Source organism: Melanaphis sacchari, unplaced genomic scaffold, assembly GCF_002803265.2.
Source record: "Melanaphis sacchari strain LSU unplaced genomic scaffold, SCAv2.0 Contig2_pilon_pilon, whole genome shotgun sequence".
Classification (NCBI taxonomy): Eukaryota; Metazoa; Arthropoda; class Insecta; order Hemiptera; family Aphididae; genus Melanaphis; species Melanaphis sacchari.
Genome location: NW_020271173.1, coordinates 1,848,839 through 1,910,794, shown reverse-complemented (window position 1 = coordinate 1,910,794; position 61,956 = coordinate 1,848,839). Strand labels below are relative to the sequence as shown.

The following is a 61,956-nucleotide window of genomic DNA, read 5'->3' as shown; positions in this document are numbered from 1 at the left end:
AATATATTGGAAAATTTAATAGATTTATTTGTAATAATTTAAAAAGTATTGACAGTATAGGTTTTTATTGATTTAAAATAAGCTTAATAAGATAAAACTGAACATTTTTAAAACAAATAATTGTTTTGTCGTCTCTTTTAAAAATGTAAGTACAGTAATAATTAATAAGTCTTGTAAGAGTTGAAGAGTCAACTTAAGAAATTAAAAACCCCAAATAAATAACACAATATTTTAAATTAGTAAAATACAAATCATACATTTTTTAAAAAATGATTTAGATATAAAAGTTTATAACAAATTGAATAGCAATATTATGAAATAATATAGATAATTTACATATATACGTTAATTTTTATTATGAAAAAATGAAAATGATATTATTTACATTCACATAATGTATATATTATTATCCTTATCCCAATAATGAATATATCTATAGTTTAATAATAATCAATGCGTCTTGATAAAATACGTATATAATGATTTATTTTTGTACACAATTAATTTTCATACCTATTATCAATGAAAAAAAAATGCTGGTGTTATTCAAAATCAAGGAATTCACATCTAACCTGTTTTACAGGTTTGATTATATGCCTGACGAACTCGTCATAAATGGCAAAAAAATTGAATGATCATACAATCAATTTACTTCTCGTTCCATTTTTAAATTTTAAATAAAATAATCTGTTAATTTGCCTCACTCAAAAATGTTTAAAAAAAAAAAAAAACAAATAAAATGTAAAAAATGTTTGTAAAAATACATATTTTTTTTTTCTTTAAAATAGGTTCAATGTTTTTTAATAACTTCAAATTATGTAAAAATAAAATTGTTCAAAAACATTAATACCTTTTGATTCAATAAAATTAATTAATAAAAGAATCACCCTATAAATAAAGTAGGTTTTTTTTAAATTTAAATATGATTTACCGCAGGTTAATAACAGTAGGAAAAGCACTTATTATCGTGCAATATTTATACGTTAGATAGATGTACCAGTAACCAGCTCTATAGCTATTATTAAGTGGTTATAGACAAAAATATTACATAATGATAGATAAACAAAATATCACACAAAGATATATATATCGTTATTAATTTTGTAGTGATATTGGTTGTTTAGTTGTACTGCAATAAAATTAATTAATGATCAATATTATCATTTAACATGCTATCTATATTTATTTGCCTTTTTAAATTGGCCTTGCCCTTATGCAGTGTCATGTATTTTGAAGACGTATATCAACTCGTTTTACTATTATTATTTTTATTAATACACACACAGCGCATTGATTTTGTATTGCGTCAAACTATTCGTTCTAATATTGCATAATGATGTATTTATTATTGTTTATACATAAAACTGCTTTATGACTAAGTCTCTCATTAATTTTTTCATGTAGAAAACTATTATTATTTATTTATTTTCGTTGTAGATTACCAGCCATGATTTTACTATAGTTTACTTTTACTTACGGAGTTCTAGCACGACATAAATATAATAATAATAATAATACGTATTGTAGAATTATTAATAGAATGATTTAAAAATGGCTAATGTGAAAATTCAAAATATTAGTAACAGCTTATTATTAGTAAATGTGTCTCATGATAACATAACCTCAACTAACCTAACTTAACCTTTAGAAGTTAAAATTTCTTCAGTTGACCAGTTTAATCACGATTTTCTCTTCGCAAAATCATAATAGTAACATACATTTATTATTATCGTATACCTACATTAATGAGGCTAATCTAAAAAAAAAAAATGTTTCCATAGTTAATAGTCAGATTAACAGTCATTGTTTAAGATCGTTAAATAAATAAATTTTTAAGAAATCGTTTACACATTATTTAAAAAGTATTTATTAATACTTTTTTTTAAGTATCTGTGTTTGTACTTGAATACTTTTTTTCTAAATATTCGTTGTTCAAGTATTTATTTTAAGTACTTTATGAATGATCGTAGTACAATTTACTATATAAATTCATATAACAATTTATAATTGATTTAAATGTTAATAAAAACTATATAAATTAAGCTTTTGAACTAGTCAATAGATAAATAACTTCATTAAAAATTCTAGTACTAGTTATTGGTTTGCAAAGCTCACTGTACAATAACTATGAAAAAATTGTAAAAATAACGTTTTTAAATTATTAATATTATAATTTATAAGGTATTACAGAAAAATTATAGTAGACATTTAAATATTTTACAATACGTTTTATATACGGAGTGATTTACAAAAACCGTACGCTTATCATCTCATTTATTTTCAATTTAAAGTTCTTTAAAATCTGATTTTTAGAATTATCAAGTGTTTTTAAAGATCATATTTTCAAATTCTTGAAATTGTTTGTATTACTTAATTAGTATCATGTAGACGTTGAATTCTATTTTTCAAGTGAAAGTCTTCCTTTTCTATAGTGAATTATTTAATTGATAATTATTCTCAAAGTTTAGACACATGAAACTCAAAATTCAAAGTAGTTGTTTCTAAGTTGTTTAACTTCGTATGCTATAAGATTTATATGAATGAAAATTTTAATAATTAAAACATTAATAATTTTTAAAAATTCAGTTTATTAAATACTAGATCTGATCTGATATTATACCTGATGTATTTGCTGAATCACTCTGTATATTATATTATGTACACTTACTATACATAGTTGTTTAAAACCGATGACGAAATGTTTCCGTAATGTAAGTATATATTTACCAGCCTCATTTTGAGCTATCCAGATTCGAATGTTTGCATGGTCGTTATCGATGACGACTGTTTTAAGTAGGTAGATTCAATTAGGAACATTAATATGCCATGAGTGTACAATATTATGTCTATGTAGTATGCATAAGTATTTGAAATGTTCGTTTCTTAGAATCTGTTATTTTATATTGTAAATAACTTTAAGGTTTTATTAAAATAACAAGATAAGTTGGTAATAGAAAACTATGTTTGAATTTAATTATGGTAGTACGGTACAACTGAAGAAATAAAGTAACAACGTATATAAAATATATACCATGTATAATGTATAAACGTATATCAATTATCAATAATATATCCCATTATCATGTTGAAGTCAATTTACTTTAAAAATATAGACTAAATTTAAACATATTTTATTTTAGTGTTTAATATTTGTGCATTTTTATCAGACCTTTTCACGTTTATATTTAAAATATTTTTTAATTAAATATTCAATAAATTCTATCCTAAACGTTTTGGTTTGGGTTATTATTTTACAGTGTTTTACTCAAATGAGTCAAATGCTGTTACTAATAAGTACCTAATAACTATATAACAAATAAAACTCATAACTCATAAGTGATATTTTTTGTGAATTTGACGTCTTTTAAACATACATTTGTCCTTCAAAATATTATAATTGATATCTTATGAGTATTTTACTTGTTTCAGGAAAAACAATAAATAATAACTAATCAGTGATCATGTATTATATTTTCATTGCTATGCATTGATAGAATATTCATAGAAAAATATAGTTGTGTAATATGTATAGTGAATTGTAACCTGCAATGAAATTATGTAAGCCTTAATAAACAGTACTTTATAGTAAAAATGTTTATTTAGAAGCATAAACGAGTTATTTTTGCTTTGGATAGTTCATAAAGGAATGTATAAATGTTTTAAACAGGCTGTGAGTCTGAGAAACAAGTAATAATTCAATGAAATATTAACTAGTATTGTGGACGTGTATTTTATTTAAATACAATATATACGCATTTCACGAAAATAATAAATTAATTTAACAAATAAAAACATTTTATTACAGATGTGAAAAATCCTGCAGTAACAATAATATAATGTATTATATATATATGATAAAATACGATAATTATATTATAATAATCGGTATATAATTTTACATTTTGAAATAACGCTCGTCACAAATATGATTTAAGTTTTCATTTACGTACTATGTTTTACATACTACAATAACATTATTATAGATTCGTATAAATTACAGTACACAAAAATTTTATTAATAAAACAATATTTTTACATTATAATATATACACAACGTTTACTTGTAGACATAAATCTATGGACATAAAACAAAAAAAAAAAAACAAAACAATGCGGAAACCGGGAAAGAAAATATGTGGAAGCATCAGAAGGGTCGTTGACATTTGATACATTATGGTAGTGGTCCGTAGGTGGTCAGCGTGAAAAAAGTTTACATGATGTTTACGTATATGTTTGAGTAGTATAGTTGTTCATGGTTAATTATATGAATCCATTACATGTATTTAAGTCCAATGGCATTATGTATGGCAAAGACGCCAATTCCGTAGATGACGTGTGTAGACGGGTATCTGAAACGTATATTTAACAGTAGTACAAAAAATATATAATATAAATATCGCAGCAAATAAAATATAAATTATCGTATACACGATAAACAGAACATAATATTATATTGTTATACAATTGCAGGGCATCTGGTTTATATTTTCTAAGGGACTGTGTATACAGTAATGGAACCGATAATTTTATAGACGAGTTGGTCGACACGCGCATATTAATAGCGTGTCATATTGTGGTATTATTCAGTATTTACTGCGTATGTTTAGGGTACTGGCTGGCAGCTCTTGTTTAAAAAAAAAAAAATGATGAAGACTGCACACGTTTTATTTATATTTAATATTAATTATATTCAGTCCAACTCATAGAGGCAAAGTTATATAAACACTTTTTGGGAAATTTCAATTTACATACGAGTACATTAGCTACACACATTTACATTTTCGTAATGTACCTACTACAGCAGCTCGACGTGACGTACTATATGGAGAATATTAAAAAAAAGGTCTGGTAATGTTAAATTTACGACAGCGGACGACGAAACATAATAATATTTACATCATCACTATGCGGTGTGATGGGGAGAGGACGTAATAATAAATAGTAATACAAAAACAAACACGGCGTTTATGATTGATCCACCACTATATAATAATAAATACGTACAGGATTATATTAATCAGGACTCGAACACACCAATGTGTCTGGAATAATATTATATCGGAATTCGCGACGGAAATATCGTTAGACTTGTCGTAGATTCAAATTACACTGGCGAAATTTTTTCGATTGTTTTTATATCACAAATTCGTGTGTACCTTTAACGGGGTGATACATTTGACGTAAGACAATCATTAGTTTAGAAGATACTAAGGATTTTGTAAATATTTTTTTACGTAGTTTTAAGTCGTTACAACAGAAAAGTTTCAGGAAAAATTAAATTTTTTACTATTTTTAAAAGCCATATAAAATATAATTTAATAATTTACAAAATATTCTGCTTTGAGATAAATCAAAAATGTACATCATCATTAATTAAAAAAAATAAGAATAATAAAATAATTATAAATAATTATAAATAAATATATTTGTTTAGAAAAATGTTTTTTTAACGTTTTAAAAATCGCGCAAGAAAAATAATAGTTTCAAAAAAGTTAATACTCATATAGCTCTTAATAATAATGAGTGTATCGCTGTACATAGATCATCTAGTTTATGGGTACAAAAATATGTCGGTTTGTGTAGCATGCAAATCGGCAGAGTCGTAATATCATAATATTATTGTAGTTAAAATTACTCAGCACGTAAATTAACTTGCACGAAACCATAATAATATAAACGTGCCGTTTTTTCCCGAAATACATAAAACCAAGTCCATTTTTTACGTATATTATTATTATCATCGTTGCACTTTATTATCTGCAGGGCATTAGCAGTGTACACGGCTTAAAAATAAAACACATAAAACGTAGATCCTGTGTAATAGTACTTGGTGCAAAGTCGTGGCTCGTTCGCTTGCCCGTAACGTATAGGTTATAACGCATAACAGGTACCGTGGTCGACCGCGTTCCTATGTTTCTCAACACAGTCCATCGTTTTCAACAGCAATCACTACAGTATTACGAAAACGTACGATATCAACTCATCAGTATCGCGCGACCGGTCAATTCGATTTTCAAAACACCCGGAAAACGTTTCGCATTTAAATCGGCGGCCGATTCGACTCGCTTCGAATGAATGGTCTCTGTACGCAACATGATATCATTATGATAATCGATATCGCCCTGCGACTTTTCGTGGTATTAGAGGTCAGGTCACGTTACACAAGACGTGGGTTAGGGCCAAACCCGTCCGGTTCATCTTGACATTCGACGCGGCCGTCACGGTTAAACGGTAGTCCGAAAAATGTATTATGCTGAGAAAAAAATGTCACGGACTTAAGCGGAAAATGAGTTATATTTATTTATTTTTTAAGTACAACATAGTTTTTGCAATATCTTAACGGTTTGTCGAGTACCCAGATGAACTGGACCCCGCGAGAAATTCATAAAATGCAACGATCGCAACGGGCTTTGCGTGAAAACGACGTGTAGGTACGTGGTTAGGCGGTGACGAATCCGCAACTTACTGGGGTTGAAATTTTAAATTCGTTCGATTATGGTATAGTTACCTTTAATGGTATAGTTAAGTAATCGGAAGATTTAAATACATTTAAATTCAAATTGACGCGGGACATCGTCTACGCGCGTGGCGTGAACTCAACCGGGACAGCCCGTCCTCCTACGTCTCCGGGATCCGTCTCCCGAGTGTGGGTCTACGACAGTGGTCGACAATAGGCGGCCCGCAAAGGAAAAATAATTGGACTACAAAAAAATATATTTTTTAATAATGCTGGTTTTCCACACATAATATATATTTTATCTATTTTATGATGTTTTCTAAGAGATTACGATGGTGTCTATCGTTTATTGCTATTTACAACAATAGTTGCGATAACACAACAATTATTAACTATAATATCTGAGTTTTTAGTTTTTACTGGCCCTCGAAATTTTTTTTTTTTTGATTTTCTGGACCTCCGTAGAATTTAATTGCCGACCTCTGGTCTATGATGTAGGTACTCACATATTATGTACAGCGGACAAGTGTGCGCAAGTCGCTGGGCGGTTACCCGCGGTTTACCACAGGTCGTGGTCGGAGTACAGCGGCCTGTGGTAGGGCAGCGGCAGCGCGGGATACGGCCGGTTGACCTCGACCGGGTACGGGTGCGGCACCGGTACGCCGACGTGCTTGACCACGGGTACGGCGTACGGATGAGGCACGGGCACCGGGTACGGCCTGTCCACGTGCACGGGATACGGCTTTTCGACGGCCACTGGATACGGCTTGGGAACGGCCACCGGGTACGGTTTCGGCACCTCGACCGGGTACGGGGCGGCCACCGGGTACGGGACGTGCTTCTCGACGGTCACCGGGTACGGTTGCGGCACTGGCACGCTCTTGGTAATCGTCGTGGCCGTGTGCACGTGCGTGGGGAAGTGGCGCGGCGCGTAACCGTATCCTCCGAAACCGGAACCAATGGAACTGCCCAGACCGTAGCCGCCCAGCGTGCCGTAGCTCGGGCCCTCGTCGTAGAATCCGCCGCCGTATCCCAGACCCCACACGCCGCGTTTCTGCTTCCGGTCCGCCTTGTGATCGTCGCCGTCGGCCCGCGGCTTGTCGGTCGATGAGTCGGCGGCGGTGCACGTGGCCAACGCCACCGAGACGGCCAACAGCACGGCAATCTGAAATGTTCCGACAATCAGTGTTAGTAATAAAAATTAAGTATTAAAGAAGCTCTAAGAATCGGCTCATTTTTGAGGATTCGGACTTCTGCATAAATATTATGGCGGACTCTTCGACAGCTATAAAATCGATTACAAATCTCTACTCAAGAAAAAGGACCGCGTGTTGAAGTACCCGGAACCGTAAACCAAACTTGGCTGATTTTTATCGCTAAACGTGTATGCATTCATCGGTATAATTTGTAAACTCGTTAGGTTTGCAGGCGTGATGGAAAATATTGTAAAGTGGTGAAAATGCAGGACACGGCGAGATAAAAACAACCATTTGTGTTGAATTAAACGTTTTTTCGTTTTTTTTTTTTTTCAGAAGGATTTGTGTACAAATGTATGATACGTAAAAAATAATAAATCGGCATGTAATCGTTGATATTGCAGAGCACGATACAATAGGCGAATACAAGTTAAATCCTTGTATTAAACGTGTGCAACGAAACTGTACTTGAATTGCCTATACGATACGCCTTCAATAGAATTCTTTAAATAGATAATAATTATACGAAAGTAAAAATTAAATTAATATAAAGTCTTACAGATATGAAAGAAAAAATTAGTATTTACTTTTATATTTAATATTTAAATCTTTTAATAAAGCTTGACACGTCATATATATTGTAGTTCATAATTTTAATAAATAATGATTAAAAACTTATATATAAGGTTCCTGATAAATTACTATTCAAGAAATTTAAAAATATTGAAAATGTACAAATTTTATTGTAGACATCTGAAATTTGATACTTAAACAAAACTAAACAACGGTTTTAATTATTAAATTTTATACTTAATTTAAAATATAATAATTGTATAAATTTAAAACGTTTCACAGTTACATATATTATTATATACAATGGCATTTTCAATTAGTTTAGATTAATTTTAAATGTATCAAGAAAATTTTTATACGGCATTGTCTCAAACAAATTAATAGTAGTTAATAATAATTTATTATAAATAAATAATTTATTTAAGTAAAAACTAGTTCGGTCTATCATAGTTTTATTATTATTATTATTGCTTACAGAAAAATTAATTACCCATATAAAATAAATAAATAATAAAATATTCTACAAATAAATTCTGATAAATTGTCTCATTTAGAATCATTTTTTGTAACTATGTAATGATTTTCATTGAATTTAAATTTAAAACAACTGTTATAGTGACCTACTCAATAAAGATATACCTTCGAAACCTATTTTACAATAAAGTGACTTCTCTGGTTTTTTGAAATTTGAAAAAGAAAAATTTTAAAAAAATAGAGTTAGTTTTTTGTTTTTTACCACCTTTATTAGTTAGCAAATAAAAGGTGACTTTTCCGGCAACCTTTAATCGATTGTCTTCAATTTAAATTTATATAATAAAGTATTTCTACATTTTTTAGTTTTGTAATATTTTAAACATTATGTAAACTTCTTTGTATAGACATTGTATACACACTTACTATAAAATATATAGCAAAAATATAAAGACTTTTATTAAAAGAAATAATTTTTGATCAAAATAATAGTACAGTTATTTTAACATATTTTCCCTACCTGTCATAATGTGTAAGAATTCAATTGGTTAGATACATAATAATATAAACATTGTAATTTTTTATTATATATTGTAATATTTTGTATAAGTAAGGACTTTAAAATGTCTCCGAAAACCGGCTAACATATCATTATTTTAATAAGATTTAGATAATGATATGATATTTAATGACATAATAAATTAATGTTTCGTATGTTTTATTTTAAAATTTAAACTATTAATACTGTTTTATTAGTATTTGTACAAAAATCAATATTATTTAATAAATGGCATTGACCTACGCGTAAACATTCTAGTTCCCTCATGGACATAAAGCGTGTTATATAATATTTATTTATGCAAAATGCTATTAGACACCGTCACGCCGTCACGCCGTATTATATTTATACGTATGTGGTCAAGAGTCTGATAATATAATAATAAAATTATGTATTGAACAATTCTATATACAATCGTGTTTGGAAAAAAAATCGACGTCTATATGCAAGACTGATACAATATTATTATAATATAATTTAGAGAAATGAAACCGTTTGAAATTTTCGTATAGTAAAAGTGTATGCGATTCCGGCGATGAATACTAATCTAAATTGACGTTGTGTAACCAATTTTCTGATGACCGAACGCTTCTTGGATATTGACCAAGTTTCACACCCGAATTATGTACAGTGTATAGTTACGATTTACAACATGGTATCACGTAGTAGGTAGTTCGGACATTGGATTTAGGCGCACGCAGCAGATTCCTCATTTATTCGTACGTACTTAATAAAAATAATACGAGATAATATTCAGTGTAACGTGTTCCCACTGAGCAAAATACTAGCGAAAAATATTTGTATGCATATTATAATGTTTGAAATACATACATATTAAATTATTAAACGAATTTTGAATATTTATTAAAAAATGAAAAAATGTATATCTTCAACATAAAGTTTAAAACATATATATACTATAAATAAACTCCAATACTTTATATAATAAATAATACATGTGTTTTGGATACTTTTTTATGATACGATGTGTTCAATATAACAATATAATAATATACATAATAGAAAGTCGGTAGAAATTATTTTTATTTCTAGCTTCAATAATTTAATATTTAGTAAATGATCATGCATTTACATAACAACATAAAATAATAGTCTGATATTTTTTTTTCAAAAATTTACTTATCGTATTAGATTTATAATAATTATACTATAAAGACCGGATCATAATTATTATAATTAATATACCTATAAATGAATATTATATATACATATGTAACACACGCATATGCATATAAATATAATTTTTATTTCCATATTTAATTTAATGAATTTCTATCAACAAAAAAAAAAAAATAATAAAGATATTTTTCACCTCTTACGATCATAAATCTAAATTTAAAAAAAAAAAAAAAAAAAAGTATTTACTTCATATTTTAAATACTTAATATTTCCTAATTATTATCAGTGCAAATAACATTATTTTTCAAAACAAACATAGCAAACAGTGAATACTTTTATTTATAAATAAAAAATCACTTATTTTAAAATGATCTAAAATTTGAAAAAAGTTATTATAATTAATATATTATTTTATAATATCAAATTGTACTTAGTAGGTATTGTAACTAATATAATATACATAATAGATAGCCAAAAATTAAAAAAAAAAAAAAATAGTTTTTTTATTAATTATTTATATGTTTTGTTATAAATACTAATTTAAATTGAAAAAAAATTGTTTTCAATACACCTCCTTCGTGGTTTAAATCAAGTAGCTGTCAACATTTATACCTAATTATATTTATATTAAGGAGTAGTTGTGTTCATTAAACTTCTTTTTATCTTTTAAAATATTGGCAGTTTTTTGGTTTATCAACAAACACAGTATAAATTAGCTCAGTAAATAAAATATTGAGCAAGAATTCAAAATAATATATAATAAAATGACGTTATTATGGTGGGTCATTACGCGTGTATAATTAATTAATCATAAAACTAATATTAAAATAATTTTTTTTATAGGCGTGTTTTGAATTAACAATAGAGCAATAACAATACACCTTTAAATTAATAACGACCTAGCTACTGTTGATAGGAATGAAACCGGTTTTCTTCTTTAAGATTCATAGATAATATTGTTTATATTGTACCACAAAACAATTATTGTGCTAATATGGGAGCGTAAAAATAAAATAAATATTTGACTAAAATGTATAATTTTTATTTTATTGTTTTTGTTAGGTATTTATTACATATTATATAATTTATTTTATCTTCAGTCTCCATGTGAGTTTTTCTAAGTAAGGTTCAATATTTTTTATAAAGAAATATTAAATAAATAAATATTAATACTTAGATTTCTTGAATATCATTATTTAATATTAAATAATCATTTTTATTATGAAAATTAGTTACGTAATAAATAAGCATGTATAGACTCATAAAGTGATGTATGGAAATCTTTTAATTTTTAACCTTTTTTTTATACTTGAAAACTAATTTTGTTAATTTTAAGAATTTAAATTTATTTTATTTTTATTTCCCTTTAAATAACATTCTATTTTTTTAAATTTATCTTATATTTCAATAGCTGCTATTTTTAGCTATTAATATCTTACATTCGTATTCAAAAAACAATTGTGTAAACTTTTTATTATTTATAGAATTCAGCAGAATATTTTATTAGTTTTTTAAAGTAAACATTTCCAATTTTAATTTAAATACCGAAATAATAATAATTCAAGTTAACTATATAATATAAGAACGTTATTTATTCATACTTTTTTTATTGAATTTTATATTATTATGGTAAATGCAGGCGTAAATGCAGTTACTATTGAAACCTTAAAATAGTGCCTATCTTCTTGTAGAAAGAAATTTTTAAACTTTGTTACAACGTAAAATGTTTTGAATAATTGATCACAATCAACAATGCATCTATTTGTCATTATATAACTTTGAAATATCTACATATTAATAGTACATATTACATAGCATGTATATTCTATACATGCTATTTATACACAATTATTGATTGTTATGATATCAGTATAACTATTGTCTGCTAATAAACGAAATGTAATAAAATAATGTCAATTAATTGTTTTGCTCATCTACCAATGTACATTTCAACCCTACTGAAGGTTAATATAATAATTAATAATAATAATAATAATAACAATAATATCGTGTATAATATATTGTACTATAACAAATAAGTTCACTTACCGCGTGGTTCATCGCGTTTGAAATTAGAACAGAAACACTGACGAGATTTAAAAACAAACAATACACACGTGTACAACCCTTTAGTGTAAACAGCATATAACCGACGGACGGCTCAAGAGGTTTATTTATACGCGAAAATAGAAGCCACGACCCCACTACGTGTGAAAGAACGATAGCACCTTGGCAGAAATACAGAAGCGATACACATAATATACGGTATGCACCTGTATTACGTTAACAATATAATTTCCCACCAATGGGTTCGATTTATAATTTTATGTATTCCATTTCTGTTCCCATGTACAATAATAAAAAAAAAAACATTATAGATACTACGCTCCTACATATTTTGCCTTCACGTGGAATGTCCATATGCCGGCTTACATCGCGAGCGCGAACAAAATATCTATTAATGAAAAAGGGTCAGCGTACAAATTTAATAAATTTGTAACAAATTATTCAGAATATCAGTAGTAGTTGTTGTTATTATTAAACAACATGTTTATATATGTTATATTTGTATTCGTATAATATACGGTTAGGTTAGGTACGAACGGCTTACTTATGTATTTTATAAAATAATATTACTTACTTTGTGATATTTACTATAAAATCGATATTATTATTATTTTTGTCACTTTGGGATATACGAGTATAGTATACATATTATGTACGATATAGGTTAGTTTAGATTATTTTCTGGTGCGGCACTATGTAAAAAAATAAAAATTTTAACGGCGCCATATACGTGGCGTCGATCAATCGATAATTACTGCTACACGAGTCAACGTTATTAATACATAATATTAGTATATAGTATAGATTATAGTTGACAAGTTATATATATAAATGAATAATAAAAATAATAGAACAAATTTAAAATATTATAAATAAAATTACATATTATTTACAATTGGTCGATTATTATAGAGACTAGTAAGTAATAAGTATAGAGATGGACAATTTATATGAAAATAAATTGCGATAAATTTGCATAAATTGGTAAAATAACTGCAATTTGAAATTACATCGACAATGATATGTGCTATTTTTTCTGTCTATCTTTAACTTTTGGAAAAATAAACAATAAAAGTGCAGAGAAAATCTTCAACTTTAGTATACTTATAGTAGTAGAGTAGATCTAGTTCGCACTTTGGGGCATTTAAAAGTAAAAATGTACAACACTCTTACAAATAGTTGGGAAAATAAAAAAAAAATTAGGGAAATGTGAATTTTTAGGCAAAATCAGTTTCCGACAAAATCGTTTTTACTATTCTGTTATAATTAAAAAACAAATAGCCGTAAATACTTGAAATTCTCACGAAATTTTATATCAACATTATCTATACACTGTAAAGCTTTTAATATATTTTAACTCTTCTGCTCTTCTGAGCTATTTATAGATATGTTTTCTATAAATATCAAATTTTATATACAAAAATGATAAAGTTCAAATTTTGACAAAATTAAATAGTTTAAAAAAAATTAAAATTGCAAATATTGTTGATGAAACTTGAAACTTTTTCATATTAATTATTATATTTTATTATGAAAAATAGCATTTTCAAAATATTTAGATTAAATTTAAGTTATTGCCTATTACAAATCTATTCACATAATTTTGTATTAAACCAATATTGACTTAAAATGTTAATAACAATAACTTATGATTTATATATTATAATTTATATACTATTTAAAGTTCTCTATTGACTCTACTAATACAAAAAGTTTTGCATATTTTTTACATTTAACCAATTATATTTTTAAATATTTTAAATAACAGACACTAAACTTCAAAATGAAATGGATGGCGACCTATTTCAATGAATTAAAGCTTTCAGGGATCTCAATGTTAGTCGACAATGAATATTGATCCTTAGAGGAAGGTTTATCAAAGCGAAGAGGAGGTAGAGTCCGCTAATAATAAATAATATAATAAATACTATATATTTGATAACAATTAATTCAAGTTTCAACCTACCATAACATTACTAATAGTAAAATAAATTGCTTTTATAAAATATACTATGTAGTAATATATTATGCTGATTGATCATCTACTCATAAAATCATTTTTCATAGATAATTATTTAAAATTATTCAAATAAAGTCAAAATATCCATTACGGCGATCTTTTCAATAACGAGATTACTGTACACTCTGTACAGTACAGCGCTTACCTATTTGATCGTTTTCATTTAATTTGTTTTTTTTTTCATCTATACATGCAAATATATTGAGAAAAAGTTTGTAAATTTGCCTATTTATCTGTACTGTTACATATTTAGTTTTATATGTAACTGTGACGAAACAAAATTAAAATGATTACAAAATATTTGCATTACTAGGTATATTATTTTTAGAAAAATCTTGAAATATTAGACACTTATATCAGTTATATGTACCAATATAATACATTAACAATATAATAAAATACACATAATATATGTTCAATCATTAAAATTTAAAATATGGTTATTCTTCTCATTATCTATCGGTTGATATTTTTTTATTTAATTATACATGTCTTATAATATACACGTCAATACTTATTAACATATATTTACATTTTTTTTTCACGTAATAATTATTTTTATACAAGGCAAGTACATATCATAATATTTATAATTAAATGTCGAAAATGATAGGTTTAGTGTAATTACTAATTATATGTTTAAAAAGCTGATATTTCATGAAACAGTTATATATGATTTATTTAGATGTACACATACGAAATAACATATAGATACTCCTAATGAGTAATATAATATTTATAGAATATATTATATTACATACCTACACTGTATACTATATAAATCGAAAGTATTTGACCACCACCAATACATTTATACTGTTTATTTAAATACTTATTATTATCTAAAATCTTCGGATAAATTTTTTTTCGATGATCTTAAATTAATAAATAATAATATAAGTAGGTACGTCGTTTGAATGAATTATTAGATTAGGTTTTTCTGTAAATCTCACACGTCATGTCTATCTATCATAAATGTAAACAGTAGTTATAAATACGCCACTAACAAAGCTACATGTATAGTATATTATAATATATTGTCGTTACCCATGCGCAATTATTGTAATCAATGTATACTCTGCCGACCTACAACAATTATTGTATGCATCGCACACGATCGATTTATTATAAATTATAATTAGAAATGATGTTGTAGCACATTGTTTATTTCTTTTCTTTGGTAAATTTAAAATATTTTCTAGAGAAATATAAATCCATTACACTTATTGCAGATTAAAAATATTCTATCTTAATTTTACTTATTTTGCATATTTTAGAGATGTTAAAAATAATGGCATATTTTAATATTCTGAAAATTATTTGGATCATATTATTAAGTTTATTAGTAAGATTTTGTTTTAAAATGTCAATTTATTTAATATATATATTTTTTCATTATTTCATTTTTTTAATAAAAATGTTTGATTTTATTTAATGCTTCTTGTTCATTGACCATCGAATGTCGTAATCTAATTTTATGTGTTTGAGATCCTCAATTTTTTTTTTATAAATGCATATTTAAATTGCTTTTATATACAATACTTTTAGGATATATTTTAACATTTTTGGAGCATATCAGTATATTTTATAGTTTTTTACAACATATAAATTCATACCATAATTATAATAAAATAATTTAATATGTCATACGTTATCAAAAATATCGTTTAAAAAAAAAAGAAATGATACGATTGAATTTTATTACCATACGCATTATGTAGAATTGTAGAATAAGAATATTATTATGGGCGTAGGACGTTTGCGCATCGCTACTGTTAAAAAAAGGCTTAGATTGTTTTCCTATATAACATAACAATTTTTATTAATTATTATTACGTAAATTATGATTTCAATAATTACAAAACTGTAAATGTATACAAAAATAATCGTCAATATTCAAAAACAAAAAAAAAATTAATACTTTTGAACGTATACTACCATATTATTTAATCATCTTATGAGATTAGATTCGTTATAAATTGCTAATAAATTACTCATTATTTACATTTATAAAAAAAATACAAAATTATTAAAACATAATTATAATCTAAATATGTTTAAACCCGTGTCCCATTATACTTAAAAATTGTTGTCGATTTATTTTCCCACTCGTATACTTAAAATAATGTTCGTTTACGAATTGTATATTTTTTATTTCTTTGTTTCTTAAACGAGCTGGCTCTTCAATCTTCATTAATTTTAATATTTGTTTCCACTTGAATCTACAACTGTGGTTCCTAAACTCATAAGTCATCAGTTATTAATATTATCGTAACCTATATGTTATCGGTGTATCATCCGGTCATGTCATGTCATTATAGTAGATAGAGATACCTTTTTATTTTTAATTTTCGCGATGCGCAAACGACCAATCAAATTTCTTACCTGAAGTACTAATGATGCGCAAACGACAAACACCGATTATTATAACCATTTTCATTGCTCAATTTTTTCACTTCCATTTGATTTTCCAATTACGTCTAATGCATGTCTTCAAATAAAATTTTTTTGAGTTTTTGGTATACTTAAATTTTCAAATTATCATAATCCCCATATCTTCTAAACCAATCATTATTAGCATTAAATGCTGAAAAATTCAGATAGGTACTAGTTTAAATCGCGATTAACATTTAAAATACAACGATATTATAAACATTTTTTTTTTATTTTAAGGGTGATTCCCATCTGAAATAAATAAGTTTGTATCTCCATCATAGAACTCTCTTCCGATGGTATAATAAGTGTTTAAAAATATGATCTTTATATATAGGAACTTATTAACTATTATACAATATCAGAATTAACATAAATTCATACCTAATTAATTGTTATATCTATTTAGAAATTGCATATGCTTAGTGGATCATTTATACATGCGTATCATTTATAGCATTTAAATATTCTTATGTTTTGGTATCTATGTGTAGATCTAGTGTATTTACGTGCAAACTATTTCAAAACTGCACAAGGGCAATGAAATTGTTACACAATACCATCACATATACGCTTCTCGCACTTTTCTGCAGTTGCCCATGGTAATTGAGGTACAGTAGTTAATACTGGTTCCCTAGGATCTGGTATTTATGTCTTAATAGTCGGTCACGGCCCAGCCGACGAAGATTGTTACAATACTGACGACTCGGCCATCGCACTAAGTCGTCATTACTATTGTTATAATTATTAATGTTCCTATATGCTGTATTATCGGTTGAAATACATATGATTAGAAAACTATTTGTAATCCAAAATTTATAAAAAAATTAACCAACGAATTAAAAACGTGACTCCCTATAGTGATATAATTTCGGATTAAGTATCTCAATACATTCGTATATTTATTATACAATAACAAAAGGTTTGTGCATTGTGTATGTGAATAATCGACGTCCTTGCATCTATCGAAAGACACGTACTTATCTACGCGGCTATATACTGGTCTTAGTAAACATGCAGGAAAGCGCAATGATCAATGATAATAATAATAATAACGATGATGATAATAATGAAAAAATAATCATAATAACGACGACACTCTGCAGTCCGCACGCATCGAAAAATGGAGCAGGGCCGGACGTTCGATTGATGATTGATATACATTATATATTTTCCCATGTCCTCAAATTACGAGAATATTTTTGTTCGATTACAGTCTATATTAAACGATTTCATAATAAATGTATGTTTTATTTAAAAAATATATAATCCTATAATTGGATCCGTGAGTTATAGATTATAGTCATTTTTTTTTTTTTTTTTATCGATAAAGTCATCATACGTTTGTAAAGTATGGAACTAGAAAACCTGGAGAAGATAATAATAAAAATGATTCAAAATTTCTGAATATATATTCCAAATAAAAAAGGTGTAACTTGTTCATTCCATGTTTCTTTGTAGCCGAAATACTGCTACTTTTCTAAATTGGATGTGTATAAACTATATCTATATCATTATGAGTAATTTATACTCAATAGTTATAGATGCAATTAACAAGTGAGAAATTTCTACTACATGCATAGCCATTATTTTGAATTAATCCATTAAATATTAATTATTATACGTATTTTTAATGAATAGTCACGATATAATATTGCGGTAGTATCTATTACCTACTTAAAACATATAGGAAAGAATGTAATTACTTTTGGACTTTTGGAAAACTGTGCAAATATTTTATGTTTTAATTCGGAATTTATTTTGTTTGATTTTATTTATTTATTACACAATAATTAATGTTTGTATCATGCTCATTCTTTGGTCACTATTAAAACCAATCTGCACTTTCAGAAAAATATCTCAATAACTAATAATTTCTAAAGACTTACGAATTTTACTTATGACTTTAATATAATTACCCACTAATTCGTGTGTATCAAATTAGAATATAATTTCAACCGTACATCTAGTTTTTAAATATTATTTTATACTATCTATGTAAATAAAACTACATACCTAGTATGATATTATTATTTCGTATAATTAAAAGTTATATTTTTCACATAAATATAACTTTGTGTGATATAAATGATAAATATCTGTTACACAAAAAACATATTATAACATTTTAATAGCTTATTTTTTAATTAAAACTATTTACACGAATAAATTTTAAAAATAAAAACATTAATTAATTAATGTTATTTCAACAAAAGACTTTATCTATCTGACAATAAATATTAAATACATTTATTTAAATCGATTTTCATTTATACTAATACAAACAATAATAATATATAAGTATATAACTAAAAAAATAATAAGAATTATTATTAAACAGAATCTAAGCCTATGTCTCTTTTCTCTAATAATTATAAATAATTTAACTATACTTAGTCTATTATTTATGTTATGCATTTATGCTTTGATTTTATTGGATATATTTTTTTGACAAATGTAGCCGCTCGTGATTTATAACTCAGTTAAATATTTTGTTCTAATATCGATCCTTTAGTAAGGAGTAAATACATTTAAAGTAGTTGAATTTTTACGAATTTGATGCTTTCGGAAACCTATAAAATAATTCTCCATCCTTTTTTATCATCCCAACTCACAAATAAATTAGAAATAATAGTTAAGAAATCAAAAAAATAGCAAAAAAATTGCTTATATCGCCTTCAAAATGCAACACTAATACTAGAAGATTTTCAGTTTCCTTAATACTTCTCTAGTTAGTGTTTATACGTTATATACACATATACTATATTATACAAGTACATTAAGGTGGCATGCGATATTACGAAAACAATATAGTAGGCATATGGCATGTATCGTTTTCACTTTCACGCAATTCGATCGGGTTATACGTGAATTATCTATAAAATACGTTTGTCGTTAAGTTAACACATATTTTGGCACTTACAATGCATTATTTATTATTATTAGATTATTGTCATAACAATATCTTATATCCGATTCTTGCTACGATATTGTCGATTCGTATGGCGGCGCGACCTCGTGACATAACGATAACACGCATTTCTGTTCCGATTCGTTTCGTTCTTCTTCCTGCAAAGAGCTTCATTTCCTATTCACGACCCGTATTCGAACCCACCGAACTTTCCAGTCCAAAAATCTAATTCAGTGAAAGCCAATCGATTGTACTAACCCGAGTGTATAAAACTGAAACTACGGATGTCCTATCATTCATTCGATTCGTCTATCTTCAAGCTAGTGCATCAAGGTTCAGACAAGACAAAGCTATGAAGTCATTTTCAGTAAGTACTTTAATATTAGGTACCTGTATTTATATAGGTACACAGCTTGTTTTCGAAGTAAATATACCCAAGTGTGGCACGGCATCGCGTATTCGACATAATACAATATTATACTTATCATCTAAACAACGGACTTGTACATTGCTTGTATGAAAAACGGTTCATGTAACTAATAATTTGCGCGAAAAAAAATCATTTTCGAAGCCGTTTGTTGAACTTAATGATATTTTCATATACGCTTTATTTTAAGATATAGGTACGTTGTAAATTTTAATTAAATCACAAATTTATAGTTTTTTTATTATTATTTGTAGTTCCTTTAATTTTCACGTTACTTATCATTTTTATAATATTATTAAAATATCAATTTATTCGATAGATACTTAACTTTTTTAACTTTTTGTGTGAGGTACTTGGGTTTTATTTATCAAGTTAGCGTTCATTCTATAAATAATTTTAATGCTATATTTTTATTTTTTTTACTTTCTTACCACAATAATTTGTTTGAAATTTCATTTTTTTAAATTAAAATGATAGCATTATTATTATTTATAATTTCAAGCATTTTGAAGCACTATATTTTATTGCATATGAAATTGTTATGATTTGCTATGTAAATTTACTATATATATATATATATATATATATATATACAAATTTTCTACTTTAAAATTTAAAATCAAACTAATCAAATAAACTATATTCATTTCGACCAGTTTTACGGAGAGTTTCCCGAGTACGTCCTGAAACGACTCTTTTTAATGTTTTGAATGCGTTTAAAATAAAGTATACACGAGTGAGCCCTAAAAAAAAAAAAGATCATATTTTAAACGTAATTTGAATGCGTCCCAGTTCATTTAGATTTTAGAGTTACCAAGGTGCACTGTGAAGAGGTGAACTGGCTTATACCTCAAAAAATATTTAATTATTATTATTTATTTAATTATTTTGGCTTACAACCATTTTTAAAATGTTATAATGCTTATAATTTAATATTTATATATTTATATTATTTATTTAATTTTTGTTGATTTTTTAATGCCATTATTTTCACATAACCAAATCTAGAGATTCGTTCAGTTTGATACTTTTTTATGTTATTCTCAATGAATTTAATTTTTTTTTCATTACCTGATCTAATCTTGTAATTTTATAATTTATTTATTATTTTTTATTATTAGAAGTTTGTACTTAAATTTGTTGCGTCTATTTTAACATTTAATATTTCCAAGAAGGTATTACAATGAAGGTTATTTATAAACAGTAAATACCTACGTATAGAATATGGGCTATAGTGCAAATAAAAACTAACATCATGTGATATTATAGGTACTATTATAGTATACATATTATCAACATAACGGATGTACTAGGGATATTATATACCTAATATGTAGATAACGGAACGCACTCGGGCAACGCTCATCTTACATAATATCATAAGTAACAACAGGTAAACTATAGGGGAACACCATATGATCAATAATATTTCGGAGGGGGGGAGGGAAAGGTCAACATTCAAAATAATGTATACTTAAACGGATAAAAGCGAAGGCAAATAAAAATCACAAAACAAAAACCTCTTTTAATTCGCCATGAAAATAATAACTTAAAAAATTAAACACCTCTTGCTGTCTGCGGGACACAGGAAAACCGTCCACGGTCATTACATTCCCGGGTTGTTGGCAAGTACTGCACGTATTGAAAACGGATATCGTCCTTTCAGGTGTTGTGTTACGCGGTGTGCGCGGTGACCGTTATCGGTTCGACGAGGTGCGAACCGGCAGAAGACGGCGCTCCGACCGACAAGGCACCGCAGGCCGACAGAAGGAGCTTCGGCGAGTACCACGGACTGTACGCGCCCGCTTACCACACCCACTACGGCGCGGCCGGCTACCACGGCCACTACGCCCCCGCATCCACCCACTACAGCGCTTACGGATACGCGGCCCCGGCGCACTACCACGGCCACGGATACGCGGCCCCGGCACACTACCACGGCCACGGATACGCTCCAGCACACTACCACGGTCACTACTACAACCATCACGAGACCACCGTTCACGGATTCAAACATCAGCCTGTCGTCTACCAGTCGGTGGTGCACACGTACCCCACGGCCACCGCGGTCGTGCATAAACCCGTACCGGTGCCAGTCGCACATCCCGTCCCGGTACCCGTCGTCCGTCCGGTACCCGTCGAGGTCCCTCGGCCGTACCCCGTGCCCGTCAACCGACCGTACCCGGTGGCCGTCATCAAACCCGTCGCCGTGCCCGTGGCCCAGCCGTACCCGGTGACGGTGTACAAACCGTACCCGGTCCCCGTGTACCGGCCGACTCCGGTGGTAACCGTGGCCAGACCGGCCGCCACCGCCGTACATTACGCCACCAGACTTCCGGCGGTTCGCGTACCGCTCGTCAGATATCCGGCACCGTCGTACGCGCAACACTCGCACGCTTACGCTCCACACTTTCGCGGGGCCGTGGCTTACCAGGGACATTCGTCGTACCAAGGACCGACTGCTTACCAAGGACCGTCGTTGTACCAGGGACCGTCGTCGTACCAGGGGGCTTACCCGGCAGAGGCACCGTCGTCATATCTGCAGCAACTGGCGGCTCTTAGGACGGCCGGCAGCAACTACGAAGTAAACGAAGCGGCGGCACAGCAGCAGAATCTCCAAGACGAATATTCGTTCCTACAAGAACAACGGGACGCGGGCGCCACCGATGTTCATCACCACGACGACGACGCCCATCATCATCACCTGCACGACCACGGGGTGATCGACCAGGACAGCGGTTACCCGCCGTTGACGGCCGATACCAGTCTGGGAGTGCCGAGCACCGACTACGCGGGCAAGAAGAAATGAAACACGGTATACTACGAAGAGTGACGTTCGAGAAGACTGCAACAGTTCCGCGTGTCAGCAGTCAACTCGAAACCCACGAATTTTTATCGAAAACGATTTCTTTGAAATCATTCCCTTGGACGTCGGTCCCGAGAAACGACTGTACATAATTTGTTTATTGTTATGTTATTATTATTAAATATTTTATTATAATTTGTATGCCATCGGGTCACTTGACCCGACTATTGTCTGTATTAGATACATTCTGTTAAGACATTTTTTATTTTATTTTATTTTTTTTTTGTTAAAATAAATCTTAAATGTCATTTTTGTTTAAATTGTCACTGCATAATTCAATACCTATGTATATAGTAATTTAAAACTTTAAACGGTTTTTTTGAAAACGAGCTGCGTTCCCGTTGTTTCTACATCAGTATGTTTCCAACACACTATTTCGTATAAAAAATATATTCGTATATCGTATACACGACCGCATCGTATGAACAATGTATCCGTTTCTATGGACCAATACTACCTATATCAATTTTGATTTATTATCGCTAAGAACGTATAATATAGTTTATACGTTTATTTTTACATAGTAAACTATATTTTATACGATTACCATAAACTATTTATAGTTGATTAAGTATTTTGAAAACTAAAGCTCATGTACAAATTAAAATTTATCACCCTCGTATTAATTACCATGTTCGTGTCGAAAATCGTCTGCACGCATGACGTCAATCTATCCATGTTTATGTATTTAGTAAACCATTTGACTCCGCAAGAATGTGTAAAACTCACTGCTTATTTGTATGCCGAAGGCCTTGAACTAACGGCAGTCAAAGAACTTGGTAAACAATCCTCAAGTCGTTGCTCATGTATAATTTTGTAGTTTTTTTGAATACTAATATAAATAATAAAATGTTTTATTGAGTAAGTAGTTATTAAAAAATATATATACAAGTTTAATGAAAAATACGTAATAGCTTTGTAGTTGAATAAAATGTTATGCATATTTCATTAATCCATTAAAAATATATACATATTAAATATATTATGTATTTCAATGAACAAATACAGATATTAATGCTGATAAATCACAGTAATTACAATTTATTATTATAGCGGATAACGCGATCGTTGTATGAATTATCCGTATAGATATTGTTTTAATTGTGAATATTTTTTTATATTTAAAAATAGTTAATTAGTTAAACCAAAAATATAAGGTAAAATTAACGCAAAATACTAATATTATAATATATTATAAATAAATTCAGGATTTTTAGCATTAGAATTTTAAAAATATAGGGTACTTAAATTTTCTACTAAATCATACAGTATAAGCAGTTTATAGAATACACTAAAATATTGATATATTCTGCTAGTCTGCTATAATTGGTAATAAATATTGATAACTATGATGAAAAATAAAGATAATGGTATTCTATAGTTATAATTTTTACAATATTTTTTCAATATAGTTCAATAATTTAAATAATATATTTATTTATCCGTAGAACAAGACTTGCCCTTAGATGAAACTTGTTTATCATTATTAATGACATGGAATAACACTGCCGGAAAAGAAAAAAATTTTCTCAGTATAGCTAATTGCTTAAGAAAAATAAATCATGAACAATTAGCTGAATGGTTATCTGACACAATTTTTACCCAATTAAGTATGGAATTAAATAATAGTTTTCTTCAAAACACTACAACACAAAGAAATACAGTTACAGTTTCATCTCGGCCACAGAAAATTCTACAGTAAAGACAGTTAAAAACGTTAAATACAATATATTAACAATTGAACAAAATAATTTTTTTAATATTTTGTATTTACTCAATAGAATTGAAAGGTGTCCTTTTGATAAAAATATTTTGTTTCTATTATTTGATACGTTTTGCATGTATTTAATTTTGATGACCATCGTAATATTTGTATTCTATTCACTGATTTTGTTGGTTCGAATTGTGAAAGAAAGTCAAAACATTCTAAGCAAGTATACTATGTTTAGAAATTAAAAAGTAATATCATGTTATATAATACAGTCATAATCATCAACCATTTTTAATTAATTCGTAAACTGTTAAGTATAATTTTATTTATTAAACACATGAACAAAATACTTAAGTTGAAAATTTAAGTTATTATAGTTTACTCTGATCTTAAAAATAAAATATTATATGAAATATCCTTTTACAGCGTCACAGAAAAAAAAGTACAAAATTCTTGAATTTGGTAACTTACCACAAGATTTAGAATCTGAAGACGAAATTTTGGAGCCTTTCTTTTGAATAATAATATTCAACTATATAAGGTAACTTAATATTATAACGTAATAAATAGATATATAGACATATACCAATAAATGTTAATACAATAAAATTTAATCGACAGAATATGGATTTTTATTGATGAAATTTGAAAAAAAGATGTTTATTACGTATTGATCCGCCTAAAAGTGATATTATTAATTCATAAAACAAAAAATAGATGTGTAAAATTGTTTTGTATCACCATCAATTACTTATGTTTAATATTAAAATACGATAAGTAGACTAAAACAATTGTAATTTTCATCATAATATTTTAATGCCAATAAAAATGAATAACAAAAATTTTAAATTAAATTAAAATTAAAATTATGTAGATACGTAAAACCACTTTTGATTGTTGCGATAAACCCTCCGAATGAATATTTTACTACTTTTACACCTCAGAAAATTAACAATTGTAAAAATATTACAATTTCTTGATTATTATTTATTACTATATAATCAGTACCTACATTCAAAATTTTCAAATACTATTTTTAAAAGTGAAATAGCACTATATTTGCTAATAAAAGGAAAAATACGCAGAGGAGTAAATATTTATACTTTGATTTAAATGACTATACAATACGAGAAGATAATGTAGCTTTAATTTATTGATTAGATGAAAAAATGGAAAATATAGGACTATAAGGTAAAGATTAATTAACTTTAAATGACCAATATACTTATCGGATATATGCAAAACAATATATTGATATAATTATTATAAAATTAAAGCCTTTATTAACCTTGAATTTATAAATATGTGTTGTTTCATTTTTTTTACTAAAGACCAGGTAATTATATATTAATTGTAATAATTGAAAAATATTTATCTGAAACAAAAATAAAAACAATATGATAATAATATTAATAATTTATAAATATAGTTTTAGTATGGTAAAATTACATGAATAATCAATTGCGTGTACAACTAAATATTATATAACGTATAGATCTAATTTTAGAATTAAAATATTTATAATATAATTGTGTATAGGTAGTCAGTATAGTCAGTACTCAGTACATATAACAAACCTCATACTGCAAGTCGGGAGCACGAAAAATAAACGTTGGCGCCCACGACCCGTTGTTCGTACCCACAGAATTATACGTACCTAGATATATGCATACTTTGCCTTTTTAGCTCCTAATTCTTATAACTTTCGTACCTTACCAACAATAAATAATTATTAATGGTTTTATGCCCCTTAATGAAAACTGTAAAAATGTATAATTTATTAAAATTGAAATAGCTTTTATTCAGTCAATTTTTAATTTAGAACCATAATTGAAGACATCGAAATTACCTTAAAAAATTAGGCGTATCCGAATATAGCGTTCAAAATAAGTGTTGCTGCTTAAAAAAAAACATGTTTTATTATGCATGCGCAAACCGAAATAATAAAAATTTCGAAATATATCCGTGAATGTGTATTTAATAAATACTATTTATACTTGTACCACTAGCTAGTAAAAAAAATTCGATTGATTCCAATATAATCCGGATAAGAAATTCAGTGTTCCCTAAATTGGTGAACACGAGGTAAGTAAAAATAAATACATTATACAGATTTCGGACTTCCCCCTCCCCGAAATTTTTTTTTAATACGTCCTTGGCCTTTAGAATAATGCAATCAAATATTATTAATATTATTTAATTTAAATAAGCTTCTAATATTATTGACTAATTTAATACATTTTTTTTCAGCATAATTCATTATTCAGCAATCTGTTACAATAATGAACAATAAGCTTAATTGATAATACTTAATAATCGCAGGAATAACGGAATGAAGATATCTACCATTAGAGATATTTCGTTGGGGTAAAATTTTGTAATTAATGGGAAATATTTATTTGAACATTCGTATATAGTCCGCTCGTAGAACGAGATGGTTCAAGGTGATGTAGTTAACAAGGGAACTAATTGACTATTATGGGGATCTAGTTGGACGAGGATCTAGATGATATGTCACCGTTCTATATATCAACACAAGATTATGTACAATAATATTATTATCAAAATCATATTCAAATAAGAGTAATTTTATTCAATCACAAAATTGTGTGTTTCAATTATTGTCTTATACTCTTATGGTCTATACTTGTTACTATACTCGTCACAATACATATTTTATTTAAATAAAGTAAATACTCTTAAGTCGCAGTAACTTTCAATACAAGATGGGTAAGGGTTTCAATAATTACATGTGTAAAAAGTTCTTTCATCCGGCATCAAGAGATAATTTAAAACGAGTAAGTATTGCTTCAGTAAACGACATATTATGTACCTAACAAAAATGAAAAATGCACACTGATTTATTATTTGCTAATCTAATTCATTTGATAACCATATACACAAATTTAATGAAATAGTTTTATGTTATTATTATACTTTAAATGTCTAGGTATTAAATGATTGTTTTTTAAATTATACACTTATTAAAACTAAAATATCCAATTTTAAAAAGAGTTGTGTAAAATATTGAAATTTAAAAATGTTCAAAACTTACAAAAGCATTTAATATCATCAACAAATAACAAGAATACATGAATAATGTTTTTGATGATCAGATAATAGATAAATTTTCTCTAATATTAAATATTTGATATTTTGTCTGTTTTTAAGATGGAAACAACACATGAGGGTGTGACATATTACACTATGCTCTTAAATGTTACAATTTTTATCTATAATTATGCAAATAATTTACAGGTATGGATGGCAGAACAAAAATCAGTTAAAGATAAAAAACGTCAAGAAGAACTTCGTCTACAATATGAAAAAGAACAAGATCTTTATAACAACAAGTAAAATACTTTACTACAAAAAAAAAATGTATACTTTGTTTGATAATATGTTTTATTTATTTATTATATTTATGTTTTTCAGAGCATTGTTGTCAAAAGAAAGCAAGGATAAATTAAGCGTAAATTTTATGTATGAACCACCACCGGGTGCTAAAAAAGAAAGAGAACGTGAAGATAACGAGCCGGAATATAAATTTGAATGGCAAAGAAAATTTAATGCCCCTAGAGAAGAGTAAGTAGTGTGAAATATTATTGTTTTTGATATTGTATTTATTGTAGGTATTAGTGTTATTAATAGTTATAATAATTTTTTTCTGAAATCCTTGTGTTTGGCATTTTCTAAAGTATTGTAAAGTATATAATATTTTCTGTATCTTTACATTGGCCAATCAAAACAATTTTAAGAGAAAAATCCTTGCGTCATATTATGTAGATACAGATGAAATTTTTTTATTAAAAATATAATGTAATTTATTAGTTTGTTTAATGGAGTATATTATTATTTATTTCTTATGTACATAATCATCTTGCTCATATAATATACAAATGGTAGATGTGGCATTGCCTGAGTTTACAGTATAATTTTATTCGTGAAAAATATATTTCAATAAATTGTACAAAGCAAATAAACATATTAATAGTGTTTAACATAATATAATATTATTGATTTTTGATATTTTTAAATAAATATCAATAAACAATTGAAAAAGAAAAGTAAACCTTCACTACTGAATACTGACTATAGCCTAAGTAGATATTGGTAGATTTTTAGTTAGTATATCAGCCTCTTACATTTTTTTCAATGTGTTGAGTTATTCTTAATAACTTGATAAATCCTTATCTTAATGTTTAGTATTTTTGATTTGAATAACTCAACTAAACTATCATTTTATTAGTTCTTAGCTCTCTTTACTTTATCAACTTATTATTCTATGACTACTAATTTACACTAGACCTCTACCATTTTGTCAAAATTATTTTATACCGATTTTGGAAAATATTTAGCAATTTTAATGTAGAAAAGTTTCACAAAGTTTTTCAATATTATTATACAGTTGAATTCACTTAATATGATATTCTGAGTAAAACGATTCCAAGCAATGTATTTGATTAGTTTTATATCTTATGTGTAGTACTTTTAGTCGTATTAAACAATATCGGTTACAACGATAATCCTGATATAGCGATATTATTTTGAAATGAAAATGGGTTTTTATATTCACCTATAACAATTTATAATACATACACATATAGTAAATTTGATTTTGTTCGAAGTGATAATTATTAATCTTATCTGTAACAGATAATGTGTCTTGTACAACATGTAATATGTATATTATTACGGCATACGTATTTAAATATAAAAAAAGCACTACAAGGTGTTTCATGGACCATGTTGAACTTGATAATTGCAATAACTTTTGTTCTATTGAACATTTTAACACTTTTTTTTTTTTAATTATCAAAATTTCATCTAAACTCTATTTAAATTAATTTTTTGATTTTTTTTTAAATTTTTTATAAAAATTAAAATATTAAAAAATTTAATATTTAATATTTAAAAAAATCAAAATAGCCACTTTGTTGATATGATTTTCTGGATAATTGACAATCGATAATTGCTGTAACACTGATAAGCAAGAAATAGATTTGAATTTAAGTAAACTTTAAGAATTATTTAAAAATTATTACTTATACTTGACTGAATCAGTTTGAGGCAATGGAGTGTTATAGCCTTTATTTACTATTATTAAAATTCAAATATAAACATTATCTTGTATTAATATCTACTTATTTGATTAAATTTTCTACATTTCCTAAACAGGTCAAACTTAAATAATTACCTTCAATTTTTTTTTTATGAAAACTTCTTCCCAAATTCTTCTACAAACCTGTATTTAAATAAACTAACATGATATCAAAATTTTTTTCATTATTATAATTATTTCTTGTATAAGATTTTAGTGATATAAAATGATAACTGCATAGTTATGTTTTGTTTTATGTAATGTAATACTAATTTCAAGTATTTTTCCTTTATAGTTATTGTAAAGGAGATCAAGAAATTCGAGATCAGCCATTTGGCATTCAAGTTAGAAATGTACGATGTATAAAATGCCACAAATGGGGTCATATTAATACTGGTAAGTAATTCTTGAAATATATATTATTATACAACTTATATAATATTGTATTGATTTTTAAATAATTTTTATTTAAATTGTTTAAGTAAAAAAATTAATCAAAAATATTCTAGTATTTAAAATATAAATTAATGTTTTATAGACAAAGAATGCCCCTTATTCAATCAGGCAAGTATATCAGAAGCTGTAACAAGTAATGCAACATCAAATGGTACTACTGCTAATAAAAAAACACAAGAATTAATAAAACAAATGCGAGAAGATGGTTTGGAATTGAAAAAAAGTGCTGCTTCTACACAGCAACAAATATCATTTGCAGTAAGTTATACATTTCTTGTTAATTCGACATTGTATAAATATTTCTTGTTGTTATTTATATAATTAAATTTAAAATATTAACAATATTTACAAATTAATTTTCAATTTTTTTATTTATGTGATCTTTCTTGTTAACTTTTTGTTGAAATCAAATTCTGTTACTTTATAAATCTATCTTTCTTATTATCTTTTATTAATATTGATATTAGAAGTATGAACTAATATAACTAATAATATGATATTCCTATTATTATAATTTTTTTTTTTTTTAATACAAATTTCAATAACTATATAAATTATTTCTATACCTTTAATAAGTATTAATCTTAATACTTCTACTTAAAAGTTAAAATTATTGATGACTAATTATTATTTTCAGAACAATGGAGAGGATAGTGACACAGAACTATTTATGTATGTAAAAACATTAAGTAGAAGGAAAAAAATGAAATTACTCAAGTAAATAAATTCAACTATATTCAAAAATTTTAATACTTAAATATTTTTATAACATTATTTGTTTTTATTTTGTTTTAGACGATTGGATAGAATGGACAAAATTATGATGAAAGAACAAAAGTCGATTTCAAAAAAAGAAAAACTTTCTAAAAAACAAAATAAAAAGAAAAAAGACAGCAGTAGTAGTTCTGATTCTTCTGATTAATTAAGTTTACTTTGTATGATTTTTTTTTTTTTTACCTATTTACTGTGTATAAATACATGCAAAATTTCACTTATCTGAAATTGTACAGAATCTTAGAGTAAAAAATATTTAATACATTATGCATGTCATTTTCAATTATTACATTAAACGAAGAACATGTTCCTCTTATCTCAATGTCATCTAAGTTGCATTCAATTTCTGTATTATCTGAAGTTATGTAAAATAACTGGATTATATTAAACTATTGGCGGATTTGGAATTTACCTATATAGTGATATTTAATCATAATTTGATGGCAAGTATACCAAAATCATGTTATACAAAACAACCATCTTTGCACAGACAATTTCTAAAATTTCTATTAGTTGTTGTCCTCAGAAAATTTATGTGAAGGTAAAAACCTAGTCATCCATAAAATTATAAGGTTATGATAAGCTTGCAGAGTTCGAGAAGCATAGTCAGGAATAATTAGAGGATGTAAATATAACTTTGAAAAACAATTGTGTGATTAAAAACGGTGAGCCTATATTTAATAAATATTTTTAAGAATTTTTTTCCCAACCAAAGCACCAAGACAGTTGAATTTTTTTTTTTTTTTTTAATTAAATGCATTTGATATTTTTAGTCATTATACAATGGTGAATTTAATCATTTCTTCGTTTCACAACTTTTTCCAAAATTCATTATTTATTTCTTATGGTATTTCACAAATAATATTCTTGCTTATTTTAAATTTAAAATATTAAAATGTAAGCCAATAAATGTCAAATTGGCTTACAAAAATGTCTTATATAAAAATTAATTAAATTACATAGTAAAAAAAAAAAAAAATTAAAATTGCAAAAGTATTAAATAATGACATGAAAAAATGCTTTGGTTCTGTAAACCAAAAAAAAAAAAAGAAAATAACATGCTTTTCATTCAACTTGAATTTTTCATATAAATAAAACTTGAAAATAATACCTAATTATTATTAAGCTTGTAAATTGAGACATTTTATCATACATTTATTTATAGGACATTAACTAGTAGATAACAATAACATAGTTGAAAAGGTGATATATGCAACAACCTTCTTTAATAATAATGTTACAAAATGTGAGTCATTTACCTCTAATACTCTTTAAAATACTTCTTTGATTAACCATTAAAAGAAAAAAATGAAATTAAAATGATAATGCAACTCATAAATACTCTGTTCCAAATAAGAAGACACTACTTTGGCGTATACAAATTACAAATGAATCGTGAGACGACATTCAGGCCCTCAAACAGTGGCTAATCATTCTGTGATTGTTCGTCGCTGAATATGTAAAAAATTGAAATATCGAATACAATTTGAATAACAATACGTTTACACTCATTACACACAATTGTGATTGGTAGATATGCAATTAAATATTTCAAAAATCTTTATGCAAATAATATGGTACAGGTTTCATGTTTAAACCTAAATTCTTACATCTCATTATTATCTTTCTCGTATACTCACACTAAATTTGTGTGATTTTTCACAAATTCTTTTAATTATTCAGTTAAAAATTCACAGTAAAATGATCATGATCTGTTTTAATTTTTTTCATGTTATTCATTAGTTATACTCTTATATAGTGAATAACAATAAATGTTATTATTTTTAAATATATATTTATATAAAATCTAGATGTTTATTTGATTTTCATTTATCAGTACCATTTTTTTTTAAGTTTAGTATTATTATTAATAATTTATATTAGTGGCGTAAACTGGGTGGTGCAAATGCAGCACTTGCACTACCACATCTTAAATGTGGTGGTTCAAAGGTATGTTTTTGCACCACCAGAAAATCATTGAAATATATAATATATAAACAGGAACATCGTCTCAACTTAAAATAAATAAAAAGATATTGTTGATTGTTTTTTTTATTAATTTTATAATTATAAAGGTTTTACTGCTAAAATAATTCAAAATGTATTTATTATTTAAAGAAATATATGGAAAAAATATATAGTTTATTGGGAAGGATTTTGCTTAGGAACTTAGATTATTGGTGTGTTGGAAATTATAGGTTGAGAATATGCCTCTGCACCACCAGTAATTGAACCCAATTTACGCCACTGATTTATATGATATATAAATTTATTTATTTTATTATTTTAGTTTATTAAAGTAGTTTACCTAAGTGTTATGACTTATGATTAACCTTTCTTTTGTACACAAAGGATTCCTCTAAAAAACATGATCGACAAACAATAAGATAATTTTTTCTTGATAAACCTAGCCTTAAATTATAATAAAATTAACAACAAAACCTATTTGATTTCCTATCACTATTACTTGGACAAAACAAGTTTATTCTATGTAACTCAAACGTCCCATTGTATAGCATCTTGTATTGTAAACCAAACGCTGTTCTGATAAACATAAAAGTCAAAACCTCAAATTAGATGTTCTTGATCTAAATCAATTTTGTATAGATAGCTCATACTATTATATGTTATAAATAACCTCATATGAAACTCTCAGTTTCTAATTTCAAAAATATTTTGATAATTTTTGGCACATGACCATTAACCGCGTACAGTTCTACCATATACTTGATGATTATTCATCAAAAAACACACACTATCTCAAAATATTATTTATCATTAAAATTTCTTATACCTTTTTAAATGATAACATACATTTTTAATTTCATATACTGAAGTGAAATATTTTTTGGAATATTTCAATATGTAAAAATAAAATTTTTGACAAATAGTTTATGAGTTATAAGTGTTTAAAGTATAGGTATTTTTTTTTTTTTTGTTATATTAATAATGTATACAGATTATAAATATTCTTTCATTTATTTATAATAAAAAATTGTTTCTATACACTCTACTAACAAAAAGAAAGAAAGTATTTCAAGTATAAGTAAGTAGAGTAGTAGATTGTCATTGTGCTGGATTTCTTTCTACACCATTCAACTGAACTTAAATACTTATAAGGTATTCATCTGAATTTTAATTTTGATTTTATTGAAATACTTTGAAAAATATTCTGCTTCAGAATCTGATATAAAATATGTACGATACTATTCAAAAAAATAAAACAAAACCATTAAAAAATCATAATGATAAAGAATTGTTGTTTAATTCAACAAGAAATTATAGAAAAAAAATATTTTTAAAAAGATTAATAGATTTTGAAATATTGAGCAGTTTAATAAAATAATAAGTATATAAACAGTAGCTTCTAGTATGGTGGTTGAACTCTTGGAAAATTGTTATAAAAAAACTATTATGTATAGCTTAACCTTTAATTTAATTTTTTTTTAAAGAAAAGTATGTACACAAATAGTATGATTAAAAATACATCAATAAAAAACTTACTTAACTAATACTCAGTACAATTAAAAATGTTAAAAGTAAAACATCATAAAAAATTTGTATAAAAATATAAAAAATTGCAGTCTTAACATAAGTCATGAATTTAACTCAATAATAATTTAAAAATTATATCCTGCTTTAAACATCAGTAGGATTGGTTGAAGTAGTTATTGAAGAATCATGATCTGAATTATCGTCATATAGTCCTGGATTAAAGAAAAACCTTTTGTTGAAACCTCTACTTGACCATTCTAATGTCTGATATCCATAAAGGGTGCTACTAAGTTTTTCTACTTCACTATCCACCTATATATATACATACACACATATAAAAATGTTACTCTTGTTAAAATAATAGTATAAATAATTTTTAGTTCAACATTATTATTTACAATTAGCATCATTGAAGCCAAATCCTTATTATAAGCATTGTTACGAATTACTTCACACAGTTTTTGTACAAACCATGACCCATCTATTGGATCACGTTTTGCAGTATGCCCTATAAAATGTAAAATCGTGCTTTTTATTAAACTGTCGATAAATAAAATGGTAGATATTAAAATTATTTTGATAATAATTATGATTTACCAGGAACAGTGGCAAATGCTATAAATATATCTTTATAACGTCGATTGTGAATAATATTTCCGGTTGAGGAAATATTGGAACTGTCATTTTGTAAAACATTATTTTCACCATCGCAGTATTCCCAACCAAAATCACTCATCTTTCCTCTTTAAAAAAGTAGATTATTGTAATATTATATTTTCATAAATCCAAAAAAAAATTATTTAATATTATTTAAATTATTATTACCGACAAGCTTGGATGAAAAATAACTTTGGTATATTTCTGGCTGTTTTTTTATTTGGTACAAATTGATCAATTATCCAGTCAGTATTTATTACAATGCCATCTGCAGCTAATATATTTACTGATCTTGAATCTTTTCCAGCTTCACCGTGACTCATAATAAAAACAACAATAGAGTTAGCTTTTTCAGTATGACATATATCAATGAATTCTTTAATGACATTTTTAATTTCCTACAAACAAAAACAATTTAAAAGTCAATAGTATGCAAAGAATTTCTTTATTTACCTTATATTAATTTTATTAATATATATTTGTTTACTTACCATTTCAGTTAAATCTTCTTTAGGGTGAACAATATAACCAAGACCTTTAAATAATTTCTTTAAGTTTTCTAAGTCAACTTTTGATCCTTTTCTTTCATCTCTGTCTTTTACATTATTAATATTTAAAATCAATGCATGACCCTTAGGATTTGATCCCATTGGATAAGCCTGTAAAAATATATGTTCAATATAATATTTTAACATTTAACATAATATTAAAATAAACATACAAGAGGATTTAAATTGTCTTCATCATTATCCATGCGTTTGCGTTCAGGATGAATTTTGACATATGAGTCATCATGTTCCACGATGGTTTTTTCAAATGATTTGTCCAATTGTTCTTTTACATTTCTGAAAAAAGTGAATATAAAATATAAATAGTATAAAATCTAAAAATAATAAATTTAAATGTTATAGTTTACTTAATTATTCAGGATATAAAACTACTACTACTTTCTAGTATAATACTACTTTTTTTTGCAAGTAAAAGTATTTTAGTCTGCTGAAAGTAATAGTGAAATCAGAAACTTTAAGTTTTAATGCTGTAACTATTTGAAATTTATCGTTTTTACAGACCTAAAATGATTTTATGTAACAAATCCTGGTACGTTTTTTTTTAAATTTTAATTGTCTGAGCTAGTGCAGCATGTCCACTGAATTTGTATATACTGTTAAGTTAGGTCAATATATTAATAAATATATTATAATAGCTATTATACTATAAATTTTTAAATTATACATTGTTTTACATTAAATTAATAATCTGATATAAATATACTGTGGGTAATAAGGTAAGCAGTATGCAATATGCACTCTGCATATCATACAATTAAAATAATAAAATAAAAACAAGTTCACTGTAAAATACTAAAACCACTAGTAGACTTTACTCAAACATAAAATAGGATATTACATACATTTATGATATGCTCTTTATTCAATAAGCAATTTAATTTTAAGTATAAATAGGGAGATACCTTGTTCCATATGATGTTAAAATGTCACGAGCTTTTAGATTGTTTGTTTTTTCTAACACTTTACATAGAGCTGTAAATGCATGAGGCCCCCGCCCTTGAATTAATTCGTACAATTTTGTATAGCTGTCTGATTCTCCATCATCTTTCTATAGAAATACAAGTATATATTAAACATTTTTAAATCATTAATAATGTGTAAAATAAAAATAAAATAAAAATTTCTCACCAAGATATATTCTTTCATCCATTCATTGATTATTGTGTTTTCTAATAGATTATCTACGATACCCCTAATGTTAAAAGTAACATATACTAAATCTGACATACAATCATCAATCAATTTTCTGTGATATTTTTCCATTGTGACTGAGCAATTTAGTTGAATAAATTCGATGGACGTATGACAGTACTCAAAATAAAGTACCTAGTAGATATACTAAATTATTGTTCCAAGTTGATTATTCATAATTACACTAAGAAAAAAATTACAATATGTCTTTTACTAATAATTATAATAATCTAATAATGAATAGTACCTTATAAATTTTAAATGTTACTTGTTGATAGTTAATACCTGTTGACTCAATTGACTGTTATTACTTATTAACTCGTAGTACTTATTGTATTACACCTAATGTACAATTGACATGAGATTAGATTGCACTCACAATATTGATAAAACTATTATTGTTGATCAAATCGTTTTAATCTTTAATACGATATGAGTCATGATATTAATTACTAATGTTCGACATTTGGACGTGTTCATGCCTGATTGTATTGTGTATCATGTCCACTGACCACTACCAATATTATTTTTGTTTTTTTCATAGTCACCTCACATAATCACATGTTATAACGTTCATAAAAATCGGCCTATAGATAAATGCTAGTGCACTCTGGTGAGGAAAATGATCAATTACTCACAGACAATAACAATAGTTTAATAATTCGTTTAAATACGTTGCGCGGCTATAGAATATACGCACAACACGCTATAGCTCATGGCTAAATATTAGCAAGTTTTGGTATAATAGCTATTGATGACGTAGCATTGAAAGATGCACAGGAAATCGGTGTCGCCTTATATTCTACTTTTAAATGTCGTGAGTTCGTGACCATAGTCTTAGAATGTCAGCGAACCTCGGGATGTCTTACAAGAGTACAAGACCGTGGCCATCACTTTCATAAACTGTTATCAGCCTCATCGCCTTATCTTCACTTGTCACTATTTCGTGGTTTATACCAACCAACCACGAAAGCGGTATAATTGACGCACATTTCGTTTTGTTAGATTTATTTGTGTGACACACTGACAACTATAATCATATTATCATAGTGAAGAAGACTGGCATTGTGTCGGTGTGTCGTGTGTGAAGACATTTAGATTTCATAGTTAATACATGTTATATACAATCAATAGACCGTAAACACATTACGCATTGTTAAATTGCTTCGCGACTGTCGTGAAATTAATTATTATTATAGTTATACATTAATAAACACCATTTTGAACCAATTATGGATAGCGATATGGCGGTCCCTCAACTGGATCAGTTTGTGTTGACTGTCAGAAACTTGGCCAATTCCTGTGAGTCCTGGACATAGTACCTACACAAAGTTTGACTCGGGCTTGTGAAATATATTTTAAATATTCCCAGGTTTTGCTCGAAAGTTTCAGTGTTGAAAATCTTTTTAATTTCTTTACTTGTATAAATGTATTTATTTATGTTAATATTATATACATCAGACACTCTGATCCTTTTTGATTGTTTGACTTTTTTGTTGATTCAGTATCTTAGATTAAGAATAAATATTATTGGCTTTGAAAAACCCAATAGCTCAATTAATTTTTTTGAAAATCATGATTCAATCACTATTGTTTATTTGGAAAGTTCAAGCTTGATGAATATTTTTCAAGTTCATATAGGCCTTTGATAATCCTTAACCACCGCTTAAAATCACAACAAACTTTCTAATTTACTCATAGTGTACTCTAGTCTTTACTTCTTGATTTATTTGGCAATCTAAGTACTAAACTATTAACGTAACTTAGGTAGTTGATCTATACCTAATTGCTTATTTTTACTTATTCATTCTTTTTCACCTATTTTTACTCGTTTGCTTAGCATTAATAATAATAATTTGTCATAATAACTTAATGATATTTTTTATATTTTGTTTGATATTTTTTGCAGGTGAAAATCGAGAACTTACCGAATATCTTTGTAAACAGTCAGAAACACTTCATAAATATGTTTCTAATTTAGATAGTGTTCTTGAAGCACTTGATGTTCATGAGAATTCTATCACGGTACTTACTGTTTTGGGTGTTAAAGCTACTGCCCAAAAACCCCCAGATATACCAGGGGTTCAATATCATACAGCAATAGCAACGCAAATTAATGACTTTGTTAATACCATCAGTGAAGATGAACTCAGAATTTTGGCTGAACCGTGTAAGTAAATTTTTAATTTTGTTCTTGTAATATATATTAATTATTGATTTGATTTTTATATTGTTTTATAGTGGCTAATGTAATGAAATCTATGTTGACTAACCTTGGTGAAATGGAGAAACCTATGTCTGCTATTCCAATTATAAGGCGTGCTATATGTAAATTACAAGAGAAACCATATCAATTAACTCAACTTCATTGTCTTTTATGTCAAGCCTGTTTAATGTCAAACAACCTTAAACCTGCCCTAAGTCTCCTGGATCAGGACATTTATGTATTGGGAACTGATGAAGTAAGTAATATAGTTATTAATTGTAGGTAGGTTTAAATCATTAGCCATTAGTTGCTCTACTAATGAGTATTGATTAAATACTAATAATATTACCAATTACATTTTATCAAACCATACTTACCTAGATATTTCAAGTATAAATTTAAACTTAAAATTATATATTTGGTTTTAGATTCTTATTTTTTAGTATAAGCAAGAAAGTTTTTACAATCAACACAACAAATTTTTCTTAAATATATTTTAAGATAATAATTAATTGCCTTAAATTATCTGTACATCATATTTAAAAAAAAATCATATAAGTAAATGAATGTATAATTCTGTGTTGAATGTCTGTTGAAATTATATTTTATTGAACTTAATTAAATTTAAATCTTAGTATAATTTATTTTTTATTTATTAATAAAAAAAATTTTTTTTTCAGCCTGGAGTGACATTTGATGCAAAATTTTTTTTAAGTTACTACTATTTAGGTGGTGTAATCTACACTGCAATGAAGAATTATTCAAGAGCAATTACATTCTTTGAAATTGCTCTTACAACTTTACTTCCTATGCTATCTCAAATCATGGTTGAATCATATAAAAAATTTGTTTTGGTCTCAATTATACATTTAGGAACCATACCTGCACTTCCAAAATTATCACCAGCTCTCATTGAAAGAGTGCTCAAACCAGTGTGTCAAGCATATTTAGATATAATACTAGCGTATCAAAGTGGTGATTCTGAAGAATTACAAAGAACCATCGTTAAATACAATGATGTTTATATAAGGTTTGTTCATATTTTTGTAATTCTTAACTAATAAAATTAACTGAAATTTTTTGTCAATAAATATAGAGATAATAATAAAGGACTAATAAAACAAGTCGTAAAAGCATTGCACAGGAAGAATATACATAAATTGACAAACACTTTTTTGAATATGTCAATTTCTGATTTAGCACAGAGAATCAATCTTCCTGACACAGTAGAAGCAGAAGAATATTTAATGGCCATGGTATTTAAAACAAGAGAATTTTCCAATAAAATACTAAATTAATTTACAATTTTAGATTGAATCTGGTGAAATATATGGCAAAATCAACCGTAAAGAAGGTACAATTATGTTTAATGATCCACCCAAGAAATATGAAGACCCAAGTGTCCTAAGAAAAATTTTAGATGAAGTAAATTCATATATACCTTATATTAGTTATGCACTTTAAGTGTATGTAATATGTATAGTATTATTCAAATTATGATTTTTCAGGTAACTAATAAGATATCATTTAGCAGTACAGTACGAATGATGGATGAAGCTATATTAATAAATCCATCATTTGTTAAAAAAACTAGTAGTGAAGATGATGGACTATCTTTAGGCCAAAGTTCGTCCAAAAATTATCAAGCATGATCTAAGGCTCAAAATTGTATTTATACTGTAGATTTATTGATTTGGACATATTTATGGAAAACTGAAATTATAATTTTTCTATTGTAATTCAAAATATCTATCAATTTAATCATGTTCTTTTGCAAATGTTACTAAAATAACACAAAAATCACATAAAAACAGTATTTAAATTATTATTCCTTACAAATAAGTTAATAATAATACATCTTATGAAAATATAAAGTACACATTGTTATTAACGTATTGTATATAAATATAAATATAAATTATAATGATTTGAATAGGTATTCACGAAACATATTTTTTTTACGTGATATATTGAAAATATAAAATAATAATAAATGATGGAAATTATTAAAATAATGTCAATTTATATTTGCAATATTAGTTTAATATTTTGATACATTTTTTTTTGTCTGTCATCACCTCTTAGCAGTAAACATACTTCAATCTTTAAGTAAGAAGCTTACCTATTTAGCTGATAGTTGAATGAGGGCGGTTGAAAGTAAAATTTTACATTTAAACAATTTTTTATTGATATTTCAAGCTTTACTTATAACTAAATTGGTTATTTAAACAATAACAACTTTTCAAAAAACATTTTTATTGTTACCTTAATGTAACTTAAGTTTTTGCCATTACATATATTATTATTTAGGATACACAATAAAAATTTTAAAATATGATTTATTTTAAGTTATATATGCGTCATACCATCAGTTACCATTCACACTACTCTGTAATGTGTTGGTAGTGACTTAACCTTTTTGAATCCAATTTTTTATATGAAAATTGGTAATAATAAAATTAACTTTCTATACATTATCTATTGCAGATAGTACTCCCATGATAATAACCAGTGATACATCAAATGTTTTAAGTACTTTAGAAAATAAGTTAATAAGCAACTCTATGAAGTTAAAATTTCTAGATTTGATTTAAAACTCCATTAAAAGAAGAAAGAAACCCATCTAAATATTTAAACAATTATAATTTAAAATATTACTATTAGCTTTGTTTTTGAGTATTGAGTTCTCACTATTCATGGAACACAGTCTAAAAATCACTTTCAATTTTAAGTTTAACTTCACCTTTTAAAGTTTTTAATTAATTTATTATGATTGCTATTAATGCTATTTAAATCATAGCAGTCATAATTTCTATGTCCATTTGCAAAGATATTGTAATTAATAATCAGGTACATATAATATCAGGTTGGTATATATAAAGAAAGGTCAGGAAAAGGTCCAGTAAAACTCATAATGCATACAATTCAGATTGACCATCGTTAATGTAAAATTTTGAAAATGCTTGAACGGGGTAAGTCGGGGAGCTGTCCCATCTGCCCCCCACGTATGTATTAATATTTGATACCGTTAATAAACGATGGCGCCGCGGAAGCAATGCAAAAGCAGATCCCGCAGAGTCATGGTTAAAACAAAAAAAAAAAAAGGTATATATAAAGAATCTATCCATTTTAAAATTATGTCTAATTGAAGATTGGAATTTGCTTATTATTTTGTTTAACGCAATACTTTTTTTAACTAGAAAACTATACTAGCTAAACTAGATTTCTATTGGTTTATTTATAATCATAGTCAAGATAATTTTAGTTTTACCAGGTAAGTAACTAAATTATTATGACTAACATTCACAATTAATAATTTTTAAAAATATATATATTACTATGAATATTTTCTAATTAAAAATAATATACCTCTAAAAAGTTTAATAATAATACAAAAATACCATGTTAATTAATATTGAAAAATACAACTTTGTATATATAAACAATTAAATTATTTATAGGAAATTTTAATATTCATTCATTTTCGATTAGTTATCTTAATTTATATAACATAAAACTTTCAAACTGGGTTCAATAGTATAAAATAAAATTTATAATATTAAATATAATTAAAATACATATTAAGTTGAGTATAATACTTAATCCAAAATTATTAAATTAACTAACAGTAAAAACATATACAATTTTTAATGGAATAAAACATTTTAAAGATACATTTAAAATATTTTTCTTTATTCAAAAATTTGTAAAAAAATTAACTACAAAATACTTTATATTTAATAAGAAAATTGTAGTTTAATACAAAATATAAAATCATTGCAAAATATTGAACACTTTTTTTTTTTTTTAATTTATGATCGTTTGGTTTTTTGATCATAAAATTTTGCTAACATTGCAGCAGATAAAGCAGCTAAAGCTGCAAAAATATATGCTCCACTAGAACCATATATATCCATAGCCAATCCGGCTACTACTGGTGTAATAGAACGAGCTACTGAGATAGAACTAGTCATAGCACCTTCCAGAGTCCCTCTATTTTCACCTATACAGGTTTCCGATAGAATTTGATTTAAAAATACTTCAATAAGAGTACCAGCTGCCGTGATGGGAAACATGCATAGAATGTGAAACGTTATGTTTGGAGCAAATGACAAGCAAACATACCCAACAGACAGTAAAATAAAACTAAAGAAACATTTTTTAAATGAACTATATTTATGAAAAAATGGCTCCAATCTGGCAACTGCAAATCCAGTAGCAACACCAATTGAACTATTAATTGATAATGTATAACCCACTTGGGACGGTGTGAGCTTATAAGTTTCTATGAGTACAAAACCAAATGTCACCATAGTTGTTGATAGTGTTGCAGTGTACATCATTCTCATGAACAATAATGGCCAATATTCTATCCAATCAACTTCTTTTAAATGGTGAAACATATTTTTTTTTAGACCAGTTGTCTTAATCATCTTGGCTGGAACACTAAATGTAATAATAATGACATTAATGGCACAAAGTAAACTGGTCGAACAAGCCAAGTAGTAAAAACCATTTTTGTATTCAGCCAAATAACCACCATATATTGGTGCTATCATAAATGCTAATGAAATGAAACTATTCAATTTTCCATGGGCACTTAATTGTTGAGTTTTAGGTACATTATCGCCAATCAATGATTTTCCTAACATTTGAGTGTGTTTGAAACATCCTAACAATAATCGAATAATTGCAATTGATAGATAAGAATCGCAGTGCCCCATAGCAAAAAACGCAAAAACACTAAAAATCATTGAAAGCAAAAGCAATGGTTTACGACCAAAATGATCACTTAGTGTTCCAACTATGGGACCTGTGATTAATTGAAAACCTGAAAAGAGGGACTCTAGAAGGGTTATCTGCAAATGAGTAGCTCCAAATTTTAAGAGACGACGATTAAAGGTAGGCATGATTGTAGCTAGACTGGCTATGTCCAAAAAGCCAATTATATATATATAAATAAAGTTTGACATTTTTAGAATAACTGTACACAAATATATTAAGTGAGATAAATAAATAATTTAAACTAATAGAAAATAACAATTATAATTCCACTTTTTCAACGTTTCCTTCAACCTGAAAAAAAATAGTATTTATTAAAATTATTTTTAGTGACTAATTAAATCAATTAATACTAATATTTCTAGTAAAGAGGAAAGATAGATAAACCAACAATTTTGTCAATTCTGGATTAATTTTAAAATTAAGATTTTTGATTTATTTATTAACAAGAAAGCAAAACAAAATTTGTGTGAGCCATTGTCATAACACTAGTAACCACTACCAGGATTTAGAGTATTATTCATTAAATTATTTATTTGATAAATAGTATTAAGTTTTTACTATAGACTAAAATGTCTCAATATTCCATTAAATTAATAATTGGGTTTTTTTTTTTAATATATAGGCACTTCAAGATTAAAGAATATGTTATAAAATATGATTTGCTTAGTATTTTCTTTATTTAAATAATACATTGAAAAAAATGTATATTTTTATGTGTAATTTAATTAAAACGACAATAGTTGAATAAATAAAAATTCATAAAACAGTACTTTGTTAAATTGAAACTATCCTCAAAATCACATGTAAAATGTGCAACTAAAGATAATAAGCATATAAAAAATATAAAATTATAAAAATAGTAAATGCTTACAAATGGAGAGGCTGGACCTTTGTATACTTGATTTTCAATTGTTACATCAACACAGTCTTCTTGTTGTATTAGAAAATCCTTTGCATCCCAAGCTTGTGAGCCATCTTTATACATGAATATAGCTCGATTATCATCAACCATAAATCTGTAACACAAATTAAATTAATACTTAAAATTGATTAAAATTTGTTTACATTAGTTTAATTTATCTCACGGTAATAAATAATATCTAATCATGCACACCTACACTCAGTGCATTACGAATGATGTATTAGCAAAACACTAACCTACAAACTGACTATTTTATTATTCATTCTTATATAAATCTTTTGACAAAGTTCATTTGATGATAACATTCAGATAAGATATACAATACATGCTTACTCCTATAATAGTCTAGTTTCTAGATTGTATTTACATATCAATAAAAAATATTTAAATTTCTACATAAAGCAAATATACAAATGGTATTTTTTTAACAAAATTAAAATTATAAATTTTAAGTTAAAATAAATATTTTGAACTAATAAAAAAAAAGCTTGTAATTATTTTTTTACATAAAATGATATTCTATATTATTAAAGCAATATCATAGTCTTAATAAATTAATTACATTTCTAAATAATTAATTGAAAATTTTTTAGTTTTTAAAGCATATCTTACAATTGTATGGTATTATTTAATTACTTAAATAAAAACTTTACAAACAAAATTTAAGACCAATAACTTTGTCAATTTTAGAAGTAAAAAAAAAAAAATTGAAGTCAACCTACCCTATTATTATTTTACTATACTATTTTTGTTGAAAATTGTACAATAATATTAAATATTAAGCAAATAATTAGTTATTAATTGTATTTTTAATTTAAAAATAAAAATAATAGTTTTTATTTTCAAATAGTTTAACTGAATATTTTACCATTCTTGATACAAAAATACATATTTTGTGAGTTTTAGTCAAGATCTGAGCTCTATCAATAATTACTTATTATTAAAACATTGTTAAATAACAGATATGTATAAAAAGAAAAAGAAATAATAATAAATTAAAAAATTAAGTGGATGATCTAACTTTTATTAAAATATGACTTTTGTTTATACTTCAAAGCACAGATACAAAAAAACAGACCAGTTAAATTATATATTCATTTAATAATCATTTTAAAATAAATTATATTCTACATACTTGAAATATTATTAATGCTTAAAAAATCTAATAAATTAAACTTTTCAAACCTTTCTGCTTGAATGTGGTTGTTCCAAAGACTTGATTGCCAGAGTTTAGTTATTTTCTCGACATCATCTTTATTATACTTAGGTGATACTTTTACAAATGTCATTAAAGTTTTGCCTTTTTTGGATAGTTTTAATATGGCATCTGGATCATTTCCTAACTGTAAAAATCACAAATTAGTCATTCAATAATTCTGTACTTGACTATGGATACTAAGGTATAATTTTTATTTTATAAATATATTGGTATAATTTAATTTTAATTTATTATTTCAAATTGGAAGATTTTTACTAGGTTTGAATTTTTTATATTACAATTTAAAATACAACACAAAGAAGTTAGACATGTAATTTATAAAAAAAGAATGTAATTTTTTAAAATTATTATTATTTGTAGATACAGATTATAATCCTTCAAATTAATTTAAACCTAATTAATTTCTAAGTATTAATTAATAATTGTTATACCTAAAAACAATAAAGTTAATTATTTTAAAATATTAATATGATGTTAAAAGTATTGACAAAGAAAGCTGAATTTTAACATGCCAATTAAAAGAATATATTGAATCACAATTTGAGACAATTTATACTTTTGTAGCCACCATTTTCCAATAAAATGATTTAAAATACAACTTAAGTGATTAGCAGGTACTTTTGCTGATGGTTTTATATAAAAATAGTTGATACAATAATTAGACATGTCATTCATCAGTTCAAAAACGTATACATACTCTTTACCAGTAATTTTATACTGAATTTTAAAGTAAAAAAGTAATTAATGCAATATTCAGTGTTTCAATTTTGATTACTGAATTAAATTTGAATAACTAGTATACAATATTTTGTTAATTTAGAGAAATGTTATACATATAAATTAGTAAATATTCAAAATAATACAAAGTATAGTTATACAGTAATTTTAAAATTACCAAAGTTGGATCAATATTGACAGGAGGTCTCAAGTGTTCAGGTAACTCGTCAGGCTCCAAAGGCTCTTCATCTTCCTATTGAATATATCAAAAATATGAAAAAGCATTGATAATATAGAATACTAATATATGTTTATTTCTAAGTTGTGACGCGAGTTGTTTTGATTTAGCCGGTATTGAAAATTAAAATGCATTTTTCAAGGTTATATTCAAACCTGTAATTATAATAATATCTACCTCCCACTGGTCAAGCAATCGCTCCATGTCGGCCTCGGAATAAAAGTTAATATCTTTTTTAGCCCAAGACGGTTTTTGACCGTCGGGTGATTTTTTTGCAACCACTGCAGCCATCAATACTAACGCCACTAAAAGCATTGAACGAATCATTTTTAAAACGAAAATATAATAAATTTACTATTAACCGAATAAAACTGCGTGATGTTAAAAAAATAATTCACAGGACGCGGTCAAAGCGAAAAACGAAATGTATATTATGAATTTAATGACGACACGACTATCGAGTGTCGAGAAGAAAATGACGATTATAATTTACAAGGGAGTTGAACCCAATCAAACGAAATTCCAACACGTTACTGGGTTAGCCGAATTCAGAATTAACGGGAATCCGTTGTTGATCGTCGATATTTTTGTTGAAATTCTTTGGATCCGGTTGTCACGTCGGTACATGATAACCGGTGTGTTGATATTTTGATAATATGGAAGTGTTGATAACTGTGACATGGAAACGGAGGTGGTTATAGCTCGATCAGTTACATGAACGATGAACATAATGCTGTTAAAATGAATACAATATACTATTATAATTATTTTTATCTACATCGTAAGTAAAAAATTGACAACAAGAATAAATACAATAATTATATAAATTTGTTATTTATTGTTTGAATTTATGGTCGACAATGCCGCCAATGTTTACGTAAATGATAACATGTCTAGTATGTGATTCATGGACAAGACTGCGTGCAGCGCCCGCGAAATTGAGATTTTAAAACACATGCCAATGTCATAGAACGGTATTGTTAAAATTTGTCAAACAACTGAAATAATCGAATTCAAATGTATTCATAAATTCAGATTTCGTTGCTTCTTAAATTTCAAAATATGAACGAGAAGAATAATATGACAATAATACAAATAAAACAATAAACATTTTATATTTATAACCAACTGAAACTATTGAAGTATCTCAAGAGTGAGGTTAATAAAATGTAAACTAATAGGTAGGTAAATATTTAAAATTTTTCAAAATCAAATCAAAAAGGATTTATCAAATCTCTATATCAAAAAATATAATGTACATTAAATCGAAATAAATTGAAAATGGTCAATTAAATCTAAAACTTAATTTAAGTATTGAGTGTCCCATCTTCCACATATAAGTCTACCTGCTACTTGAAAGTTAGAATTACGGGTAAGAGTTTTGTATAAAGATTTGGTTACTAATAAATTCATTTCAGGTTAGGTTGACCCTTCTCCAAAGTACGGTCTTGGTTGTGGGTATGAGTTAGTTCGAGAGCTCGAGCAACCGATAATAAAGTTGACAACGGCAACAAGTTTCCGAAATGCCGTTTGTTTTGAATTTATTTTCCTTAATAAAATATGCCCGGTTACAATATTATTCTCTTTTTCAGGTATATGTGGTAGGTGTGCATCGATGTCATGGTAACGTGCTGCAAAACAAAACAGCTCTTACAAGCATAACGTGTTTGGTACTAAGTAGTAAGTAATCAAAATTGTAGACGTGCTACCAAAATCTTGTTTGTAGCTGTTGTTGCTGACTTTTTATTTTTCTGGGTAAATATTATATTTTTTTGTGTTCCGAATTATTGATTTTTAAATACATCCTAATTTATGTAATCAATTATTGGCAATGAATAAAATATAAATATGTTATACAACCATGGAAAAATATATTATTTTTTAATTTTGTGGCAGAGCCGATTTTAGAATTTTCTTAGGTATACTTATTTTATTTTATAATAATTTTATTGTGATTCTATTATGCAGTTAAATTATTGAGCATCGTAATTTTTAATGTTTCGAATACATTTTTGATTCATTTTACAAATTATAAAAATTACATATCTACATAACATAAATTAATTTAACTGTTGATTTTTCAAAAAGTTTATCAACTTCGTAAACATTTTGTGACAAATAATCGACTACGTATAATACTATTTAGTATTTATAATCTATCATTAACGTGTAGGTAAATTGTGTTACTGTAGTAGTATAGTGAAATATTGGTATTATACGTAGGTAGTATAGTTATCAGTAAAGATATTCTTATTAGATAATCTCATATATTTAGTCAGTATATTGGAAAACATTTATTTTATTTTATTATTTTAAGTATATATAATATACAAGCTTAAAAACCTAATAAAACTTACCCTTTGTATACTTAATGTTTCCGCAACATTTAAAATAAATACATTTTATTATAATTATTATTCACTACATATTATGACTACTCTACTACTGTGCGTTTATACCACGATATAATTTATTGTATTTTTATTTGGTCGACTGCAATTATAAAAATGGTTTATAAGTTATTTGTAAAATGTAAGAGATAAATTTAAAAATAATTTCAACACAATTAAATTTGTTATACATATTATTAACTATTGAAAATTCCTTAAATTTTACTATGAAGTATGTAAGTAATAATATTATTCATTATAATGAAATAGTAGATTATAGCCTATGCTTAAATTAATAGGTAACGGGCGAGTGTGTAACTCATAATTTACTTATCAAAAGTATTATTGATATTCATAGTTGATTCATAGTTGTTGGGAAAACAAGGGCAATACATAAGGTAACATTGCTGTTTTAACTTTTAAACATGATTAGCTTATTATATTTTAGTGAATCATTGAACTAGTTAATTTTAAAGCAACTCAAAGTTAGCTATTTTAATTTTTAGGCTAGTTAAACAATTTGTTATTATAATATTATAATTATTTAGGCATCACTAATAAAATATCATTATTATTATTTTTGTTTAATTATGTTATTGTACATATTAAAATAAAAAAAATGAAGATAGTAGTTAATCTTTCTGCTGTATAATAGGTATTAAGTGTATCTTATCACTGTTTGGATGTGTTAAATTTGAATTTAATAATACATATATCATTAAAATGAAAAACAAATGTAAGCAGAGACCGTTTGATAGTCTTAGTCTATATTACTAAAAAAAATTGTATGATATGTTTTTGTTATTGTTATTTAAGTAATATATTTTACTGTGGGCCGATTTCATTATTTTTGAAAACGTTAATTTAACATATTTATTATATTATTAAATATTCATACATAGGTATTTAAGTTATTAAATTATTTTCAGTAATATATATTTGTATAGTTTATTATTGTTATAACTTTTGAGCCATTAATATCTAACTTTAAAATTCATGGTATAAATAAGTTTAAATATATTATAGCTTGAATTAAATTTACATGTTTTGAAAATATTATGATGTATATTAAAATTATAATTATAGGTAAAAGTTTTAAGTTTAAATATATAGAATTTTTATATTGTAACGAAATAACTAAAATTGTTATTCTTCGTTTAGACATTTAGAATACTTTATCTAAATTTGAATTTCAATTGTCCATAAAAAGAAATGTGATTAAATATTTTTAAGATATTATAGTTTCAATATGAACTATTGTTAAATTTGTAAAAAATTTTCAAGTCTTAGGTATAAAAATTGAAAATTGAATAAATCGTTAACTATAAGTAAGTACAAACTAATTTACAAAATTTGAAGTTTAAATTCTTGTTATAAAAAAAACGCGCCTATATATGTTTTTAATATTTACGGTTATTTATTTTCAAATTGATAATTAGTTTTAAATAAAAGTTTTTATTTTTCCAAATTTTTAAAGAAAAATGTTATACATTTATACTTTTGCCCCCCCCCCCCTCAATCAAAGTACCTACTGATTAGATTTACTTTTCTAACAGAAAAGTTTATTGTAATTTCCTTTTTAATGCTCAAAAAGATGATATGTAGAGTATACATCATAGACACATTATACTTATAAAAAAAAACATTATTATAAAATGAATACATTTATTAGTTTGTTCAGGATCTAAAAATATTAATTTACAAAGTCCAATAACTATATTTGGCAATTATTTGTGATTAATTTTCCAAATATTGGTACATTTTTTCATTTCACCGAAATAATGTCGGTGAACAAATTTTACGGATATGAAAATTATTAGTCAATAATTTATAGAGAATTGTTGTAAAAAGAGCGTTGTACTGTTGTGTTATTGTGTATGAATTCATAAATATAGGACACAAAAATATATTTTACCATATTATGCAAAGATTTTTTATAATTAATATAATTTTTTTTTTTAGTTTTATCATATTGATATTATTGTTATTAACGATTAATAATGAGTGACAATTGGCGACAAACAATGATGAACATTACTGATCGTATATTTCCATCTCTTCCACCCGAAGAAAAAGTTGGGTCAGCTTTTGGTACGTGGTTGATTTTGTAAATAAATATCATTTTCGTCTTTTAAATTTTAATAATGGAAGTTTTTGAAATTTGTTCATAAAATTTTATACTAAAACAGTTTAATATAATATTAATACATATTAATTATTATACAGTATACATAAAATATATATACTGTTGTACTATTAGTGTATGTTTACTAACTCTATATTTATTTTTTTTTTATTATTATTATTATTGATCTTTATATATAACTTGGTAGCAAAAGCCATTAGTTAATCTCTTAAATACTAATTACAGTTTTTACACTTTTTGTGAGTGTTCATTATGTTACATTATCTTAATAGTTACAATTACAATTATATTTTATTTATAAGGTTGGTTAGTTTTAAAAAGGTTATAATTTTCATATTTTTATCGGGGTTTGGTCCGAGAATTTTATCCGTTAATTTTATTCCGCTAAATTAAGATTTGTACGCTTTTGTTGGTACATATGACATTCTGTTATGATGTGTTTGACTGTGATCTGTGTTTTGTTAGTTTCGCAGATGGTAGATTCATCATTTGACATAAGGAACCTGTGCGTTATCCTTGTGTGTCCGATTCTTAGGCGATTTATAGTTGTTTCGTCTTTTTGATTTAGGTTAGGGTTTTCCAATCTGAATATATAAATATATAAATTATATACTATTTTTGTGTATTTTATAATACATAAATCAGTATATATATAATGTAATACTTAAAATTAAAAAAAATATAATATTATTTTAAATACTCTCTTTACTAATAGTAAAAAAAAAAATATAATATACTTTTAATTTCTATATAGGTAACGAAATCGTGTCTAGTCTTCCACTGCAAATGTCACTATATTTTAACATCGTATACTTTCCATTTTGGCTTTATACATTCTTATCACTGATTTCGTTTAAAGTAAGTAATAGTCTTGGTAAATTTATAGATAAATTATTGATATAAAATATTATATATTTATTTTTAATTTGTTTTTAGTTGAGTTGTTTAAGCATGTTGACGCAAACTATAATTTCCGTGTCTTTATTTTTGATATTAATTTTAGAATGTGCTCGATTGTACTTGGGTGTTCAAGGAAATCTTAATGAAAAAGTAAGGAAATATTTTAGTAAATGGATAACATCTAGGTCTTCCTTAAAATAATACTTTAAATTTCAACAGTGTTTTATTTATTTATTTATTTTTTTTTGTTACAATAGATTCCGGATTTGGCTGCATTTTGGATGTTTTCGTTAATCCTCCAATTACCTTTACAGTTAGTATTTTTGTGTTTGAATACTATGCCTGTCGAAATCGCTGTTCACAGTATAATGTGCATTTTGCTTATGTCACAACTCATTTTTGGGTTCATAGTTCTACGTGACATGGCAAAACACCACAAACTCCGTTTCCATGTATCACAATTTTATTACAGCCAGCACAGCAAAACTGAATGAACTATAAATATGAAACATGAAATATGTGATCTGCTATTGCATTGTCTGTGTAAAAATATCATTTTAAATCATCCAAACGCGTTATAATATTTAGCTATGGGTTTTCTATTTTCACAAAATTTAATTAATGCAATTACATCAAGTATTTTTGCATACCTTTATTAATATTTTAAATACATATTCATAATAGATGATTCGTATTATCACACTTTCGCAAAAGAAAAGCAAATGTTTAAAAATGTTTTTGGTTCGAGTTTTTTGTGCATGCGGATGATGTTCGCAAGTAGGATGGCATCGTAGTGCAACAAAAGAACTTTGTTAAGGGCGAGTTAACGACCGAAAGAGGTAAATGAGTCGAGAGAAGGACTGGTCGGGCATATTCAAACACCAGATGGAAGAGATAATAGAATATTACGCGGAAACACAGAAGTATTTAATATAATATTATACATGTGCGGTATGTGTTCCAAGGGACGTTTTAAGGGTTAAACCATTGTCTAGGGACTCCGGGATACGCCAGTGCGCCGTTTGTCTTACAGTTGTGTGCGCCATATCTCCGCGTGTATAATATAATGAAAGTTAATGAGGTTGAAATGCAGATTGCAAAGCAAGACGGTACCGTTTTCGCTGATTAATGGCTCCCCGTTCGCGGAGGAAACAATGCGATAATAACTTTATTACGCCGGACGAACAAGTCGTGTCGCTCAGGAAATCCAGCCCAGAGTGTGTTATCAGGTCTCTCGAGATCTATCTTATGTTGTAATCGCATTGATATAATATAATACAATACTCCGACAGACATCGGTTCGTTTCCAATACTGTAATATAGCATTATTATAAATTACCATGACGTATACAGTTATAATATATCTAAATATTAATAATATTATTTTTATTTACTATAAATTTAAGTATATAGTGCGAAAGATGTCGATAAAGAGAAAAATATTCAACTCATATTGATTAAGGTTGTTTAAAATTTCTAACGTTATATGCTCATTTATTATTGTATTAAATTATTGTACTCTTACATTTTAAATAGAAACAATAGTTTAATAGAACGTTATATGTATGTATCACAATATTTGTTATCTTTAAAATATATTATATTAATAATAATCATCTCCTATGTATTATGTTTAACTAATTTCAGCTTAATAAATATAAGTTCTTCAATTTTTATCTCATATTTATATAGTGCTTTTTTTTAGATTATCAGACAATTGAAAAGTGATGGAAATGAATTAATTTTACAATGATGTGTGTTAAAAATTGTTTTTCTAACCTAACCTTTTGAAGTAATAAAATTGCTTCCATCTTCTTTATCTTAAACTTTCAGGGAGTTTTTTTGTAGAAAATTAGATCTAGTACGACTTGAACTTTTCATCAAATATTTCTAATAACATTTCATAAACTTGGTACGATTTCATTTATTTATTCGGTTATTTTTGAGCTATTTATACGTTAATTTTTATTTTGGTATTTTTTATAAATGTTGTTAAAAATGTTTAGGCTTAGTTATAAATCTTAAAAGTATAATACATGGTTTCTAATCAATTGCATTTATAGTGATTAGAAAATATTAAACAAAAATAACCTTTTTAGTTATTTAGTAGTATTTCAAAAAATATTATTATAGGTATTTGCTATGTTCACCATTATAATATGTATATTACTATATGTTAATATTAATAATATTTTAAAAATATTAGCGCAGTTTAAATTTAACGTAGTTTTATAGTTGGGCTAATATTATTATAGAATGAATTTTTGTTTCGTTAAATATGTAGTAGGTACTATTTAATTTCAGAAAATTTTAGTAAGTTATGAAAATAAATTACGTTAGGTACCTAATACTATATTTACTAACAACAATGTTTACTTATTAATTTAATCAAAAAACTTTTGTTCACCTACATCTTATCAACTTCGCAAGTTAAAAATACAATAAATATTTAGTGTTAGAGCCTTACAAAGTAGCTACTTTACTTATTAAATATTAGAAACAAACCTCTTATTATAAATTCAAGTTTATCATATTATTATATGATTCAAATTTCAAATTAAATTAAATTGGTTTAAAAAAAATATATTTTTAAACAATTTGTGTTCTTATATTTATTGTATTTTTTTTTTTTAATTTTAATAACCATTGAGTATAAAATAAACCTTTTAATATTCATATATATATTTTGTTTGTGAAACAAAGTATTAAGTAGGTCATAAAATATCATATTTAAAAAAAAAATCATTTTGTCATTTACAAATAGCTAAAAAATTATACAATGGAATAATAAGCTAGGTATACATGTATACATTTTGAATAGTCAATAGGATATAGACACGGTCAAATAATCACATTTCAATGTAACTTGGTTTATTTTTATTTTTTTATTCTACCACTTCTTCCATAGGTTCGTAACACTTCGATAAACGAGTGTCACACAAGAGGGTATACGAAGGGACATAATGAATCGCACTTGCAGAGAACAGGTGGCCCTTTATAAGGGGTGGTTGGTTGGTTGTTGTAATGAAGGGTCGTCTCACCCCTCGGGCAATCCCGGCCGGCAGGTCAATTTAATAGTCATTCGTATTTTGTTAGAGTATGTTTAAAAAAAGCGTCCCCAGACTAAATGGTTTTTGGTTCGTTCGGAATGATAAAAACTTTGATTAGAACATTTGTAGTTGTAATTCGTTTACAAATGCATTTATCGTATGTACCTACTTCTCTTACATAACGTATTGACAGAACACGTCCGTATGCTATAGTAAAATATAGTTATTATTAGAGTACCGTCGAGTTTTAATTAATATATAATACATATTAATAGATACAAAGAAGATTAAAAAAAAAACAAAAACTATTGTTATTTAGACATTTTAGATGATTAATACAGTAGGTACATTACATTTGAGTGTTTGCAGTAGCCAGTTTATAATGATAATACCTACGTAAATAAACAAACTCATAATATTACTGTCGACTTTGAAACATATTCAGTCATTGGAACACCTTGACTCTTGAGACACGGTTTTTATCATCACGAGTTATAAATAATGTACTATACCTACTTTATAATTTTAAATTCAAAACATAGCTTAACCTAACCGAACTATGTCGTGTTCAAGTTCTGAAAATTGTCATTAAAAGTTAATTGGTAGGTCTATAATAAAATATTTGTATCCGAATTATCAGCAAGTGTCTATTACAAGAGTTGCAAATGTTAAATGAATAATAAATTTTGTATTTATATATTGTGATAACGATAAGAGTGTTCTGTAAAATCGTATCTCTGATGATCGATAAGTGTTGCCTGCGCCTATTTTTGTTTGTTCAGAAAAGTATGCTCAAGTCACAATAGGAATAATCTAGCCAGTTTGAACCCGGCAGATTTTCTTTCCTATGCATGTCTTATTTACCTGAAAATATATACGAGTGATGGGATATTGTAAGCTTGCACCTAGCACGACGACAGGTTAGGTTAATAATTAATATTGACTACGGCAGTCAACAAGTGTCGCCCAGAAGGCTGGAATATTTTCATTAAACGGTTTGAAGGAGAACAATTCTCAGAGTCGTAGTCGTTGGAAAATAGGTTTTTGGGAAAGGCGGGGAAGGTTTAGTCGATAGTAGTGTAGCGGTTGTGGTGTTGGGACGTGGGCGGTTTGCAAACGGTCGGGAGTCAATTCGCGTCGGACGGTTTGCGCGTCGCGAACATCTGGTTCTCTTCAGCCGCGGCGTCGGATCAAAACCGTTTTATCCGGTCGACGTCCGCGCGCAACATTATATTTTATTCTCATATAGAAATAATAATATGGACCGGATCCGGGCCGCCGCGGAATCGATCGCGATCCGCCCGGACGGCACCGTCGCTCTTCCTGTACATTACAAATTTTTTTTTTTTTTTTCATATTTATATATATAATATATTTAGCACGCCCGCCCGACACCACCAGAACGTTTAACGAGCTACGCGTCGCGGGCAGCTAACATGTGTTGCGGCCAATAGTCTCGCGCGCGGCAGATGCGGTGCCCGCACTTGCACACGCACAAAATTATACACTATATGATGTACAATACAACCGCCTAGCGATCCTTTTGTACGGATCACGAGTGGCACTGCACCCTCACCACTCGTCGTCGTCGACGTCGCAGTCGTCGATGCCGTCGTTATAATATTATATATTTGTGCGCGCTCTCGACGGGGGCCGCGTTAATCAACCTTTTCCGCACAACATATGGAACGTTTTTCATCGCGCATATGCCGGCCTATATTATATACATCATACGATGTATGTGTGTGTGTTTGTGTGTGTGTGTGTGTGTGTGTGTGTGCACGACCCGCGAGGGTCACGTGAGCCTATTCCACCACCGCGAACATTGAGTCATACACCGCGGACAAATATAATACATGTATATACATCAGACGGAGGTACTGCATAATAATAATAATAATAATAATAATAACATACATATCAATATTAGATAATATATACTTACGACGATATTATATACGCGATTATCACACTCGTCCGATATCGTAACGTACTCGGATAGCGGCTTGACCAAGTGAGCTGCATTGGTCGTCTGACTAAACTATAGAATTGTTTACCGTGCGATTGTCTTCACTCAGAGCACCTTCCGTGTTGTCTGGTATCCATAAGGGCGTTTCGTGTGTTTTGAAATTCTGAGCATTATTGAACGGTTTAACAGCCAATCGTTATGTGATTTTATTATTTTCAATTGAAATACCGTACAAACGGTGTATATATTTTAAATAACCACGTTTTTTGTTGTATAGGTATTATAGACACTCGCCCAAACCGACCCCATTTGGCACGGTCGATTCGCTTAAATGGGTCACGCCCGCATAACTATTGAGACCAGATCAATTTCGTGATACCGCAATAGTAAAAATTGATCATCGAGAATCATGTATGATCTTATATGAAACGCGGGCATACACTGTATCTTAAACGATATCATCACCGGTGAGGTCTCGGCATACTCGTATTGTTTGTTGTAGCGGGGAATATAATAATAGCAGTAAATGCAGTATCGAGAAAAAAATGTTGTAGATGTTTTTGAAAACTATTTATTTATAATTTGAAATATTATATCAGACTCGAGGGCGTATTTCGAGTGCATTTTCGAAAGGTATTTAAAATATTCTTTAATAATTCAGTTAATTCGAGCTTAAAAATATATCTTGCAAATGTGTCGTCGGATCTAATACAATTAATATCATTATGCTATTTGGATATAAATATTTTGATAGAAATTAGTAAAAATGTAAAATACTTATCGTTTGGTAATTATTTTTAAAGTCGTGGAGGAGGTTGTCCAGGCATAGAGTCCCACTCACATACGCTAATGACCTGACCATCAAGTATTTACATTTAATAAAAAAAATCAGTGAATGATTCAGAGATGGTTTGGATACATGGAACACCCTTCTGTGTAGGTTCCTATTTTATTATATTTTATTTTATTTTATTTGATACTTCAATCGTTGCGAAGAATCTACCACGTGGTAATTCCGACGAAGAGCACATCTTAATTACTTTGTTATTATTTATCCAATTAATTTGATGACAAATAAGTTATGTATATGGTGGTTATACGTGTTGTACATTACCTAGGGTATTAAAATACGTGATTTTTAAGAAAGCGTGAAGTGACAACGAATTCGAATAAAAACAGTAGACCAAATGGGGTAATTTAGACATGTCTTAGCAAAATTGTAAGATTAACGAAACGTGCGTAGCTTTGTGAGGGTACAGTGTGTATATTTTGTGTAATAGCAACGACTAAATAGCCTATAACGGATACACGTGTGACCTAACCACATACAATTGTTTACAATCCAGAGATCGATAAATGTAATAATATAAACTGACGAGTTAGATGTATGACGGCCTGCGACGGATGCTAACCAGTACAGGTAAAATAAATTAAGGATTTTTTTTTCCAAATGATCTATATAATTCTGCTCTATAATATAGAATATTGGTAGTATAAATATCCTGGTGTGGATACACAAAACGCCGATTGGATACGGCTGCGTGGAAGAAATTTAACATATACGACACATACTGAAAAAGTTGTCGAACGCGAACCCAAGTGCAGTACAGAAAAGTATTAATGGCTTTCCAAAGTGTTCTTCAATCGTCAAAGTCTCGACTTTATTATTAACCGGGTGTCACATATATATATATATATGTGTATGAATCCTCCGGCGGCGAACTCGTTTCAGTTCGTTACGCCCGACCAAATTCGATCAGTTTTCCCGGCCGATTGAATATATATATATATATATATAAATGGATAGCGCGATTGATTGATCGGGCACTGTGTAATTGGTATTTTGCCACCTGGGGAATCGCCGAATGTGCGCGACCGTCGTCGTCGTCGTCGTCGTCGCAGTCGTCCTGTCGCACTGTCTGCCCCGGAGCCACAATTATTGATGATTTGGCTCCGTCGAATAGTACTTATGTGTGTGCGTATATACAGGAAACCTCACCTCCCCCCATGGGAACCGCCACAGCGGAGTCTGTGTGTTGTGTGATTGTAACTGTCGCGCAATAAGTCCCTCCCGCACGTCCTGCTAGATCGTGTCCTAGGAAATTTTTTCTCTTTTTCGGTCTTCGTTCGCGCGTTGAAATCGAATCCGGCAATAACCTCGACGGCTATATTCCAACTGTGCGGCGTTTAAATAATGTATTATATATTAATTTATACTACCTATACTAGTCGTATATTTTTCATTCGCGCTTGCAATAGCGTGCTGGTTGGTGGCAGTGTTGGGCAAAATTTTATCTAGATAATTATTTGAATAAAAATGTATTCGAATAATTTTCAACTATGAGAATAAAAAATTTTCAACTAAATTTTAAAAACAGTTATACGAATAATTTTTGATTATTTAATTTGATTAAACATAGTTTATAATTTTTTTAAATGTAGCTATTGTTGTATATAATATATCATACTGTAACAATACTATAAGCATGTTACATGAAACCATTGATCCTATATATTAAATATAAAATCTATATTATGGTCAACTGCTGATCAATACAATAATATTAACACACACGCATAATTGTAAGTAACTTTCTTCTATTGATAGATATTTGTTTATTTAAAATATTTTTACATATTTCTGATACTAAAATAATTCAAAATCGTGTAACTTAAAATTTAATGTCAACTATTTTTTATAATATGTGCCTGTTTTTAATTACCAACCCTATGTTTACCGAAATAAAATAAACGAAAACTATTCAAATTTCTATACTTGAAATTTAGTTGAATAATTTTTTATTCGAATAATTATGATTGAAAATTATTCTAATAATAATGTTTTCAAATTATTCGAATAATTGTAAAAATAAATCAATCGAATAATAATTTATTTGAATAAAATATTTTCTAAATAGATAAAATTTCATTCGAATAACGTCCAACTCTAGTTGGTGGCGTATTGACGATGAGGTATTATAGCAATGAGTTGAGTTAGTACAAAAAGGGAGCAATTCCACTCCACTGACTGAGATTTTCTCTCCGTTTTCTTAAAAATACGATTGAAATTTATTCGAAACCATGTCAATCAAATATGGTAAGTGCAGATCGTTTTTTTCAAATGCCTGAAAATATGCATTATTTTCGTGTTCCGTTGATTCGTTAGATATGATAGGTACGTTAGGAATTTAATTTGCCTCCTGTACAAATAATACATTACTTAATAATGTCAACAGGTGTTGCTACTAAAAAAAATATTGTCAAGCCTTAATATGATAATTTTTCGATTAAACTTACATATAACTTACAAATTAAAATCTTAGCTTTTGAAATTTGAACGGGTTTCCGTCTACATATGTGTCGAATGATATACGTATTTTATATATGATGGTCGGTGAGTAAAGCTAGCACTAATCCTAAGAACTCGATTCGAGGGACTAATAATACCCGCCAATCAGCTTTTGGAGAGGCTTAGTTTTGTGGCTCTTATCATCGCTTCATAATTAATTAAAGTGTTAAGGAGGACATTTGATTTTTCGCCTGCCCGCGAATGTAATTTTATTCCAATTCATTCAAAAATTGTACATGCACTATTCTTTTTACTTAACGAAGATTAAAATTCAATTTATTATAATACACAAACATTGATTATAAAATAAAAAAAATAAAACATTCGAAGAATAGTCTAAATAATTCGATCCGACGTGTAAATCGGGCTGGGGTGAGAAAGATGTTATACATATTATATATATGCGGTATGATTTGCGGAAATCGGAGGGCCATTACGTGTGCCCATCATCGATGCTCCGGCGAACCGGTCATCGATGAAACGTCGAACGATATATTACAATCACGCGATGATTCTGCGTTTTTTCTTGGCGATACTATTCGTCCCGCGCAGCAGTTTCATATCCTACACCGGTTTTAATTGAATTCGACTACGTGTCGACTACGATTTATTCCATCTGAAAACCTAACGCAGAATCGACTATACATATTATATACATTACTCATAAGTCATAATTGATTATACTGATATGCGCATAGTGTATCTATTCAACTGCGTGAGAAAAAATATTGGTAAAACTACTTTTGTATTTTTCTATTATATTATATATTGTAATATACATATATATATATATATATATATATATATATATATAAATTATGCTTAAAATTTGTATGCGCGAGTGCCGAGTACGAGGATGTATGATACATACATTTTTAAACCGCGAAACATCGTAATTCGATAATCTGGTGGCAAGGCGCGACAATAAAATATACAATAAACCATATTATTATTATGTTATACACGAACGATATATTTCACACGTATAACA

The 61,956-nt window shown here is 27.3% G+C and overlaps 8 protein-coding genes across 10 annotated transcripts; 4 read left to right on the top strand and 4 right to left on the bottom strand.

Moving 5' to 3' along the window:
• Nucleotides 1-3,873: 3,873 nt before the first annotated feature.
• Nucleotides 3,874-12,554, bottom strand: LOC112596079. Its single transcript, XM_025341560.1, has 3 exons — nucleotides 12,446-12,554; nucleotides 6,964-7,622; nucleotides 3,874-4,349 (listed from the first exon to the last, which is right to left on the bottom strand). Exons 1-2 carry the CDS (start codon nucleotides 12,539-12,541, stop codon nucleotides 7,017-7,019), a joined length of 702 nt encoding a protein of 233 aa, XP_025197345.1. The 5' UTR covers nucleotides 12,542-12,554; the 3' UTR covers nucleotides 3,874-4,349; nucleotides 6,964-7,016.
• A 7,560-nt stretch (nucleotides 12,555-20,114) lies between these two features.
• Nucleotides 20,115-23,380, top strand: LOC112595843 (cytadherence high molecular weight protein 3-like). Its single transcript, XM_025341224.1, has 2 exons — nucleotides 20,115-20,194; nucleotides 21,921-23,380. Exons 1-2 carry the CDS (start codon nucleotides 20,180-20,182, stop codon nucleotides 23,061-23,063), a joined length of 1,158 nt encoding a protein of 385 aa, XP_025197009.1. The 5' UTR covers nucleotides 20,115-20,179; the 3' UTR covers nucleotides 23,064-23,380.
• A 4,032-nt stretch (nucleotides 23,381-27,412) lies between these two features.
• On the top strand, nucleotides 27,413-31,429 carry LOC112595991 (corepressor interacting with RBPJ 1). The gene is made up of 7 exons (XM_025341424.1): nucleotides 27,413-27,629; nucleotides 28,090-28,184; nucleotides 28,267-28,416; nucleotides 30,228-30,328; nucleotides 30,471-30,646; nucleotides 31,026-31,105; nucleotides 31,184-31,429. Exons 1-7 carry the CDS (start codon nucleotides 27,558-27,560, stop codon nucleotides 31,308-31,310), a joined length of 801 nt encoding a protein of 266 aa, XP_025197209.1. The 5' UTR covers nucleotides 27,413-27,557; the 3' UTR covers nucleotides 31,311-31,429.
• A 3,247-nt stretch (nucleotides 31,430-34,676) lies between these two features.
• LOC112595911 (caspase-1-like) lies at nucleotides 34,677-38,038 on the bottom strand. 2 transcript variants are annotated; one of them, XM_025341303.1, is made up of 9 exons: nucleotides 37,322-38,038; nucleotides 37,012-37,258; nucleotides 36,786-36,931; nucleotides 36,036-36,159; nucleotides 35,806-35,973; nucleotides 35,483-35,712; nucleotides 35,255-35,400; nucleotides 35,056-35,165; nucleotides 34,677-34,969 (listed from the first exon to the last, which is right to left on the bottom strand). In XM_025341303.1, exons 2-9 carry the CDS (start codon nucleotides 37,144-37,146, stop codon nucleotides 34,802-34,804), a joined length of 1,227 nt encoding a protein of 408 aa, XP_025197088.1. In that variant the 5' UTR covers nucleotides 37,147-37,258; nucleotides 37,322-38,038; the 3' UTR covers nucleotides 34,677-34,801. The 2 variants fall into 2 exon arrangements, with proteins under 2 accessions (XP_025197088.1, XP_025197089.1); XM_025341304.1 differs by having other exon boundaries at nucleotides 37,360-38,038.
• Nucleotides 38,039-38,169: 131 nt separating this feature from the next.
• On the top strand, nucleotides 38,170-41,091 carry LOC112595910 (COP9 signalosome complex subunit 3). The gene is made up of 7 exons (XM_025341302.1): nucleotides 38,170-38,376; nucleotides 38,984-39,244; nucleotides 39,316-39,536; nucleotides 39,961-40,310; nucleotides 40,377-40,536; nucleotides 40,592-40,705; nucleotides 40,789-41,091. Exons 1-7 carry the CDS (start codon nucleotides 38,307-38,309, stop codon nucleotides 40,930-40,932), a joined length of 1,320 nt encoding a protein of 439 aa, XP_025197087.1. The 5' UTR covers nucleotides 38,170-38,306; the 3' UTR covers nucleotides 40,933-41,091.
• A 1,949-nt stretch (nucleotides 41,092-43,040) lies between these two features.
• Nucleotides 43,041-44,300, bottom strand: LOC112595816 (major facilitator superfamily domain-containing protein 9-like). The gene has a single exon (XM_025341180.1). It carries the CDS (start codon nucleotides 44,251-44,253, stop codon nucleotides 43,093-43,095), a length of 1,161 nt encoding a protein of 386 aa, XP_025196965.1. The 5' UTR covers nucleotides 44,254-44,300; the 3' UTR covers nucleotides 43,041-43,092.
• Nucleotides 44,256-47,878, bottom strand: LOC112595817 (LDLR chaperone boca). The gene is made up of 5 exons (XM_025341181.1): nucleotides 47,339-47,878; nucleotides 47,102-47,176; nucleotides 46,173-46,330; nucleotides 44,937-45,081; nucleotides 44,256-44,356 (listed from the first exon to the last, which is right to left on the bottom strand). Exons 1-5 carry the CDS (start codon nucleotides 47,486-47,488, stop codon nucleotides 44,324-44,326), a joined length of 561 nt encoding a protein of 186 aa, XP_025196966.1. The 5' UTR covers nucleotides 47,489-47,878; the 3' UTR covers nucleotides 44,256-44,323.
• Nucleotides 47,879-48,850: 972 nt separating this feature from the next.
• LOC112596006 (transmembrane protein 17-like) lies at nucleotides 48,851-53,975 on the top strand. Of its 2 annotated transcripts, XR_003114741.1 has the most exons (6): nucleotides 48,851-48,916; nucleotides 51,514-51,642; nucleotides 52,452-52,555; nucleotides 52,634-52,747; nucleotides 52,855-53,520; nucleotides 53,593-53,975. XR_003114741.1 is itself a non-coding variant. In XM_025341442.1 (5 exons), the coding sequence occupies exons 2-5, from the start codon at nucleotides 51,552-51,554 to the stop codon at nucleotides 53,089-53,091; spliced, it is 546 nt and encodes a 181-aa protein (XP_025197227.1). In that variant the 5' UTR covers nucleotides 48,851-48,916; nucleotides 51,514-51,551; the 3' UTR covers nucleotides 53,092-53,975. The 2 variants fall into 2 exon arrangements, 1 of the variants encoding a protein (XP_025197227.1); XM_025341442.1 differs by having other exon boundaries at nucleotides 52,855-53,975.
• The last annotated feature ends 7,981 nt before the right edge of the window (nucleotides 53,976-61,956 follow it).

Coding starts and splice junctions, on each gene's coding strand:
- LOC112596079 (XM_025341560.1), bottom strand. CDS start 12,541: ATGCTGTTTACACTAAAGGGTTGTACACGTGTGTATTGTTTGTTTTTA. Junction 7,623..12,445: donor CAAACGCGATGAACCACGCG/GTAAGTGAACTT, acceptor GGAACATTTCAG/ATTGCCGTGCTGTTGGCCGT.
- LOC112596006 (XM_025341442.1), top strand. CDS start 51,552: ATGAGTGACAATTGGCGACAAACAATGATGAACATTACTGATCGTATA. Junction 51,643..52,451: donor AAAAGTTGGGTCAGCTTTTG/GTACGTGGTTGA, acceptor ATTTCTATATAG/GTAACGAAATCGTGTCTAGT. Junction 52,556..52,633: donor TATCACTGATTTCGTTTAAA/GTAAGTAATAGT, acceptor ATTTGTTTTTAG/TTGAGTTGTTTAAGCATGTT.
- LOC112595910 (XM_025341302.1), top strand. CDS start 38,307: ATGGATAGCGATATGGCGGTCCCTCAACTGGATCAGTTTGTGTTGACT. Junction 39,245..39,315: donor CAGAATTTTGGCTGAACCGT/GTAAGTAAATTT, acceptor ATTGTTTTATAG/TGGCTAATGTAATGAAATCT. Junction 40,537..40,591: donor AAGAATATTTAATGGCCATG/GTATTTAAAACA, acceptor TTACAATTTTAG/ATTGAATCTGGTGAAATATA.
- LOC112595816 (XM_025341180.1), bottom strand. CDS start 44,253: ATGTCAAACTTTATTTATATATATATAATTGGCTTTTTGGACATAGCC.
- LOC112595817 (XM_025341181.1), bottom strand. CDS start 47,488: ATGATTCGTTCAATGCTTTTAGTGGCGTTAGTATTGATGGCTGCAGTG. Junction 47,177..47,338: donor GATTGCTTGACCAGTGGGAG/GTAGATATTATT, acceptor TATATTCAATAG/GAAGATGAAGAGCCTTTGGA. Junction 45,082..46,172: donor AACCACATTCAAGCAGAAAG/GTTTGAAAAGTT, acceptor TTTGTGTTACAG/ATTTATGGTTGATGATAATC.
- LOC112595991 (XM_025341424.1), top strand. CDS start 27,558: ATGGGTAAGGGTTTCAATAATTACATGTGTAAAAAGTTCTTTCATCCG. Junction 27,630..28,089: donor CAAGAGATAATTTAAAACGA/GTAAGTATTGCT, acceptor AATAATTTACAG/GTATGGATGGCAGAACAAAA. Junction 28,417..30,227: donor TTTAATGCCCCTAGAGAAGA/GTAAGTAGTGTG, acceptor TTTCCTTTATAG/TTATTGTAAAGGAGATCAAG.
- LOC112595911 (XM_025341303.1), bottom strand. CDS start 37,146: ATGGAAAAATATCACAGAAAATTGATTGATGATTGTATGTCAGATTTA. Junction 36,932..37,011: donor GGATGAAAGAATATATCTTG/GTGAGAAATTTT, acceptor GTATTTCTATAG/AAAGATGATGGAGAATCAGA. Junction 35,713..35,805: donor AAGAAGATTTAACTGAAATG/GTAAGTAAACAA, acceptor TTTTGTTTGTAG/GAAATTAAAAATGTCATTAA.